Source organism: Natrix helvetica, assembly GCF_964273705.1.
Source record: "Natrix helvetica genome assembly, chromosome: 13".
Taxonomy (NCBI): Eukaryota; Metazoa; Chordata; class Lepidosauria; order Squamata; family Natricidae; genus Natrix; species Natrix helvetica.
This window is the reverse complement of record NC_138557.1, coordinates 8,843,148-8,914,849: the sequence shown is the minus strand read 5'-3', so window position 1 is coordinate 8,914,849 and position 71,702 is coordinate 8,843,148. Positions and strand designations below refer to the sequence as shown.

At 44.9% G+C, this 71,702-nt stretch overlaps 2 protein-coding genes across 2 annotated transcripts; both read right to left on the bottom strand.

Annotated features, from left to right (window-relative positions):
• Positions 1-33,586: 33,586 nt before the first annotated feature.
• LOC309398884 (transmembrane protein 100-like) lies at positions 33,587-35,599 on the bottom strand. The gene has a single exon (XM_081966159.1). It carries the CDS (start codon positions 35,378-35,380, stop codon positions 35,009-35,011), a length of 372 nt encoding a protein of 123 aa, XP_081822285.1. The 5' UTR covers positions 35,381-35,599; the 3' UTR covers positions 33,587-35,008.
• A 13,878-nt stretch (positions 35,600-49,477) lies between these two features.
• TEDC2 (tubulin epsilon and delta complex 2) lies at positions 49,478-63,096 on the bottom strand. Its single transcript, XM_081965916.1, has 10 exons — positions 62,952-63,096; positions 61,430-61,528; positions 60,387-60,439; positions 58,447-59,104; positions 55,851-55,904; positions 54,784-54,868; positions 53,294-53,402; positions 52,013-52,126; positions 51,231-51,460; positions 49,478-49,791 (listed from the first exon to the last, which is right to left on the bottom strand). Exons 1-10 carry the CDS (start codon positions 62,975-62,977, stop codon positions 49,642-49,644), a joined length of 1,578 nt encoding a protein of 525 aa, XP_081822042.1. The 5' UTR covers positions 62,978-63,096; the 3' UTR covers positions 49,478-49,641.
• Between the last annotated feature and the right edge of the window lie 8,606 nt (positions 63,097-71,702).

Genomic DNA, 71,702 nt, shown 5'->3' with positions numbered 1-71,702 from the left:
ACTGTATTCCAATGAACAAAATTTTTAATGTTGCCTTTTTATATTTGTGTTGTATTTGTGCTGATAAATAAATAAAGGGAGAGTAGTATAGATCTATTTCAAGCTATTTAGCTCTCATCAGCTAGCCATACCCTTACTGGGAGCCCAGGTTGAAATCCCAGTAAGGGTATGGCTAGCTGATGAGAGCTAAATAGCTTGAAATAGATCTATACTAGTCTCCCTTTATTTATTTATCAGCACAAATACAACACAAATATAAAAAGGCAACATTAAAAATAAAAATATGGTTTTCTGCCTGGATGGTTTTCTGTAATGAGCCGAAGGACAGAAAGAGGGAGTAGTGAGCTTCCTCCCATATTTGGGCATACCAGGGGTTGTAACACAAATACATACATACATGCATACATGCATACATGCATACATGCATACATACATACATACATACATACATACATACATACATATATATATATATATATATATATATATATATATATATATATATATATATATATTTGCCCTTCAATTCTTACGGCATCCCATCAAATTGTTGTAGATCCATAGAAGAGAGCTTGGGGGGGGGGGACTTCTTGAAAGTACCACCAGTTTAAAAAAAAATCAGTCACCTTCACTCTATAAAAATAATAATTTTTTTGTTACCTTGTCATGCTCAAGCATACAAAACCTTTGCCAGATCAATCCTCAAATACAGCTCGTCTGCCTGGAATCCACACTGCATATCGGACATTAATACAATCGAGCGAGTCCAGAGGTATTTCAGTCCTCCATTTCTCCACTCACAATAGAATCCCTTATGCCACCAGGCTTGAAATTTTGGGCTTGGACAACGTGGAACTAGGCCGCCTACGGTCTGACTTAAGCGCACTACGCAAAATTGTCTGCTACAACGTCCTACCTGTCAATGACCACTTCAGCTTCAACCGCAATAATACGCAAGCAAACCATCAATACAAACTCAAGATAAATCGCTCCAAACTCGATTGCAGAAAATACGACTTCAGCAACAGAGTGGTCAACGCCTGGAATGCTCTACCTGACTCTGTTGTTACAACCTCAAACCCCCCCACAGCTTCAACCTTAAACTGTCTACCGTGGACCTCACCCCATTCCTAAGAGGTCCGTAAAGGGGGCGTGCATAAGCGCACCAGTGTACCTTCTGTCCCTGTCCTACTGTTCCCATTTATTTGTATTCATTTCTTTCATTCATGTCCCTGTTTATACTTATACCTGCTATCTTGTACATACCGTTTCAGACAGATGGCTATACAACATCTTCTTAAAGACTTCCAGTGATGGGGCATTCACAACTTCTGGAGGCAACTTCTGTTCCACTGATTAATTGTTCTAACTGTCAGGAAATTTCTCCTCAGTTCTAAGTTGCTTCTCTCCTTGATTAGTTTCCACCCATTGCTTCTTGTTCTACCCTCAGATTTAATTAGTTCTATTCTATTCTATTCTATTCTATTCTATTCTATTCAGAATTCTATTTTTGTCCTCTTTATGTAGTGTATATTGGAGGGGGGTCACCCTTTGAGAGCTGTATGCAACGTAATTTCATTTCAATGTATGTGGATTAGTGTACATTCAAAGAGACAATCATGTATTCTATTTTATTCTAGTGTATTATGGGTGCTTTGAGAAGCTGATGACTGAGGAAGCTCACTTTTAGATACTCTTGTTAGCCAGGTCGCATTGCTCTCTAAGTGACAGTACCCACCTCCTGCACAATAGTTAACAAACAAGCTATCACCTGACATTCAGCCCCGTTCCAAAGAAATGAGGCCGATTTTATGGTCTTTTCAAATTTTCCTCTGCGTGAAACTTGTTGGCTGGAACTGGAAATCTGACAAGATGAAAAAGCAATTGATGCAGAAGGCTTAGCAACAGCCCGATGTGTGAATGTATTATTATTATTATTTTAAATCTTCTGATTTGGTCGAGTTTCTCCCCATGCTGAAAAACTGAATATTATCTGAGAGATAACAGAATAACAGAACTGGCAAACCCACTGGGGAATGGCCACAAACAGGATGGGATTCTGTGTCCTCCTTCCAAACCAAATGTTCATCGAATTATATTGGGGCTACCACAGAGAGGAAGGGGGTCAAGCTATTCTCCAAAGCACACGAAGGCCAGACAAGGAATAATGGATGGAAACTGATCAAGGAGAGATTCAATCTGGAAATAAGGAGGAATTTTCTGGCAATGAGAACAATCAACCAAAGGAACAGAAGTTGTCTTTGGAAGTTGTGGGAGCTTCATCACTGGAAGCTTTCAAGAATAGATTGGACTGTCATCTGTCAGAAATGTTGTAGGGTCTCCTGTTTGAGGGGGGGGAGTGGATTAGATGATGTACAAGGCCCCTTCCAACTCTGTTAATCTTAACAAAAGAGCAGGGGCAATAAGGATTGTTTCTAATATTCTAGACCAGTAGTTCCCAAGCATTTTTTGGCCATGCCCCACCTAATCATCTCTAAAATCCCAATGCCACCCCCCTGTAACATATAATACTTACTTTACTCAAAAAGTAAACTCTACTCACATGGAGGAAGCTTAAAAGGCCCTTAACTTGGTTTAAACAAGGTTCAAATTGCCCCCATTAAAAATCAAATTTCCCCACAACGGAGGGGGATGAGGAGGGAAAAGAAGAAAGAGTAAAGCAGAGAAAGTAAGAGTGGGGAATTAAGAGGAGAGAGGGTAAGAAAGAGGAGAAGGGAGGAGGAGAGAGGAAAGAGAGGGGAAGAATAAAGAAGGAAGGATGAGGAGGGAAAAGAAGAAAGAGTAAAACAGAGAAAGTAAGGGTGGGGATTTAAGAGTAGGAGAGAGGGTAAGAAAGAGGAGAAGGGAGTAGGAGAGGGGAAAGAGAGGGGGAGAATAAAGAAGGAAGGACAGGAGGAAGGAAAAAGGTAGAGAAGGGAGGTTGAGAAGATGGAAGGAGTAAGGTTGTTGCAAAACAAGATGAAGGCATGGAGTGGCACGAAAGTGACCCAAACTGTATTATATATGTGTGTAAAAATGAATATAGAGACTATGATGAACAGACAAATGTTAAATAGCAATTATAAGAATGAATATCTATGAATGAATTTGAAAGGGGAAAAAAAACCTTAAAAAAATCAAATTGCCCCCCTGTGGGGCTTGTGCCCCACATTGGAAACTCTTGATCTAGATCATGGCAAGCCACAAAAACCCAGGCCGGACCTAACTGGGGGAGATGGAAAAGTGCAGCTTGACGAGGAGATGCTTTTGACAGTCCAAAGGAGGTCAAAGAATCTTGAAAAGACCTGTTACTATAGCAGCCCAGATAGTAATTTAGTGCGAGAATAGCTCCCATCATTATTATTTTTTCCCCAGCCTCTCCAGCTGCATCGCCACCTAGCTAGCTCATCTTTCCAAATTACGCCCCGGTATCTGTGTGGCAGGCTGTGTTTATGAATCTCGGGGAGGGAGGGAAGGGGACGGACGCACCGCCACAGTAGAACAAGCCTCCGGCACTAGGAAGGGAGATGGAAAAATAAAATCTTGATCAGCAGGAGGGGAATGGAAGAGGAGGAGGAGGAGGAGGAGGAGGAGGAGGAGGAGGAGGAGGAGGAGGAGGAGGAGGAGGAGGAGGAGGAGGAGGAGGATGCTCTTCTCTTAAGCTCAAGAGACGGTTTTATTAGATAGACTCATTAGGGCTGGAAAGGGGACATCAGAGGTCTTGTAGTCCAACCCACTGCTCAAGGCAGAAGTCCTGATTCCATCCAGTCAAAGAGATGTCCAGTCTGTTTTTTTGAAAGCCTCCAGTGATGGAGTACCCACAACCCCAGGAGGAAAGCTACTCCATTGATTCATTGTTCTCACTGTCAGGAAATTTCTCCTTAATTCTAGGTCTCTTTAATAGTCTTTCATCCATTACTTCTTGTTCCGCCCACGGGTGGCTTTGGAGAATAGGTCTTCTTCTCAATCAACCCATTGGAACAGTGGGAGTCCCTTTTTGGGAGAGCGGGCGGTTTAGAAATCCAAGAAATAAATAAAATAAATAAATAAATAAGTTGCCTTCGGAAGTGATGGGAGCTTCATCCCTGGAGGCTTTCGGGAATAGGAAAGGATAAGTACAAAATTATAACAGGGTTTGCGGGAACACTATCCCGAAAATACAGCAGTTCAGAGCTGAAAAGAGATAACCACAACAACAGAAAAGGAAAGGAAGAGATTAGGAGAGGACAAGAGAGGGAAGGGGAGAGAAGGAAGAAAGAGGCAAGGAGAGGAAGGAGGGAAGGGATAGAAAGAGAAGGAGAGGAAGGAGGAGGGGGAAGAGGAAGAGAGGAGCAGGGGAGAGGAAAGGGAAGTAGGAAAAGGAAAGAAGAGGAGAGGAGGAAGGAAGTAGAGAAGGGAGGGAGGGTGAAAAGAAAAAAATAGGTTGGTGACAATGCAAAGTAGGCGTATGGGATGGTAAGAAAAGCAATGTATATTTTAACTGTTCATATGGAAAAATAAATTTGTAAAAGTGATAGAGATAAATAAGAACGATAACTATGTGAAAGTATACCTGTAACTATAATAGGAGAATAATAATAAAAATAAAACGCTTTTTTAAAAAAAATATCACTGGAGACTGGACTGCCACCTGTCAGAAATGGCGTAGGCTCTCCTGCTTGGGCAGGGGGTTGGACTAGATAACCTACAAGGTCCCCTCCAACTCTCTTAAGCTGTTAAAGCTTGCCTTCAGAAGTTGTGGGAGCCTCATCGCTGGAGGCTTTCAAGAAGAGACTGAACTGCCATTGGTCAGAAATGGCATAGGGTGTCCTGCTTGGGCGGGGTTGGGGGTTGGGGTTGGACTAGATGACCTACAAGACCCCTTCCAACTCTGTATCCGTATCTCTGCGATAACCCCTCAAATATTGGAAGAATGCTATCAAGTCCCCCCTCCCCCTAATCCTTCTCTTCATATCTAGTTCTCAATTCTTCAGAAAGGAAGTTTTAACTCAGAATGTAGTTTGGGGGAAGAGATGGAATTGGAAAAAAAAACATGCTCTTACAAAACCATTGGCTGACATATCACACACAGGTAGTCCTCAACTTGCAACTATTTGTTTAGTGACCGTTTCAAGTTACAACAGTGCTAAAAAAATGATATATCACCGGTCCTCACCTTATAGACACGTCGTAGTGTCTCCCTGGTCACATGATCAAAATGTAGATGCTGACCAACTGGCATGGGTTTACAATAGTTGCAATGTCCCAGAGCAATATGATTATTATTTGTCACCTTCCTAGTAACCTTCCAATACAGATTAACAGAGTTGGAAGGGACCTTGTAGGTCATCTAGTCTAACCCCCAATCCCCACCCAAACAGACCCCACCAAGGGTGGGATTCAGCCAGTTTGGACGAGCGGGATGCTAATTTTACATGTGCTTCGCTGAACTGGTAGTTGAAAGGACCGGCTGGCCTCGCCCACCCCTCCCAGGAGTCTCCACGTGGGCCATTTTGGATGCCAGGTAAGTGCAGGACCCGCACAGAGGATCTGGCTGGGTGAAAGTACTGGACGTCCAGAAATGGGCCTGTTTCCAGATTCCGGAGGGCCCCCGGAGCCCGGGGAGGCTGTTTTCGCCCTCCTGGAGACTCGAGAAAAGCTTTGGAAGCCTTGGAGGGGGGAACACACCCCCATGCCATGGTGCAGGAGGCTGAGTACGCCATGCCCACTATGGCCACACCCACCCAGCAACTGGGCAGAGAACCTCTTGCTAAATTTTTGGAATCTCACTCCTGCCCTATCCCCTTTTTGACAGATGGCAGTCCAATCTCTTCTTGAAAGCTAATGGGGAATTAGCTTAACAATTAGCTTAACAACAGTGTGACTCACTTAATGAATACACGATTCACTTAACAGACCCTGGCAAAAAAAAAAAGAGGTCAAAAAAATCAGGTGCAACTCACTGTTAGCTTTTAATCTCTCCTCAAAAATAATTCTCAGCTGCTTTTCGGGCTCAGGAATCCAAAATCTAAAATGAAATATAAATGAGACAAGAGAGATCTCCTGGGAAGCTAACCACTTTCTTTTTCTTTATGGAGCTCTTCCTTCCCCTTCGTCATTCTGCAATTATCTCGGGAAACTCGGCTCTAATCATCTGTAGCAATTACACGGAAGCAAATGGGAGTGGAGTCATTTATTTCAGAAAACAGGCAGCCCGTGAGAAATTTCACAGAGCCGGTGACTGGCAGAAAATGCCATCCTGGGCTCTGAAAAAGGCTGTTTTAGAAGAACCCGAGAGGATATTTTCCTACGCTCCTATCTCCTCGGCCTTTGCATTCAGATCCCATCAGGATTCAACTATCTATGAGTTTGAGTTCTTTTAAATGCACTTTTTTTTTGGTTTAGCTTTGCTTTGCTTTGTGCTTTTGAATCTGTTTTTGGAGTTTGCATTTTAACTTTGAGAATATTTTTTTTAAAAAATATTGTAAAAGATATACTTAGTAGGTAAAGATAAAGGGTCCCCACGCACAGAGGTGGGTTCCTACCGGTTCAGCCCAGTTCAGCCGAACTGGAAGTGGTATGAACCAGCAGTGACCCAGGCTGGCCATGCCCCCAAACTGGTTTCCCAGTCACTGCCATCGCCATCTTTTTTTTTTTGAGTTCTGCACATGCACAGAATATTTTTCATTGAAATTGCGAAGCACACCTATGAGCTAACTAGCAGTAACGCCAGCCAGAACTGGAAGAGCCAGCGCTGTCCGAAGACGTCTCCATGGTCATGTGGCCGGCATGACTCAACGCCAAAGGCGCTCAGAATGCTGTTACCTTCCCACCAAAGGCGGTTTCTATTATTCTACTTGCATTTTTTTACATGCCTTCACATTGCTGGGTTAGCAGAAGCTGGGACAAGTAACGGGAGCTCACTCCGCTACGTGGCGCTAGGGATGCGAGCTGCCGATCTTTCTGATCGACAAGCTGAACATCTTAGCCCCTGAGCCACCGCGTCTCCTTGTCACTGTGTCCCTTTATCTGTAAAGATTTACTTAAAGAACCTGTGATCCCTTAATTTGGTGTAGAGTCAGGGTGGATGGATGGAGCTGGGCGTTTCACAGGCCAGATGCCCTCTCTGACAACATGTGGGGGAAAATATACATATTAATTATATGAAAGTAATGCTTTGAGATTGTAACTATGGCTTTGAAATTTGCTGCAATTGAAAAAAGTTGAAACTCATGGATTCTTTTTATGCAATACAATAGCAGAGTTGGAAGGGACCTTGGAGGTCTTCTAGTCCACCCCCTGCTTAGGCAGGAAACCCTATACCGTTTCAGACAAATGGCTATCCAACATCTTCTTAAAGACTTCCAGTGTTGGGGCATTCACAACTTCTGGAGGCAAGCTGTCCCAGTGATTAATTGTTCTCACTGTCAGGAAATTTCTCCTCAGTTCTAAGTTGCTTCTCTCCTTGATTAGTTTCCACCCATTGCTTCTTGTTCTACACTCAGGTGCCTTGGAGAATAGTTGGACTCCCTCTTCTTTGTGGCAGACCCTGAGATATTGGAACACTGCTATCATGTCTCCCCTGGTCCTTCTTTTCATTAAACTAGACATTCCCAGTTCCTGCAACCGTTCTTTATCTGTTTTAGCCTCCAGTCCCCTAATCATCTTTGTTGCTCTTCTCTGCACTCTTTCCAGAGTCTCCACATCTTTTTTTACATTGTGGCGACCAAAACTGAATGCCGTATTCCACGTTTGGCCTTACCAAGGCATGATAAAGTGGTATTAACCCTTCACGTCATCTTGATTCTATTCCTTTTCATTTCTCCATCCCCGGCATCTCTTGCCCCCTTCTTTTTCCCTCCCCATTTCCCCATTGTCTTTATTTTCATTTGCATTTACGTTAAGATCAACTTTAATCATAGTTGTATAAAAATAGCTGTTGGCCTTGACGGCTCTATCTCTGTGTCCGATGCAGAACGTCCATCAGAGCCTTCCCCAGATTTTAGAACTGGCCGAAGCTCCTCCCCAATCTCCTCATTGTCCGAGCCCACCGCCAGCTCGGCTGGCAGCTGGCGGGCCTCAACATTTTTTTCAGCCCCCGTTGCGATTTTGAATGAACGGTTGTAAGTCAAGGACTTCCAGGATAAGACCAGGAGTCCAAGCATGTATGATATATTTTCAAAGCTGCTGGAAGTTAGACAGGCTCTAAACCCCTCCTCCATACAGTAGGTATAAATGGATCAATAAATAAAAACCCATAAATTGCAACCCGATCCATTTCTCCTGACAGCCAGCAAGCCTGCAAGGGTTTTTTTTTCTCTCTGACTCATGCTGCAACAGGACCTTTCTTCTTCTCTCCCACCCACCCACTCACCCCCTCCTCCTCTTCTGACTTCGGAGAGACAGATTGATGTAGACAGGCAGTTAATCTGCAGGAAATGTTTCTTCTTTCCTCTCCATCATCAAATGCGTTCCCCAGATGACAGATTTTCTCCAGCAACTGGACTTGGCTAAGAAGTATGTCAATCATCATACGGTCTTCTTTGTTTTTGGAAGCCAGTCAACCGTCGCTCACTCAAGCAACCATGGTTAAGCAAAGCATGGCTGAATGCCCTAGCTCAGGGGTCTCCAAACATGGCAATTTTTAAGACTTGCGGACTTTAACTCCCAGAATTCCTCAGCTAGGGTCTCCAAACATGGAAACTTTAAGACGTGTGGACTTTAACTCCCAGAATTCCCCAGCTAAGGTCTCCAAACATGGAAACTTTAAGACTTGTGGACTTCAACTCCCAGAATTCCCCAATTAGGGTCTCCAAACATGGCAGCTTTAAGACTTGTGGACTTTAACTCCCAGAATTCCCAGCTAGGGTCTCCAAACATGGCAGCTTTAAGACTTGTGGACTTTAACTCCCAGAATTCCCAGCTAGGGTCTCCAAACATGGCAGCTTTAAGACTTGTGGATTTTAACTCCCAGAATTCCCCAGTTAGGGTCTCCAAATATTGCAGCTTTAAGACTTGTGGACTTTAACTCCCAGAATTCTCCAGCTAAGGTCTCCAAACATGGAAACTTTAAGATTTGTGGGCTTTAACTCCCAGAATTCCCCAGTTAGGGTCTCCAAATATGGCAACTTTAAGACTTGTGGACTTTAACTTCCAGAATTCCCCCGTCAGGGTCTCCAAACATGGCAACTTTAAGACTCGTGGACTTCAACTCCTAGAATTCACCACATGCTTTAAAGTTGCCAAGTTTGGAGACCCTTGCTTTAGTCAAATCTCTTCCCTGGCTCCATTGCTGCGTACCGCAACACTGAGGATAAAACACTGCAGTTTCAAGACATCCTGACCATAGTCCCATCACAGAGCGTTCTGACCCATCCAGATGATGCGACCTCAATCTCTGTTACAGAGGAAAAGAAAACTTCAAAATTATTTACGGGAACTCTGACCACAAAATTATTGCAGGGCCTCGCCAGCGATGAGCTGTGCTTTTGTGTCGCGTGCGAGTGGGAAGGAGTTTTCTGTCCCCTTCATCTTCTTTCATTTTAATAACATTCTCTCTCGAAAGAGGCCACGAACCCAGCCAATTTCCAGTCATAGGAGAAGCAAAAAAGCCATGCAAATTATAAATAAATAAATAAAACGAACGTAGAACGGTTGAAACAGCGTCGTAAAAGCCGTTAAAATCGTCTCGGCAGCAGCGAAATTTAAAAAAAAAAAGTCATCTCAGATTTAATAGAAGAAAAAATGTAATTCTAGAAGAACACAGCCCCCACCCCACCCCGAAATATATCTTTAACAACCAGTGAAGGATGTGGATAAGCTCCAAACAGCTGGATGAGTCTGGGTTCAAAAGAATTTGAGTTGGGCAGCAAATTGATGATCCTTTGACTTACGACCACAATTGAGCCCAGAATTTATGTTGCTAAGTGAGACATTTGTTAAGTGAGTTTTGCCCCATTTTATGATATTTTTTGCCAGATTTGTTAAATGAATCATTGGAGTCATTAAATTAGGAACATGAGTGTTCCTAAGTGAATCTGTCTATGAAAATTCTCAGTCATCTAGGGCACCTGGACCAGTTGCCTCTCAAAAAAGCGCCTATGAGTTAAGTGAACCTGGCTTCCCCATTGACTTGCTTATCAGTAGTATTTAGCCAGTAGATGGCAGTGTTTACAAGTTTGGATCAATGGCATGTACTCTACCTTTTTTGTTCTAGGTAATTTCCTGTTTCCTGTTACAGTTATACAGATGAGCAGTAAAGCACATAGTGACTGTGCTTTTCGTTTGCTCTGTGGTGCTGGATTGAAATAGAACTTTTAAGAGTTCTCTGAATACCTCCCTTTGAAGCTCTGTCATTGTGGAAGGCAATGGGGCATCTGGTAAGGAAATATCTCTGTAACGATGACCGGAAGGGTCACAGATTGTCTCATATAACTATATAAATGAGATGCTAAATCGGTTGGTTAAAAGGGTTCTCGTGCTCTGTCAAAGGATAGGGCTGGCTCCAAGAGACAAATGGCTGAACCTTCGTTCCAGGGATCTGTTGTATCTCAGACAAGATTCCGAGGGAGAAGACACTGTTTCTGAACTTGAGATGTGATGGGTGATGAAGAAGGAAGCATGGAGTGACTGTCATCCTCAAGCTTTGGATGCGGAATGAATCATCTTTTGAGATCTGTGCTGGAAAGTCATTTCATTTTATGTTTCTTTTAATACAGTTCTGGTTATTTGTCACCAAGTCGTCACTTTGTTCATCTTAACAGAATAAAAAGTTGGAAGGAACTTCGGAGGGCTTCTAGTCCAACTCTTTGGCCCAGCACGAGACTGTACCATTTCAGACCAATAGTTATCCAATATCTTCTTAGAAGCCTCCAGGAATGGAGCACCGCAAATACTTCTCCTCCTCCTTCTCCTCCTCCTCCCCCTCTTCCTTCCTTTCTTCCTTCCTCTCTCCCTCCCTCCCTCTCTTCTTTCTTTCTTTCTTTCTTTCTTTCTTTCTTTCTTTCTTTCTTTCTTTCTTTCTTCTTTCCTTGCACTGCGTAATAAAAGATATGAATTGTTACAGCTAAGTCCTCCAGTTACGACCATCATTGGGCTGCAATGTCCACCGCAAAATAATGGAGCAGTTGAATGAGTTGCACCCAATTTTATAACACCCCCCCTTTTCTCCCCTCTGGTCGTTAAGCAAATCCCATGGCTGTTAAAGTGAATTGATTAAAAGAATCCAGCTTTCCCCATATGACTTTGCTTGCAAGAAGCCGGCAATGAAGGTTGCCAAATGGGGGGGGGGGTGTCACAGGACCCCCGGATGCTGCAACCATGACAACTACAGCCGCCAATGCCCTGAATTGCAATGCCTAGGCAGGCGTGTGACAGTCATAAGTCTGAGGATTGATCGTCAGTCGCTTCCCCCCGCCCCCCAGTGTCATCGTAACTTGAAAGGGTCACAACTAGGAATTGTGGACTCCAGATGCTCAGGCAGCATTGAAATCCTATTTCGTTGTTAGCCGAGTTGAAGGAAGGCAAAAGGTTAGATGGTTCTAAGCACAGGATCCGAATGCAGCGTCTCCTCCTACAAAGGTTTTCATCAGATTTGCCTCCTGCTCGCGAAACAGCAAAAGAACAGGTGGATGCATAATGCACCTTTGCCAAACCGGTCATTACCCCTGGTGACTTACAAGTCCTTTTCTTTAACATTTAATGAGATTGGCTTTCCGTATAGCCATTTAATTCTTCTCCTCTTTTTTTTTTTGTATTTGGCTTCAAAAGCCCAGCCTGACCTATTCCTGCTGAGCTCTGAAGTCCAGGGATGGCTGTTAACCAAGGCTGGGAAATGCCAATTTAGTTCTACCTTCTAAGTAAAGACAGCCTCTTTCTCTCTCTCTCTCCCTCCCTCCCTCTCTCCTTCCCTCTCTTTCTCCCTCTTCCCCTCCCTCCCCCTCCTTCCCTCCATATCTCTCTCTCTCCCTCCTTCCCTCCCTCCCCCTTTCTTTCTCTCCCTCCCTCCATCTCTCTCTCCCTCCATCTCTTTCTCTTTCTCTCCCTGCCTCCTTCCATCTCTCTTTCTCTCCCTCCCTCCATCTCTCTTTCTTTCTCTCCCTCCATCTCTTTCACTTCTTCTCTCCCTCCTTCCCTCCCTCCATCTCTCTCTCTCCCTCCTTCCCTCCCTCCCCCTTTCTTTCTCTCCTCCCTCCATCTCTTTTTCTCCCTCCCTCCTTCTATCTCTCTTTTTCTCCCTCTCTCCCTCTCTCTTTCTCTCTCCCTCCCACTCCCCCCCTCCTTCTCCCCCTCCATCTCTCTCCCTCCTTCCATCCCTCCCTCTCCCTCTCTTTCTTTCTCTCCCTCCATCTCTCCCTCCCCACACACATTGCAGCATTTAAAGCAAAAGTGCATCATCAAAGACTAATTGCATTTTAATGTATGGTTTGGATTAAGGAGTGCGAAGCAGGTAATTTACACCTTGGAAAATAGCTTTCAGCATTTCCTAGCAAATACTTAATGAGTTCTCTTTAGAGTGTTAGTGACAAAGCAGAGGGCACGAAGGAAAATTTTGTCCTGTCTCCAGACCCTAAATAACCAGACTGAATTTTGCAGTGCCCACATCCCACATTTTGGTAAACAGCCGTGATATAGTACAAGGGACGCAATGGCCACCGTTGTTAAGGGAATCGCTCCATTTGTTAAGTGAGTAGACCGTATACATATAAAAAAGATGTTGAGACTCTAGAAAAAGTGCAGAGAAGACCAACCAAGATGATCAGGGGACTGGAAGCGAAAACATGCGATGAACGGTTGCAGGAACTGGGCATGGCTAGTCTAGTGAAGAGAAGGACCAGGGGAGACAGGATAGCAGTCTTCCAATATTTGAGGGGCTGCCACAGAGAGGAAAGGGGTCAAGCTATTTTCCAAGACACCTGAAGGCCAGACAAGGAATGATGGATGGAAAATGACCCAGGAGAGATTCAACCTGGAAATAAGGAGAAACTTTCTGACATGGAAAACATCAATCCATGGAACAGAAGTTGCCTTTGGAAGTTGTGGGAGCTTCATCACTGGAGGCTTTCAAGAAGAGACTGGACTGCTATCTGTCAGAAATGGTGTAGGGTCTCCTGCTTGGGTGACAGCGGGGGTTGGACTAGATGACCTACAAGGTCCCTTCCAACTCTGTCTGTCTGTCTGTCTGTCTCTCTCTCTCTCTCTCTCTCTCATCTATCTATCATCTATCAACCAATCTATCTATCTATCATCTATCTATCATCTATCTATCTATCTATCTATCTATCTATCTATCTATCTATCTATCTATCTATCTATCTATCTATCATCTATCTATCTATCTATCATCTATCTCCACAATGTATTTTGTGAGACACCCAGCTATTTCGCTTTTCGAAAAGGAGGGTTTCTCAACCTTGGGAAATCAACCTTCAAGTTCGAGAGTCAGACTTTAGCTTTGGATTTCCTTCCATTTGTGACCTGCTGTAAAAAGCCCTCTGATTTAAGACTGCACTCATCCTATTTTTGTCTCTTGTTTTGTGATCTCTGACATCGATCGCACTTCTTTCTTCCTTTTGTGGGCCTTTTCAACTAGAGATGGCTGACTTTGGCCCAAGAAAGTACATAAACATTTTTTTTCCCCCTGGGTAAACAGAAGCTAAAAAAGAGGAGGCAGGAATGCATATGTACGCGTGTTTGGAAAATGTGCTTTTTTTAAAAAAAATACAATTTAACATGGATAGTTTTGACACCCGTTGTTTTCACTCATATGTACAGCAAGGGGTGTCAAATGGGGGGCGCAATGGGGGGGGCGCATCCAGCCCGCGGGGTACTTAGAAATGGCCCATGGGGCCATCCTGGAAATAGCAAAGGACCGACCCGTGATGCTTCTACCAGCAAAAACAGAGTTCAGAAGGGCCACCTAGAGTTGCAGGAGGCCATCACAGCCAAAAATGGAGCTTGAGAGAGCTACGGAAGCTCAATTTTCACCTTCAGAGGGTTGCAGCAGTGGTGCAATTCAGTCAGTTCTCTCCGGTTCGGGAGAACCGGTAGCGGTGGCGGTGGGAGGCTCCGCCCATCCACCCGGATGTCATCATGTTCCATTTTTGATGCTCTGTGCTTGCGTGGAAGGGCCGCATACAGTTTCAGGAGGCCATCGCAGCCAAAAATAGAGCTTGGGAGGGCCATGAAAGCTGTTTTCGGTGACAGAGGGTTGCAGGAGGCCATAGCAGCAGTGGTGCAATTCAGTCAGTTCTCTCCGGTTCGGGAGAACCGGTAGTGATGGCGGCGGGAGGCTCCGCCCATCCACCCGGATGTCATCACGTCCGTTTTTTGATGCTCTGCGCATCAAAGGTCCTGCCCATGCGCAAAGGTGGCATATGCGCTCCCATTTGTGAACCAGTAGCGAAGGTAATTTGATTTCACCCCCGCGTCGCAGTTGAAAATGGAGCTTGGCATCCCCACAGGTGCCCACAACACAAGTGATGTCAAGCTGGCCATGCCCACCCTGACACACACACCGCCCCCCCCCCCCAGGTCAAACACAACACTGATGCGGCCCTCAATGAAATTGCGTTCGACACCCCTGAGGTAACTGAATGGGTAACTATACCCCAGCGGTGGGTTGTAGGCGATACGCCCCAGTACGTGCGTACCGGTGCCTGCCCGGAGCACCGGGTACCGTTCCGGTATGGTGCTCCGGAAGGCCCACCCGCCCACCTGAGCTCCTTACCTGTATTTGAGCTCTTCGGCGTTTCCGCGCATGCACACAGAGCGCACGGCCAAGCAGCTGGAGCGTCGTGGAGGCTTGCGGAGGCGTCGGAAGAGGTAAGGAACGCTGCATGTAGTGGACACCGGGCCCCGTTGCAACCATACCGCTTGCAACGGGATCCGGAACCCACCACTGCTCTACGCCTTACATCCGTACCGCTGAGGTGAACTGATCCTGCGAGACAACTTACAACAAATCAATGGGAAGCGATTATCTCATTAATTCTGCCTTCTGCTAAAGCTCTGAATGGGCTGGCGGCTTTTTGAAAAGAAAAAGAAAAAAAAAACCCTGGCTCAGACGCTTCCATTTTCACTCGCTTCTCATTTACGCAAAGGAAGAGTGGCGTTTTGCTTCTGCTCTTAACGGCGCAACCGTTCCAGAGTCTGGAGAAAGAGAGAGAGAGAGAGAGAGACAGAGACAGACATGTCTTGGAAACATCAGAGGAATTAATTGGTCACTGCTCTCCTTAGCCAAGTCCTGCAAATTGTCAAAAGTGTCCTTACGTTTTTGTTGCCGTTGGTTCTTTAGAAGCCTGGAAAAGAAAAATAAATAAATCTCCCATAAACTGAACAGAAGCTTTCAAGTAATTAAGGGAAGCAGCATTATCTTAAAAAGAATAACAGAGGAATTGAATAGTAGACTTGGAATCTTTACAGGATTATCTTATGCTAAGTAAGATTATCTAAGATAGCTAGCGCTGGAGACTCATTATGACTCTAGGGCAGGGGTGTCCAACTCAAGGCCCCAGGGCAGGATCAGGCCTGCAGGGGTGCTTCAATCCAGCCCATGAGGCCGCCCTGCAAACAGAGAAGAACCGGTCCACAGAGCCTCTGCCAGCAAAAATGGAGTTTGGGAGAGCTGCGCGCGGCGGCCTTCCCCGGTCCTGTTTTTGCTGGCAGAGGGTTGCAGGCAGGGGTGGGCTTCAAAAATTGCAGCAATGGATTCGCTACCCCATTGCTGGGTGGGCGTGGCCATGGTGGGTGTGGCCTAGTCAGCCTCCTGCCCCACGGCGAAAGCGGGGGCATATTTTGCCCCCTCCCCAGACTCCGGAGGCTTTTCTTGAGCCTCCGGGAGGGGGAAAACTGCTTCTCCCCAGGCTGCAGAGGCCCTCCGGAGGGCCGGAAACAGGGCCGTTTCCGGACTTCCGGAACTTCCAATCGGCCTGTTTTTTGCCCTCCTCAGGCTCCGGAGGCTTTCCTAGTATAACTTGATTGCTTGTTAGTAACCTATGATTATCACTAAGTGTTGCATCTTATGATTCTTGATGAATGTATTCTATTTTATTTTTCTTTATCTACACTGAGAGTACTTACACCAAAGACAAATTCCTTGTGTATCCAATCACATTTGGCCAATAAAGAACTCTATTCTATTCTATTCTATTCTATTCTATTCTATTCTATTCTATTCTACCCTATCCTATCCTACACTACCCTATCCTATCCTATCCTATCTTTCATTACAATAGTCTATTCTATTCCATTCCATTCCATTCTATTCTTCATTCCAATATCCTATCCTATCCTATCCTATCCTATCCTTTCTTTCATTCCAATAGTCTATTCTATTCTATTCTTCATTCTAATATCCTAATCTATCCTATTCTATCCTATCCTATCTTTCATTCCAGTAGTCTATTCTATTCCATTCCATTCCATTCTATTCTTCATTTCAATATCCTAATCTATCCTATCCTTTCTTTCATTCCAATAGTCTAGTCTATTCTATTCTATTCTATTCTATTCTTCATTCTAATATCCTATCCTATCCTATCTTTCATTCCAATAGTCTATTCTATTCTATTCTATTCTATTCTTCATTCTAATATCCTATCCTATCCTATCCTATCTTTCATTCCAATAGTCTATTCTATTCTATTCTATTCTATTCTACATTCTAATATCCTATCCTATCCTATCCTATCCTATCCTATCCTATCCTATCTTTCATTCCAATAGTCTATTCTATTCTATTCTATTCTATTCTTCATTCTAATATCCTATCCTATCCTATCCTTTCTTTCATTCCAATAGTCTATTCTATTCTATTCTATTCTATTCTATCCTATCCTATCCTATCCTATTCTATTCTATTCTATTCTATTCTTCATTCCAATATCCTATCCTATCCTATTCTATCCTATCCTATCCTATCTTTCATTCCAATAGTCTATTCTATTCTATTCTGTACTATTATGTGTGGGCTTCAACTCCCAGAATCCCCCAACCAAGCCCAAACCTTCTACTGTGGCCTTTTCACCCATCACGAGAACTCCATCTTAGCCAGATTCCTATGATTTTGTGAATCGCTCACATGCTTCATCCCCAAACCCGCAGAAGCAACAGGTTTTGAGAGTTGCCTGAGCTAAAATGCTGGAGGCACTACCTGGTTAGCCCCTGACCTTCTACCGCCATGCAACTGCCCTCTGAGGGATTTTCCCATGAGTCAACTTAGCCATCTGGCGTGTAACTCAAAACCAGGACAGCGGGCACCGCGTGGGATATTAGCTGTGAGACTGACGCGGGTGAAACGCTTGTTGTTGAAGGATCTCTCGTCATCCGGAGGTCACATTCTGAACACCAAGTCCTGAAATACGTCGCTGACTGTTCTGAGAAGGAGGGGAGAGAAAAACTCGCAGGGAATAGCTTGAGCAATGCCAAGAGAATCCATGAAGCATGATGTCGAGAGGGTCAGCAGTTCATTGGCAGCAACGTCGGCTTCTCCGAAATATTACGCCTTCTGATAAAGCGGCAGCATCGAAGGAATCCATCCTGCTATAAGAAATGCTGAATGTGCAGGAAAGTAAACACCGGGACCGATTCGGTCACGTCTCATGCTGGCTTTCACTCGAGGGTCAAGGCAAGGAAATGGACAGCATTATAAATCAGATGTGGGATGCGTGCTGGCTCAGTGACTGGGTGCGTTGATCAGAAAGTTCGGCAGTTCTGCGGTTCGAATCCCTAGCGTCGCGTAACGGAGTGAGCTCCCGTGATTTGTCCCAGCTTCTGCCAACCTAGCCGTTCGAAAGCGTGTAAAAAATGCAAGTAGAAAATTAGGAATTGGTGGGAAGGAAACAGCGCTCCGTGCGCCTTCGGCATTTAGTCATGCCGGCCACATGACCACGGAGACATCTTCGGACAGCGCTGGCTCTTCGGCTTTGAAACGGAGATGAACACCGACCACCCTAGAGTCGGGAACGACTAGCACAAATGTGTGAGGGGAACTTTTACCTATGCCTTTATAAATCAGAGGAAAAGAGGAGGAAAAAGAGCCATGATGAGGTGGCCCCAACCGTTCCACTTGCAATCAAATCTTTCAGACAGCAATTTCTCATACATGCATTTGTGTCACTGATTCAAGTGACTTGAATCAGTGCTAATGATTCTGATTGAAAAGCTGCCATCAGCTCACTGGCTTTTCTTATTAAAGGATTGGAATCCAGGGATCCCCAGTCTTTGGGATGCGTTGGATTTTGGAGATCACGTGGTAAACTCGAGACTTACCTACAGATGAACAAAAGTCACAATTGAAGAGAATAATTGAAGCTTGGGGTCGAACCGTGGGATCCTTGGTGCTCTCTGAGTTTGGTGGTTTTCTTGCAGATGTTTCATTACCAAACTAGGTAATGTCATCAGTACAGGACAGTTCCTAACTAGGTGGTTTTTGTTCTGAAATAAATGAGGATCTTCTCTCATCTTGTCAAGTATCCCAGATTGAATGAGACTGAGATATTCAATCTATTTTTCTAGATTTATCAAAAACTAACCTCTCCATTTCACACCTTTTTCACATGGCCTTTGATGCTCCAACATAATAAGATAGATAGATAGATAGATAGATAGATAGATAGATAGATAGATAGATAGAGATATATAGATATAAAGAGATAGATAGATAGATAGATAGATAGATAGATAGATAGATAGATATAGATATATAGAGATAGAGATAGAGATAGACAGATATAGAGCTAGATAGATATAGAGCTAGATAGATATAGAGATAGATAGATATAGAGATAGATAGATATAGAGATAGAGATAGATAGATAGATAGATAGATGATAGATAGATAGATAGATAGATAGATAGATAGATAGATGATAGATAGATAGATAGATAGATAGATGATAGATAGATAGATAGATAGATAGATAGATAGATAGATAGATAGATAGATAGATAGAGATATTCAACAGTTTTGCCTGCTGGAGGAAGATTTAAAAGGCACCCTTACACTGTCACTAATCTGGTTTCCTCTCTTATGTTTTTCCTATTTTTTTTTTTAAATCTCACTCCCCCTTTTTTCTCTCTTCCCTCTTGATCTGCATTTTATTCCCTCCAGTGCTGGGTTCATGCATTAAAGAAACTCAGCTGGTGGCCATCCTGGAGATATAATTACACAAGAAGAGGACAAACAGCAGGGCTTAAAAAGGAGTTTGGCATTAGATGTGCCTGCCCTAACGAGCAAGCATTCACATCCGTTAATGAGGGCGATAACTGTCGGTTTTCGCAGCGCTTTGATCTCGAAGGTTTCATAACGTTCGCTTACGCTTAAAAGTAAGAGGACTTTTGCTTTCTTCCACGTGTTCAACGAAGGTGAAGGAGGGATACTTCATCCTTGGGAGGTGAGGAAGAACAAGACAGAGATGCTCAAGTGTATCTCTAGGAGAGGGTCCCCCAACTTTTCAGACCTCAGGGACCACTTAAATTCATAATTTTAAATCCCGCGGACCACTAATATGATCTGCCTAATGACTGGCTGAGTGGGCAGGGCAAGGCAGTCATGTGACTGGGTAGGCGTGGTCAACATGATGTCACTCACGTCGAGGGGTGCATCGCTCCTCCTCCTCCCTCTATCTCTTCTCCTTCTCCTCCTTCTTGTCCTCTCCTCCTCATCTCTCTCCTCCTTTTTCTTCTTGCCTTCCTCCTCTTCCTCCTCCTCCTCCCCTCCCTCCCAGCAATGCTGGGGAATGCATCATCACCCACTGGGACACTAGGAACTCTAATAGCTGGATAACAGACAGCTAAGCTGAGATTTAAAGAGAGGACTCGTTGGCGTTCCCAGTATAAAGTTAGGCCCCCTGATCAAAGGATGCTTGATGCCTACTAAGGTGGGCCCCAAGCTGAGCGAAATGAATCACCGCAAAGAAAAATCAAATCGTTCTAAGAAGAATCAATGGTTGGCATTGAGCTGCAATTCAAGGAGTGGATAATGACCAAGAAAGCTCTCCCAAGAGAGCTTACAAATCCTGCTTTCCAGCTGTGTGCTAGCAGGGAGCACTTATTCTCCCCACCTTCCTAAAGTCCAGCAGGATTCGGAGATGAATATTCACAGCTGGAGTTCCCATCCTCATTGCCCTTACATGTAGTAGCAGCAGCCAACTTGCCTCCAACCGTCTGGCTCCTCGATTTATCGACCTCAGAAGGATGGAAAGCCGAGTCAACCTTGAGCCGGTCAGGATCGAACTCCTGGCAGAGGGCAGAGTCTGCCTGCAATACTGCATTCTAACCACTGTCCCACCACGGCTCTTAATAATGTAATCATGTCTCTTAATCAGTAGTAATGGCATTCTCAGGATTAAAGTGCAGAAAGTTGTTAAAACACAGTCATTTAAACAAGTCTTTAAGGATGAAAGCTGTGACAATTATCATAACTACCGAGGATGTAACACAGTTTGTTATCATTTTAGGAAAATTAGAAGAGAATAATGGTTTACAACTGGTTGGATTATATTACAATCACTGCAGGAAAGAAGTCATGTTAGTGTATGGTCTCACTTTTTCAGACAAATGAATATTCGGAGGCATAAACTAACTTTTGCTACCCGTTGCCTTTCGGTTATCATTGCATTGTTATTATTTCTGCTCTGCGTTACAGGTATTCCCCGACTTGTGACCATAATTGAGTCCTGAATTATAATTATAACTCATTGCGGTCATTAAGCAGATTACCAGACCAGATTTTATAACCTGAGAAGAGCAACAAAGATGATTAGGGAGCTGGTGACTAAAACATATGATGAACTATTGCAGGAATTGGATATGACTAGTTTGGTGAAAGGGACGCAGTGGCTCCGTGGCTGAGCTTGTCGATCAGAAAGGTGGGCAGTTTGGTGGCTCGAATCCCTAGCACTGCGTAACGGAGTGAGCTCCCGTTACTTGTCCCAGCTTCTGCCAATCTAGCAGTTCGAAAGCATGTAAAAATTGCAAGTAGAAAAATAGGGACCACTTTTGGTGGGAAGGGAACAGCATTCCATGCGCCTTTGATTTCATTCTTGGAAGGTGGGACTTCCAGGAAGCCCATGAGCTGTAAGCTAGCTTGGGAAGTCGTACCCATATCCGCAAGATAGCAGTGAGAGATCATTCTCGCTGCCTACAACATTATGTGGATGAGTCACTGAAGTTACCAGAAGGAAGGATTCGACATAAGGCAATCTTGATCTCTCTTTCTCCTTTCCGTAAAAAGCCTACTACTAATTTATACCTTTTCCTCTTAAGCATCTTCTTTGCCACTTTTCCATTTCAGATCCTTCCTGTTTGGTACCAATGATATCATCCGATGTGATAACTAGGCAATTAAGGGAGGAGGAGGAGGAGAACTTCAGGCTCAAAAAACCCCCACAAAAAAACGCCACTTCTCAAAAGGATGGGAGGTTTAATGTTGTGTCATCAGCTCCAGGCAGTTCAACCAAGCCGCTATTTAAGTACCCTGCTTCTTTGGCGGTCTTTCTTTCAGAATCGCACACTGCTTAATTACCGTCTTTATGCTTTTCTCTCTCTTGCCAATGTTGGTCAAACTGAGAAAGGGAGTAGAAAAAAGCTTGCATTGAAAAAAAAATACTAAGAAAATGTATCTTGCGAAGCTTCTTCTCTAGTAATATTGTACTGCAAACTAGGGCATACAAAGTCTTTGCCAGACTAATTCTCGAATACAGCCCGTCTGCCTGGAATCAGCACATTATTACAATTGAGCGATCCGTATTTCACGAGAAGAGTCCTCCACTCCTCTACTCACAACTGAATACCGTCTCTCACCAGGCTTGAAATTTTGGGCTTGGAGAACCTAGAACTACGCCGACAATGGTCTGACCTGAGCATATTACGCAAAATTACCCACTACAATGTCCTACCTATCAATGACTACTTCAGCTTCAATCCACAAAAAATACGCGAGCAAACAATAGATACAAACTCAAGGCAAACTGCTCCAAACTCGATTGCAGAAAATACGACTTCAGCGACAGAGGGGTCAACGCCTTGAATGCTCTACCTGACTCCGTTGTTACATCCCCAAACCCCCATAATTTTAACCTTAGCCTGTCTACTGTTGACTTCACCCCATTCCTAAGAAGTCCGTAAAGGGGGCGTGCATAAGCGCACCAGCCTGTCTTCTGTCCCTGTCCTAACAGCCCCATTTATTTGTACACATTTACTGCGTTCATGTCCATGTTTATACTTATACCTGTTATCTTTTACATGTTTGACAAACAAAAGAATAGAATAGAATCAAGTAGAATAGAAACAAATAAGAATAGAATGGGGAATAGAATAGAAACAGATAAGAATGGAATGGGGAATAGAATAGAATAGAAACAAATAAGAATGGCATGGAATGGGGAATAGTATAGAATAGAATAGAAACAAATAAGAATGGAATGAAATGGGGAATAGAATAGAATAGAATAAAATAGAAATGAAACAAATAAGAATGGAATAGAATGGGGAATAGAATAGAATAGAAACAAATAAGAATGGAATGGAATGGGGAATAGGATAGGATAGGATAGGATAGAATAGAAACAAATAAGAATGGAATGGAATGGGGAATAGAATAGAATAGAAACAAATAAGAATGGAATGGAATGGGGAATAGGATAGGATAGAATAGGATAGAATAGAATAGAAACAAATAAGAATGGAATGGAATGGGGAATAGAATAGAATAGAAACAAATAAGAATGGAATGGAATGGGGAATAGGATAGGATAGAATAGGATAGAGTAGGTTGTGATGCACAGAGAAAGACGCAGGGAAGACAACAGATGGAAGGAATGCAGAAGGAGACCGGAGGGGTATTGGATGGGGAGGCTGGTTGAGCATCTTCCTCCCAGAAAAAAAACCTGCTTACTGTCTTGGATGGTGCCATAACTTGTGTTACGCTCCATTTGAGAAAACGATTGGAACCCAAGGGCCTCAGCTTCCTACGCTGATGACTCTCTCAAGAATTAATGTTCCTTCTTTCTGCAGTTAAACCTCTCCCGTTAAACCAGAATGCCTTTGTTAAGTTCAGGATTGGCTGAATCTGCAGACATGCTGCAATGTATTTATTTACTTATTACATTTGTATGCCACCCATCTGCGTGATAGAGCCATAATAACAGAGTTGGAAGGGAGCTTGGAGGTCTTCTAGTCTGGCCCCCCTGCTCAAGAAAGAAACCCTATATCATTTCTGACCTTTTTCAAACCCAGTTAATTCTCTTATCCAAGCCAGTGACCGATGACTGGTTAGTTAAGAGATTAACTTTTCTTGTGGGTTACAAGCATTAAAGGCAAAATATCCTGAAGCCAATTTTTTTTCTCCCAAAGAGTTTTCTTTGGCACTTTTTTAGAAGATAAAAAAATATTTTTATTTTCCTGGAAGAGCAGAAACTATCCCCTGGGGGAATTGCTCCTCAGCACAGCCGTGAAGTGACTGTTTTGACAAATGGAGCTAAACTGAAGAAGATGCCATTGTTTTGAGCTTAGGGTCTAAATTGCCTGTAATTAAGTGTCTTTCTCTTTTAGGCTTCATCAATTTTAAAAAGCCACTTTTAAAATTGGTCCTGTTTAAATAATCTATACAAGTCTAGCAGAGGCAACCAAGAATACAGATAGTCCTTAATTTACGAGCACGGCTGACCCAAAATGTCTGTTGCGAAGTGAGACACAACTTGTTAAGTGAATTTTGCCCCCGTTCACGACCTTTCTTGCCACAGACGTTACGTGAATCGTTGCAGTTGCTCAGTTAGTAACACGGTTGTTAAGTGGATCTGGCTTCCCCATAGATTTTGCTTGTCAGAAGGTCGCAAAGGGGGATCGCGTGACTTCTGGGACACTGCAACCATCATAAATATGAACCAGCATCCGGATTTTGATCGGGGGACCATGGGAATGCTACAATGGTTGTGTGAAAAGAAGTCATGTCCCTTTTTTTGGTGCTGTTGTAACGTGGAATGGTTGAAGTTGAACCTCTTTCAGTGCTGTTGAAATGAATGGTTGTTAAATCAAGGATGGCCTGTATTGTAGGTCCTCAACTCTGGCAAGATTCTGTCTACAGGTGTGAAATAATAATTAAAAAAAAACATAGCATGGAAGACCCAAAGGTGCTATTTCCAAGAGGCAATGGGACTTTCTGTTTTTTTCTTGGAAGACGTTTCGCTTCTCATCCAAAAAGCTTCTTCAGCTCTGACTGGATGGTGGGGAAGCAGATTCTTGAAAGAGGGGTCAGAGCTGAAGAAGCTTCTTGGGTGAGAAGCGAAAGGTCTTCAAAAGAAAAACCAGAAAGTCCAGTTGCCTCTTAAAAAAAAAGCACCTTTGGGACAACCATGACCTGAATGATGGAGAATCTCCATAGACATAACATGGAAGAATCATCACGTCTCATTCATGGTTGGGACCTGACCTCATGCTGGCTGTGGATTCTAGGAGTTATAGACCCACGCAACCTGGGCAGCATGGCCATGGGGATGCTGCTGCGGTCGTAAGTATGAAAAAAACAATCATTTTTCCACTTTGCTGTCACTCCAAATAGTCACTAAATGAATAGTTGTAAGTGAAGGACTACCTGTAGTTCCAAAGCTTCTAATTGCACTGTTAACCTAATTGATTGGCAAGAAATGGTTGATTTGGCCTTGAAGGCAGCTTTCCCTGCCTTTCAGAGCTGCGAGACTACCGTTCCCATCATCCTTTATCCACCGTGATAACTAAGAATCACGGAAGATAGAGTCCGGTTTATGTGGAAGATGCCAAAAATGCTCTAAACCCCCCATTCTTCTTTTTCCCGGAGAGAATTCGATAAGGCTATCTCAGAAGGTAAAAGGTAAAGGTTCTCCTCTCCCATACTGTATGTGCTGGTCGTTCCTGACTCTAGGGGGCAGTGCTCATCTCCGTTTCAAAGCCGAAGAGCCAGCGCTGTCCGAAAATGTCTCCGTGGTCATGTGGCAGGCATGACTCAACGCCGATGGCGCACAGAACGTGGTTACTTTCCCACCAAAGGTGATCCCTGTTTTTCTACTTGCATTTTTTACGTGCTTTCGAACTGCTAGCTTGGCAGACGCTGGGACAAGTAACGGGAGCTCACTCTGTTATGCGGCGCTAGGGATTTGAACTGCCGAACTGCCGACCTTTCTGATCGACAAGCTCAGCGCCTTAACCACTGAGCCACTGCATCTCAGAAGGCAGTGGTCCATATTTCTGCTACAGGGACGTCTCCGTGGAATATCTAGAGGTCCATCCGAAGTCAAGGCAGACTTTATTTTTTTCTTTTATTCATCCAAACAGAAAACAAAAGTCAACACACACACCCCAAAAAAACCACACGAGATGCTTTTTAAAAAGAAATGCAATGCAATTGCCACACTAGTGAAAGCACCGAATAAAAACATCCTCTCTTCTCTGAGGTAAACAAAAAAGCATCTTTCAGACTGTTTAATAGTGCAGATTTCAATCTCTCTGAAAAAAGGAGTCACATTTGATTTACAGGCCATTAACAGGGCTCCCCCTCCCCCTCCGTTCTTTTAAAGAGAAGTAATGGCAGGAGGGGGAAAAAAATAAATCTTAATTTAGCAGTCGACATAGAAGGGCCTACTTATCCCAGCAGTCATTTTCAGCTCTCTGGCTTCCCTTGATTGTTCTATTGAAATCTGGTGTCAAGATCACCAAGTGTAAGAGATAAAAAAACTTGACCATTAGAGGCTGAAAGTTATTTCTTTGCTAGTGGGGAGGGGGGGTGTCTCCTGCCTAACCCTGACATGAAAAACTGGGACTAAATCAGATCTCAATCCTATCTTCCCTGCATTCTCTTATAATGCAGGAATGAGAGCGCGGGGGGGGGGGGGGGGGAAGTTGCTCTGAATTCTGCTACCGGTTCGCTTCGCTACCGGTTTGCTTCGTGCGCGCATGCACGCTTTGCACGCAGGTGCACCACAAGCGCTACTGTGCAGCGCTGAAAAAGGAGGATTAAGAAGCCTTTTCTGAGTCGGCAAAGGTAAGTAGAACAGCGAGAGGGGAGGGGAAGCAGCTTTCTAGTGAATATTAATCACACAGCACAGCTGATTGTCGAACAGCTGATTCTTGGAACTACCAGTTCGCCTGAACCGGTAGTAAAAAAATGCTACCGGTTCGAGCAAACTGGTAAGTTCTGACGATCAGCTGTGCTGATGACCAGCTATGTGACAATCAGCTGTGCCGCACGATTTTTAGCTAGTTTAAATTGCACGGCACAGCTGATTGTTGCACAGCTGATCATTGGAACTACCAGTTTGCCCGAACTGGTAGTAAAAAAATGATACCGGTTCAGGCCAGTTCCAGCGATCAGCTGTGCGACAATCAGCTGTGTGACAATCAGCTAGTGAGCTTAAATCGCATGGCACAGCTGATTGTTGCACAGCTGATCCTTGGAACTACCAGTTCACCTGAACCGGTAGTAAAAAAAATTATCAGCTGTGTGACAATCAGCTGTGCCAATGACCAGCTGTGTGACAATCAGCTGTGCCGCACGATTTTTAGCTAGTTTAAATTGCACGGCAGAGCTGATTGTTGCACAGCTGATCCTTGGAACTACCAGTTCACCTGAACCGGTAGTAAAAAAAATTATCAGCTGTGCGACAATCAGCTGTGCCGATGATCAGCTGTGTGACAATCAGCTGTGCCAATGATCAGCTGTGTGACAATCAGCTGTGCCAATGATCAGCTGTGTGACAATCAGCTGTGCCGATGATCAGCTGTGTGACAATCAGCTCTGCCGCGCGATTTCTAGTGAGTTTAAATTGCACGGCACAGCTGATTGTTACACAGCTGATCCTCGGAACTACCTATTCACGAGAACCGGTCCAAACTTGTAGCATTTCACCCCTGAATGAGAGCCAAGGCTGTGGATTTGTGCCTTAGTTGCTTGGTTTTGCTTGGAGGATGTCCCCAGCCAGGATGGTTGTTTGTTCCATTGCGGTCCAAGCACTGGATTGCTTTGCAACCAAGACTAGAGAAGTGCAATTGAATTGTGTAAAAGATATTACAAAGCAGCTGCCTTCTGTCTTTAATCCATGATGTCCCTCTGCAACAGTGACAGGACAGCTGCAGAGAGCTTCACTCAGCTTCAAACAGAAGAAAGTCGCAAGTCACACTAAATGTTATTTCTGTTACATGTTTCCTTCCTTCCTTCCTTCCTTCCTTCCTTCCTTCCTTCCTTCCTTCCTTCCTTCCTTCCTTCCTTCTCCCTCCTCCTCCCTCCCTCCCTATTTTACACTGCTTTCTGTGCTATTAATAATGTCAGTGAAATTATTTCTTCACATTGCTTTTTTTAACCATGGAATTCCACTAACAATTCAGCCTGGGATTTTGACAGTAGAGCAGAGGACATACAGTATTTTCAATGTTGAGGCAGCTGTGAATTGGCACCCTTTTACTTCCTTTTTCAGGACAAAAATCTTTCAAACCCAAAATCTTTTCCAACTTTCTGGAGAGAAAACGCCTCAGGAACAAGCATTCTTCCCTTGGCAGACCAATATGGACCTGTTGGCTCAATGGCTAAGACGCTGAGCTTGTCGATCAGAAGGTCGGCTGTTCAGCGGTTGAAATCCCAAGCTCCGCATAACGGATTGATCTCCCGTGACTCGTCCCAGCTTCTGCCAACCTAGAAGTTCGAAAGCATGTAAAAAATGCAAGTCGAAAAATAGGAACCACCTTTGGTGGGAAGGAAACAGCGTTCCTTTGGCGTTTAGTCATGCCGGCCACATGGCACAGAGACATGTTCGGATAGCGCTGGCTCTTCAGATTTGAAACGGAGATGAGCACCGCCCCCTAGAGTCGGAACGACTAGCATGTATGTGCGAGGGGAACCTTTATCTTTACGGCTGTGAAGAGGTTTGATTGATAGCCTTCACTTAACATCAGAAAGCCAATCTCATTTATCCTCAAAGCACCGAACAGTCGCTACAAAGACATGGATGGAGGAGGCTTTTAATTAGTGTTTTGGCCCAAGGACAAAATACAAACAACTGTCAAAGCAGAAAGACCGTTCCCTAAATTACAGAATCAAGAGATTCAGAAAATAACCGGTCGAATTTCTTATTTTATTCTATTTTAAAATTTGTACGCCACCCAACTCCTGTGATTTCAAATCTGCCTCTCGACGCCTGAATTCAAAAATCCAGAAGGTTCAGCACATGAAATGGATCTCCACTAGAACAGGAAATGCCATCGGATTTAGTTTGTTTTCAAGGGGGGGGGAGATGTCTTTGGTTACCCGGGGGCACAGAAATAGAAGAAAGTGACATATCTTGGCAGCTCAGTTTATAAAGGAAATCCTCTGCTGTGGCAAAAGAGCGAGAGTTGAAAAGTGAGCCCTGTTCTATTTTTTGCTCTGCTTCATCAGAAGAGAAAAAGCAGCCATTTCCGCTCCCCCTTTCCTGTTCTCACCTGTGGATAGCATGAAAAAAAAAAAAATTCTGAAAGCGAAGCTGGAGGAGAGAAATGAGAATGGGCACACCAGAGTTTAATACAGGGAGGTTTTAAAAAAAATAAATACATCCTCTATTATAGAAGAGAGACTCGCTTGCAAAGAGGGAGTGTTTAATGATATGTGTTTAAAAATATTTTCCTCTGGTGTTGTGTGCAACTTGGCTTCTCATTTTCAGTTAAAGCAGGGATCTCCAAACTTGGCCATTTTAAGACCTGTGGACTTCAAGTCCCAGAATTCCCCATCTGCCAGTCGTGCTGGAAAGGGAATTCTGGGAGTTGAAGTCCACGAGTCTTAAAGGTGCCAGGTTTTGGAGAGCCCCCGTTTTAAAGCAACGTTGCTCGACGCTTGAAGAAGGGTGGACTTCAACTCCCAGAATTCCCCAGCCGGAATAGAGCTGGCTGAGGAATTCTGGAAACTGAAGTCCACATGTCTTCCAGCAGCCAAAAGTGAGAAACACCTGTTTAGATAGTGCCAAAGAATAGAGAGCATTTTGCATACAATAAACATTTGACGAGAAACTATCAGCTCCAGAGGTGGGTTCCTACCGGTTCGGCCCGGTTTGGTCAAATAGGTAATAACTCGGCCTGCAAACCCCCCAAACCGGTTCTATCGTCATCGGCGCCATCTTGATTTTCAGTTCTGCGCATCCGCAGAAGAATCTTCATTGCAAAAAATGTAATTCCTCCCCGCTTTTCTAACGTTGTGTGCATGCACAGAACTGAAAATCAAGATGGCGCCGATGAGAGCGCGCGCACATTTTATTTTCGCGCGCTGAACTGGCAGTAATGCCAGCAGCAACCATCCCTGATCAGCTGACTTCCAAATCCCAGAAAAGCAGTCTCAGAGGATACAAAGATCATTCGTTCTGGTTATAGGTCATGTAGTCCAGGGGGTCCCCGACCTTTTGGAACTCGGGGACCCCTAAATTCATCGTTTCAAATCCAGCGGACCGCTAATACGATCTGCCTAATGACCGGCTGGGTGGGCGTGGCAAATTGGTCATGTGACTGGGTGGGCGTGACCAATTGGATGTCACTCCCCTCGAGAGGCGCCTCGCCAGTCTCTACTCGCCAGTCCTTGCCTGCCCGCCCGGGGTCCTTAGGGCCCCACAGGTCCTGCAAACTGGACCACAATTTACACCCCCGTGGGAAAGAAGGAGAAAAAAACCCAGGTGTCTGCCAGGACTCAAAGCAATCCGGAGGTACTGTATGCAGGAATGGCAAGCAGAAACCAAACAATGTCTATTGCGATGACTCAACCCTAGAGATACACCAGTTCTCATTTAGCTACTAAACTTCCAGGAAGACACGGGATCAATCCTTCTTCCTCCTGCATCACTGAGCTTATAAGATTGGCTTGAGGATTTAAAAAAGAAAGTGGGGGGAGAGAACGGGGGTGAGTAATGACACTCAGAGGAAAAACAGGCTTCAAACAATATATGTTACCAATATGTTTTATATAAATGCTATACCTAAGCACCCGACGACGTAATTCTCTTCTGTTCCTTTTTATCAGACCGCACCGGAAGGGTTATATCTTCTTGCAAACGCTCCTCAACGACAGGTAGTCCTCGACTTAACGACTACAGTTGAGCCCCAAATGTCCAGACAGTTGTGAAGTGAGTTTTGCCCCATTTACGAGCCGAGTGGGCGCAGTGGTTAGAGGGCAGTACTGCAGGCTACTTCTGCTGGCTGCCGGCTGCCTGCGATTTGGCAGTTTGAATCTCACTAGGCTGAAGGTTGACTCAGCCTTCCGTCCTTCCGTGGTGGGTCAAATGAGGACCCAGATTGTTGGGGGCAAGAGGCTGACTCTGTTTACCGCTTAGAGAGGGCCGTAAAGCACCGTGACAGGGTATATAAGTCTAAGTGCTATCGCTATTCCTTGCCGCGGTTGTTCAGCGAACCGCTGTTAGTCACACGGTTGTTAAGTGAATCTTGGCTCCCCCATTGCTTGCCAGATGGTCGCAAAAGGGGATCACGTGACCCCAGGACACCACAACCGTCGTAAATATGGGTCGGTTGCCAAGGGTCTGTATTTTTGATCACGTTGACCCCATGGGGATGCTGCGATGGTCAGAAGGGCGAAAAATCGTCCTAAGTCATGTTTTCAGTGTCATTATAATTTTGAACGGGACACTAAACGAAACGTTGTAAGTCCAGAACTCTTTTCCGGTCCTTTTTTTAATCAGAGAATGCCAGATGGATTCTATCAGTGATGGCTAAGCTTTTTGTCGTCACGTGCCGAAAGCGTGTGCCCGCACCCATAATGCAATGCACGCACAAGACCCACCCACACACACACATCCCTCTGTGCATGCGTGTGAGACACACACACACACACACCGCTCCGCCCTGCCCCCCTCCCTATGCATGTGCGTGTGACACCCCCCCCAACCCTAACCCGATTTTGACATAGCTTCCTGGGACCAAAAATGGGTCACTGGATGGTTGCACTCCCCCATGCTCCCTAAGCGCATGTGCGCATGACATCCCTCCCCCCACGCTTGTGCATATGTCTCCTGCATGCACTCCACCCACACAAATGCATGGTAAAGACCTGAAAATCAGCTGGCTGGTGCTGGGGTGGTGGTGGCGCACGCGCATGCACGGTGGAGCTGAGCTGGGGCAACGGCTCGCGCGCCCATAGATTGAGCTCTGCGTGCCATCTGTGGCACGCATGCCACCGGTTCACCATCACGGGATTATTTCTTCCTGCAAACAGTTCAAATACTCCATCCTCACCCCAAACAGACTTCCTTCTTTTTCTTCTTCTCCTTGCTCCATTAAACCCAGGCAGTGGTGGGAATTCATTTACCTTCCCTTCCAGTTTGCAGATGTTAGTCTGTGCACCACCTTCTGCGCATGCGCAGTGCTCGCGCATTACGTTGGGGCAGGGGCGGAGCCTCCCGCAGCCACCGCTATCGGTGTGCCTGAACCAGAGAGAACCGGCTGAATACGATAATGTGGAACCCCGCTAAGTATTTCTGCTCTAGACCATCTTTTTTTCCACGCGTTTGGTCTTCATTTTTGGATGAGCCATTACAGCTCTTGACTTCCACATCTGGTTGCCTCTTGGCCAGGGCTGGTTGAGCCACCTCGGCGGGGAATTTTCTGCCACTGTAAAACTGTGAAGTTTGCAGCCAGGAACGTGATGGATGTGCCCAGCTCTGTATTCTCGGTTCTCCCCGCCCTTCCTGCCCGTCACCCCAGGCAGCTGTGCCTTTTTGGACAGAATCCAGTTTCGCTTCTTCCCAGCTGCATTTCCAGAGGTGGGCTGTGGTCCAGGTGCTAAGGAGCAACCAAATTAGCCTCTAACCTCTGCTAGCAACCCTCCTGGGTTTGTGTGATGAGATGACAGCTGAGGGCCCAACTACAAACCGGAGAACGGGAGTCTTCTGTAGCTGCCTGGGTCATCCAGATGGATCTCTGAACCAGGAAAGTCAAGTCGAAATCCAGTTTTCTGTAGTGATTCTCAGTCATCCAGGTCACGGTTGTCCCAAAGGTGTTTTTCCGGAGGCAAAGTTGCCTCCTGAAAAAGCACCTTTGGGAGAACTATGACCTAGATGGTAGAGAATAGCTACAGACTTTTAGCTATGCAATTTGGAATGGTGCAGGAGTAGGAATGGATTTCCAGAGGCGGGGGGGAATTGCATACGACAGGAACCAGGAGGACTAACTCAGGTGACCCTGAGGACACAGGCAAACCTCCAAGTGGCCTCAATGACTCTCTAAAAGGATGCCAATGACCAGCGGTCTGCAAGGAATATCAATTCCTCACCATCCGGTCAGAGCTGAAGAAGCTTCTTGGATGAGAAGCGAAACGTCTTCAAAAGGAAAAACGAGAAAGTCCAGTGGCCTCCTGAAAAAGCACTTTTGGGACAACCGTGACCTGGAGGATTGAGAATCGCTACAGACTTTGAGTTATGGAATTTGGGATGAAGACCCTTTGAACGGTGTGTGTGGGGGCTATGAACGGATTTCCAGGGGAAAAAATTGCAGACTACAGGAATTATTTGCACTACTCTGGTGACCCCGAGGAAACAGATAAACCTCCAAGTGGCCTTAATGGCCCTCTAAAAGGATGCAAATGACCAGCGGTCTGCAAGGAGTACAAATCCTTCCATTCCTCACCATCCGGTCAGAGCTGAAGAAGCTTCTTGGACGAGAAGCGAAACGTCTTCAAAGAAAAAAAACGAGGAAGTCCAGGGGCCTCCTGAAAAAGCATCTTTGGGTGAAAACCCAATTGCAATATTATCTGGCCCAGGGACCTCTCTTTGGTTTTGAGGACAAGGCCAGGATCACCTTCCTCCTGAAAAAGGATGCTTGGGCCAGCCCAATACCGGTAATCCTCGACTTACGACCACAACGAAGCTCAAAATTTCGGGGGCGAAATGAAATATTTAAGTGAATTTTGTCCCATTTTACCAGCTTTCCGCCCAACAGTTTGTGAAGTGAATTGCCGCCATTGTTCAGTTAGTCACCCGGTTGTTAAGTGAATCCGACGTGACCGCCGGGACACTGTGCTGTTTTAAATGCGAGTCAGTGGCCCCCCATCCGAAGTTTGATCACATGACCACGGGGATGCTGCGCCGGTTGTAAGTGTGACAAGCAGTCATAACTCATTTTTTGTCCCCAGGGCCGTCGCAGCTTCGAACGGTCCCTAAGTGAACTGTTGCAAGTTGAGGACCACCTGTAGGAGTGGACTTCCTTTTCATGCAATGCAATGAAAAGCAATGAAATGTAGAAGAACCTTCATCCCCATGGCTTCCTCTCTTCTTAAGGCAGAGGATCATTTGGAAAGGTTCTGGAGAACTGCTCTCCAGCTTTCAGAGGACAGGTTTCTCTCTCTCTCTCTCTCTCTCTCTCTCTCTCTCTCTCTCTCTCTCTCTCTCTCTCTCTCTCTCTCTCTCTCTCTCTCTCTCTCTCCCTCTCCTTCCCCCCCTCCCTCCCCCCCTCTCTCTCTCACACACACGCACACACACACACACACATGCACAAGCTTCTGGGCCACACTCTGGATTTAACGGGATGATGGAGAAGGCATCAAAACCAGCCTACGAGATATCTCGCCAGGATCCAAAACGCCTTCCAAAGAACGACTTTCAAAGGGTGAAGCGGGCAATGTTTTATTCCCTTTTGCATCTCTTTGTAATAAACATGACTGCATCTCATTTTTCACTCTCTCTAATAGCCCAAGCTTGCCCCACTGAGAGAAGGTCGAACAAATGTGCTTTTTCACCCTCCAAAACTCCCAATGTAGGAGGAAAAAGACTCAAGCTATTTTATTTTTTTGCAATGCTTGTCCAGAAACGGCTAATGGAGCCAGGTTTGGACACTTTCCACGCCGCAAATCCTTTTGGTGTTACAAACACAAGTGCACAACTCTCTGGTGCAGCCTGACTCAGACCGCATGTATCCAAAGCAAGGCCCAGTAAGAGAGAAAGAGGGCAGGATCTATGTCCCTAGGAATTTGTTCTCAGGGAAATCAAGTTTTCACTCGCTGTCTCCAACTCCCTACGTACACAGTGCTTCCAAAGGAGAGGGAGGGAGGGAGGGGGGGCATGGCTGCATCGTTTTGAGACACCAAACTGCTACTCCGTAATAAATCAAACCTCCCCTCTTTCCCCCCCATCCCTCCCGCAAATCCTTACAGCCTTAAGATGCTGTACCACTTTGCGAGGAGTAGTGACGGTTGCGACAGCTGCCTCGGCATCATCGTGAGGTCTGGCAAAGCAAGGAGGGCATCTTGGCACGCCGCCGTCTTTCCCACTCGAGAACAAACCAGGTTCTCCGCCTTCTGAACCTCTTGGCCGCCGAAGGGAATCCTTGTTTGTGCCTAGAAGCTGCTCAGGAACTTTTAACCTGGTTGTAAGCCCAGGTGAGATCCTGGTCTCCTTCTTCATCCCACAGTCATCGGAGGAGGGCCGGTCACCAAAGACAGGGGGGGGGAAAAACGATGCACACTTAGAAGCCACTTGGAACTTCTCACGACTTCCAGCTCCATGCCCTGGGATTGAAGTGTCAGGTTTTTCTCCCTTTTTGTTTTTCAAAAAGGATGTTTTGGTTTGTTTGTTTGTTTCGCCGTTAAGACAGAAGTGGGCGTAGCTGCACTGGAAAAGAGCAGTCCGTATCCTCAAGGAAAGGACTGTGGATTTTTGTTACTCTCTTCCTGAAGTTAGTCCTTGGGGTTTTTTGTCCACAGCCCCATTGGTTGAGATCAAACCATCTTCCTAGAGGGGTGGGCGGGGAAAGGCTGAAGTATGGTCAGCTGGGCACCCATCCCGGCCGCTCACCTGCAGGGACTTATCCTCCATTCTTCTTAGCCTGAGCTGACCACCTGAACTAGTCCATAATGCCACTCATCGCCTGAGTTAAAGGAGCTCCAAGGGCTCCCCTGGTTAGCTTCTATGCTTCTCCATCCCCAAGACACGGGATGTGTGTCTCCATAGCTTCTTTCCCAACCTCGGCCATGGATGACATGAAAACGATAGGGTTCTCTACAGCAACGATTGATTCCTGGTGGGGTTTGGGCTCAAGGTGGGCTTCAGAGACCCCCCGGCTCTAAGGGAAGGGGCTCTTCCCGCTGCTTCTTCCGTTGACGCTCTCGTTTGGCCCGCCAGCAGACCAAGGCGGCCACCAGGAGGCCGACTCCAAAGAGCAAAGTGGCCACCGAGACCACCTTGGCAATGTCCATCTGGGGCCCATTGATGGTGAAGGTGATGCAGATGGCGGCAACGCCGATCACCAAGGCGACGATGCCAAAGGGGAAGATGCAGCGGTACCACGACTTCTCGGTGCCCCCCGTGGCCAGGGCTAGCTTATTCAAGGTGGCGGTGGAGTCCGTGGTGGCAGCTACAGGCAGCCCCGATTTTCCTCCTTGGAGGCAAGTCAGTGAGTTGGACTTACAGTTCATCATTCTGACAGGTGTCCGGTTGAAAGATTCTGACCCCCCAACTCTCTGGAAGGACGTAGATCCAAAACTCTTGCAACGTCGCTTCTTTCTAGAAGTGGAGAACCACAAGGAAAGTCCTCTCCTTCGTTTCTTCTCTTGTTGCGTTCTCTCTCTCTCTCTCTCTCTCTCTCTCTCTCTCTCTCGCTCTCTCGCTCTCTCGCTCTTTCACTGCTTCTGGCTGGTGAAGGCTTCTAGCTTTCTGCACCAGCGTTGGCTCCCACTGAGTCTTTTGCTGTAGCAGCCAACGGCTGGGATTGGCAGGCAGGAGAAATGAGATCATGTGTGTGTGGGCAGGAGCTCAGGCACTGTTAACTGTTTCGGAGAAAAATCCTGACGGGGTGAGGGCGGGGGCTGAATAAAGCATCCTTTCTTCTCCCCTGGAATCCTGGCCGGGGGGGGGGGGGAGGAACGAGACACGACAGAAAGGAGGGGTGACTGTTTTCATCCTTTGGGATGACGGCTTCTTGGTTTAGTCATGGTCAACGAATCCTGACCCAAGTGCTTCTATTGGTGCCTTTGAGATTTGTTGACCTGCTTCCGCAGTTTGGATGTGTTGGAGTTCTTTTAGCTTTTCTTTACAAAGAGGGGGACAGAGAGAAACTGTTGTCTCTGTTTTTCGTTCAGTGTGGGGCAACAAGGAAGGTTTCATAGAGTGGGAAGACCAGATCAGGATCACAGAGTTGGAAAGGGACCTTGGAGATCTTCTAGTCCAACACCCGGCTCAAGCAGGAAATCCTGTACCATTTCAGACAGATGCTTGTCCTGTCTCTTCTTGAATACCTCCAGTGATGGAGTACCCACAGGTTCTGAAGACAAACTGTTGAATTTTTGTTGTCACTGTCAGGAAATTTCTCCTTAATTCTAGGCTGGATCTTTCTTTGACCATCTTCCATCTGTTAGTTCTTGTGCTTTGGAGAATAGGTTGACCCCCTCCTCTTTCTGGCAGCCCCTCAAATATTAAGGTAAAGGTTCCCCTCACACACATGTGCTAGTCGTTCCCGACTCTAGGGGGCGGCGCTCATCTCTGTTTCAAAGCCGAAGAGACAGCGCTATCCAAAGACGTCTCCGTGGTCATGTGACTGAACGCCGAAGGGATACGGAACGCTGTTACCTTCCCACCAAAGGTGGTTTCTATTTTCCTACTTGCATTTTTTAACATGCTTTCGAACTGCTTGGTTGGCAGAAGCTTGGACAAGTAACGGGAGCTCACTCCATTACGCGGCGCTAGGGATTCGAACCGCTGAACTGTCAACCTTTCTGATCGACAAGCTCAGCATCTTAGCCACTGAGCCACTGTGCCCCTATATTAATATTAAATGTTATTATTAGAATATGTCCAAATATTATATTCAAATATTAGAAGGCTGCTATCATGTCACTCCTAGTCATACTTCAGGCATGGAAGCTCCCTGAGGGAACTGAGGCCAATCCTTCTCTCTCACCCCAAAAGCCTAGATAAATCATGGTCAAAATACTGGATTAGTAGTGTGGAGACCCAAATTCTAGTCCTTCTTTATGGATAGAAGTCAGCCAGGTGACTTTGGGCCAGTCTTTTTCTCTCAGCTTAACTTACCTCAGAAGACGCCATCTTGAGCTCTTGCATTACATAAATCTAACAGATCAGTTTCAGCTGATGAAGAAGACATCTTGAGGGTAGCTTTTAGATTCAGCCTTGCTGGTTAGTTTCCTAGAAGTAACATTCATTTGGATACCCTGAGAACAGAATGCAATGCTCAACAACCTGTGGTCAGATCTCGAAGAAATAAAGATAGTCTTTGAGTTATGACCAGTTCTGACAGATCTATCTTGAGGATACTTACAATACAGTTGACCATGGGTTCACTTAACAACCATGCCATTTGTTTAATGACCCCTGCAAACAACTTCATAAAATGAGGTTCATCCCATGACTGACCCACTTTATGATGGTCACAAGTTATGACCATGATGGGCAGGCTCTATTATGGTCATAACTTGAGAATTTCTTCTCAGAAATCCTCTGTTCCTTGTCCCCCCCCCCTCAGAGATAAATATGTTGTTGGATTACACATTTTAAGAACGTTTGACAGGATTGTCCCAAAGGTGCTTTTTTCAAGAGGCAACTGGACTTTTTAGTTTTTCTGTGAAGATGTTTCGCTTTCTCATCCAAGGAAGCTTCTTCAGCTCTGACTGGATGGTGGTGGGGAATGGAAGGATTTATACTCCTTGCAGATAAAGCTGGTCATTTGCATCCTTTTAGAGAGTTGTTGAGGCCACTTGGAGGTTTATCTATGTCCTCAAGTGAAACATCTTCAAAGAAAGACTAGCAAGTCTACTGTATTTTTCGGAGTATAAGATGCTTCAAAGTATTTGACACACCTAGCTTTTGGGGAGGAAAACAAGGGATAAAAATCTGCTTCTGCCTCCCAGCAATTTGCCTCATGGAGCCAACAGCAAGTTTCACTTTCAATTTCGGCATGGGCCTCCTGATCATCAGCTGTTTCAGGCTGCAGGGATGGCTATAGCCTATTGCAGCCTCCGCAAGCCCCATTTTCCCCCTTTGCTACAAGGAGGAAAATTGCTGGGAGGCAGAGGCCAAAGATTGGGGGCCGGTGGGCTACATTCAGTGCATAAGATGCATCCAAATTTTCACCCTCTTTTAGGGGGGAAAAAGGTGCGTCTTATACTCCCAAAAATGCGGTAGTTGCCTCTTGAAAAAGGACCTTTGGGACAATCCTGATGTCTAAGACTCCCCATAGACGTTTGACAGGATTGAATACCCTGAATTGATCTGGGGCAGATATTAGAAATCAGCAGTCTGTTGAAAATGAAAATCCAGTAGAGTTGCAGGTAAATTAGCCATCAGAAAGAAGATCTAAAGATAAGCGACGAAAGCAATTGTCAAGAAAGCAGAATTTATCTCCAGAAAGATCCTATCAACGGAGGCAGGAATGGCACACAGACGGTACTGAAAGCGTAATGAAAAACAAAAACATTAGAATAAGATGCTTAAAGTAGGAGATGTATTAAAACAATTTAGCGATAAAAAAAAACCTTTGGTAACTGGGAGAATCATGGCATAATAAGGTGTTTTTTTTTTTTAAAAAAAAACATGATTCTTAGCTAGGCATGGAATACACGCTTCTCCACAAAGCAGCATTATAAATTTTCACCAGATTAAACATTACTTCAAGATAGTTTTTTTTTCTCCTCCAGCTTCAGTAGATCTTCAAAAAGTTATAAGAACAAGGGTGGGCCTAGCTGAAGAAATAAACTAAGCCATGTTTCATTTTAATGTAAACTTACTTGTGTTGCACTCAAAGAATTAACTGTGCATAGCCTCCATTGGCAATGTTCTGCTTGTTTGCTTCTTAGCCTAGCCTAAGATCTTGGTATTTCCTCTTGGTGTTCCATCCAAGAGCTAACCAGGTTTTCTACAGAGCTTTTCAGACTTTGCCGAGGTTCAATGTGGCCACGGTTTGTATACATCGCCAAAATAGTCATTCCTGGTTTACGTAGACCAGGTTCTTAATGAAGATTGTCATTTGTGTGTTTGAGGAAGCTCTTTATTTATCCATGACCAGCCAATAACCTGGCATTGCCCAGGGATTTATTTATAGGGGGGAAATGTCCGGACCAAATGTAATTTCTAATGTTGGATTGTCCCCCTTACCAGAGGGAGCTCCTTTGTGGAGTACTGTGAAGCCGTTACCATGGCAACTCCACTGCGCTATACAGTAGACACCATTTTACGACAGTACAATAGAAGCCATTTTAAGGCACAACAGGCTGTATCTTAACAGAACACCCCCCCCCCAAGGGGTTTTAGGGGTCTCTCCCCCCCCCCCCCACACACAGTATTTGTTTCCAGAGAGTAAATTATCTGTGTACCAAGTTTGGTTGAAATTACTCGAGGCGTTCCAGAGTTATGCTGGAACATACACACACACAGCTGTTTTTAGATAGATAGATAGATAGATAGATAGATAGATAGATAGATAGATAGATAGATAGATAGATAGATAGATAGATAGATAGATAGATAGATAGATAGATAGATAGAAGATAGATAGATGATAGATAGATAGATAGATAGATAGATAGATAGATAAGATAAGATAAGATAAGATAAGATAAGATAAGATAAGATAAGATTAGACAGATAGATTAGATAGATTAGATAGATTGGATAGATTGGATAGATGGATAGATGGATAGATGGATAGATGGATAGATGGATAGATGGATAGATGGATAGATGGATAGATGGATAGATGGATAGACAGATAGATAGATAATTTGCCAAATCACACAACAGGTAATGATTTGTTGGTTTCCCCCCATATTGGGCAGGTGACCAGCCACTACTTAAAAATAATAATAATAACATTCCCTGGGGGTCTAACCAGAGGCAGAAGTTCTGTAAATGAGTGAGGGTGATGCAGTTTGGGAATTTGGCAAATGCCATGTATTTCCCAGCAGCTTATGACAAACAAAGTCCACAAGGGAAGACAGATTCACGTAACGACTGCATGATTCACTTAACGACTGCAGTGATTCTCTCCACAAAAAATGCCAAAACCAAAGGTTGTAAAACTGGGCACAACTCATATAACAACCGCTGGGCTTACTAATGGAAAATCTGGTTCCCCCTTGTGGTCATAAATCGAGGACTACCTGGATTAAATTTATTAGCATGTGATTTTCACCTTCTGCATAAATCCAGCACTAGGGAACTGTCCAGAGTACCAAATCCTACCCTGGGCATTTATTTTGGGTGAAATCCATCCCTTGGATTATAGCTGAGTGAGAAATGAGCAACAGGAAGCGAGCAAATATTTTGGACTCCCCAGATGATATATTGGATTTGTCTTGTGTGTTCCTCAGCCGACCTATTTCTGTTGTGTCAATCAGGCCAGACCAAAGGTTGACTTGTGTATAAAGCATCCTCTTCGGTGTATCTCTTCGGATGTCTTGGTGGGTGGTGGGTGGTGAGTCATGCATCGGTTTCCTTAGAGGAAATGCCTTTCTAGTCATAGAACAACTGCCCTTGATTTAATTTATTGTTATTTAATTCTACCGCTTAGTCTTAGTTTGGACAGTTTTGAAGGATATTTCAATATTTGAGGCAGGGGCTGCCACAAAGAAGAGGGGGGGGTGTCAGCTTATTCTCCAAAGCAGCTGAAGGCAGGACAAGAAGCAAGTGTTGTGGCCCACCAGCAGATCTGGCAACAGAGCCAGACAGTGGGGAGGTTGGGGAGGAACATGGGCCAGTCCTGGAGTCTGGGGAAGGCTCGGATGAGGGCTCTGCATCAGAGGCAGAGACGGGGTCGAGGCCGTCTGGCAGTTCTCAGCTGCCTTCGGATGTAGACAGCAGTGAGGCAGAGGAACAGCTGGAGCCTGTTCCCAGTGTGCGCATGCGCAGAGCTGCCAGAAGTCAAGAACAGTTCAGAAATCAGGGTCGTCTTGGGAGTAGTGTCACAGGTGGGAGGTGATTGGCCCCTCCCATAAGAAATAAAAGAGGAGCAAAAGGGGAGGGGGCTTTTGCCAGAGATTAATTCGTTCGTTCAGTCGTTAGATTCATTTCAGGAGTGTGAAGATCTGTCCGTGAATCTCAGAGACTCTGTGCCCAGTCTTTCCTTGTGCATCACCTCATTTGGGAAAATATTTACATGGCAGCTTTCCAAGATAGATAAGGTCTGTGGTCATAAATATTCCTTTGAAAGACTGTTTACTGGGTGGTTGCTGAATGTGAAGGAGAGGAATTCACATTCATTTAATAAAAGGGGTTTTGTCGGGACCAGGACTCTTGCCTTGTGCTTTTTGGGGAAGCTTAGGTCAGAACAGCAATGGATGAAAATTTACCAAGGAGAGAGACAACCTAGAGCTAAGGAGAAATTTCCAGATGGTGAGAACAATTAATCAGTGGAACGGTTTGCCTTCAGAACTTGTGGGTGCTGGAAGTTTTTAAGAAGAAATTGGATAGCCATTTGTCTGAAATGCTATAGGGACTCCTGCTTGAGCAGGGGGTTGGACTAGAAGACCTCCAAGGTCCCTTCCAACCCTGTTATGATGTTATTGTTATCATTTTTTTTCGGCATTTGTTCAGGATAGTTTAATGCATTTTTAAAGAGCCGTGTGGATTTTAAATCTTCATTCTTAGAGTCACTTAGATTCTAGTACTCTAGGTTATTTCATTATATTTGCACTGTTAATCGTTTATAATTAGATTGGAAGCATTTCTAAAGTACAGTTTGTGATGAATTATGCGGTAATGTGCGCATTGAAAATTGAAATACATAAACGGAAAGAAAATATTGCACTATTTATCCCATTATTAAGAGGAAGGTGTTCAAACAATGCAACATTATGCAATTTCTTTGCTCTGGATTTAGCTTTATGTAGCTGCAGTTCCAGCAAGTAAATCACTCAGGAAAAACCTTGAAAGAGAGGCTAGCCTTTCACACGTTATTCAGATCTGCAATAATGTATGATATTGGTTATGTCTGGTTTAATGAAAAGGAGGACATTGGGGACACAATAGCAGTGCTCCACTAAGGGGCTGCCACAGAGAAGAGGGAGTCAATCTATTCTCCAAAGCACCTCAAGGCAAGACAAGAAGCAATAGATATAGCTAAATATATATAAGGTGTGTGTGTGTTCCAGCATAACTCTGGAACAGCTGGGCCGCTAACATGAAAAGGAATGAATTATATCTGTAGTGTCAAATCACAGTACTTTTGACAGTGATAGTGTGCATTTTGGATTCAAGTTCGTGTGTGTGTGTGTGTGTGTGTGTGTGTGTGTGTGTTCCAGCATTACTTTGACTTGACACTATAGATATAACTCATTCCTTTTCCTGTCTAATACAGGATTAGCATAAATAAATACCCGGGTAATGTCGGGTTATCAGCTAGTTATAAATAAAACTTTATGAAGAATGGTTGCAGGAATTGTGTATTCCTAATCTAGTGAAAAGAAAGAGCAGGGGATGACATGATAGCAGTATTCCAGTATTTTGAGGGGCTGCCACAGAGAAGAGGGGGTCAACCTATTCTCCAAAGCACTTGAAGGCAAGACAAGATGCAATGGGTGGAAACTAATCAAGGAGAGAAGCAACCTGGAATCAAGGAGAAATTTCCTAACAGTGGGAAAATAATTATTTAGTGGAACAGCTTGCTTCCAGAAGCTGTGGGTGCTCCATCAGTGGAGGTTTTAAAGAAGAGATTGGACAAACATTTGTCTGAAATGGTATAGGATTTTTTTGCCTGGGCAGGGGGTTGGAGTAGAAGACCTCCAAGGTCCCTTCCAACTCTGTTATTCTGTTACTCTCTCATTGATTTTGGTGGGTTGTGTGAATCTAACCATTGCTGTTTCTAAGGCTGCAAACCCTGCCAGTTCTAGTTTAAGATCGAGGTTCTCCCATATAACACCTATCCTGCGCGAGCTGCACTGGCTTCCTGTGGCCTACCGGGTGCGCTTCAAGGTGCTGGTTACCACCTTCAAAGCGCTCCATGGCACAGGGCCTAGTTACCTGCGGGATCGCGTCCTGCCCCATACATCCCTGCGACCCGTCCACTCACACAGAGAGGGACTACTCCGGGTGCCGTCCTCCAGAGAGTGCCAGAGGGCAGCGCCCAGAAGTAGGGCCTTCTCTGTAGTGGGCCCCACCCTTTGGAATGACCTCCCCCCAGACATCAGGACTACAACCGACCTTCGCTCCTTCCGTATGAAGCTGAAAACCTACCTGTTTCGACTAGCTGACCTGGCATAATTCTACAACCTCTCCAGCCCAGGGCATTTTTAATTGGTAATTTTAGTTTTTAAGGGTTAATTTCACTGGGGTTTTAACTTTTTTAGGTATTGTAACTTATTTATTTATTCTTACCTCCTCTGTACGCTATATAATACTTTTGTACGTCGCCCCGAGTCCCTGTGGGGAGAGGGGGCGACTAATAAGTTCAAGTAATAAATAAATAAATAAATAAATATCACAGTGAAGCAAACCATGATTCAACAACTAATCATTTGGGGTTTTATTAACACACACACACACACCGAACAGGGACCAAATAGCAGAGGGAACTTCATGATCCAAGCCATTCTGCGTTCAAGTGTCTTTCAAATTCTCAACGCTCTTGAAAATGCAATTAGTCTGCCTCCTTGGAAGCTCACAAAGAGAAACTTTTAGAAAATCAACAGAGGGTGACCGCTGTAGGGAATTCTCTCTCTTGGCTCAAACCAAAGGATTTTCAAAGCAAGGGTTCCAATTTTGCTCTGGGCTGGCCAAAGGAGAAAGTACAGCTATGGTTTATTTCCCATCACCCAACCAAAGTGGGTCAGTTCATCCTTGTCTCCACCCTTCCACCAAATCAGGTGAGGGAGAGACACCAAACCCAAGAATCCAACTCTGCTTGCTTCCAGAGAAATGCAGGAAGCTCAAAGCCTTGTAAAGTTTAATTCTATCGCATTTTCCCGAAAATAAGACAGGGTCTTATTTTCTTTTGACCCCCGAAATAAGCACTTGGCCTTATTTTCAGGGAGGTCTTACTATTTTTGAGGTGCAGGAGGTGGCGAGCGTGGTCACCTTGTGGCTGCTGCTGTGTTGCAATATTTTGGGGGGAGGTCTTATTTTAGCACATGTACTCAAAAGCTCGATTGATCTTATTATCCGGGGAGGTCTTATTTTCGGGGAAACAGGATAAGTTCAGATTAACCATGAAGGATGGCCAGAACTCATTAGGTTTGTCTTTCACATCAAGCAACATCAGGTGGTTGCTAATGATAGGCCTTGGGTAGAAGTCACCATGAAGTTGGGTGTGTTGTATGAGACATGAGACGTCTCCCAACCGACGGGAGTTATATAATCCGATTCAAACAGGATATGTATTAAACGGACACCATTTTTTTCCCCTTGTGATCCAGCATCGTCTTACCAAATTCCTGGTTCTTAAAAGTTTGGCATTTTTCTCCAGGAAGATCTTTCTTTCGTGCAGTTCAACTGATGATGGGGGTGGGGGCCAGTTTCAGAATCAAAAGCCGGAATTTCCGTAAATCTATGTCGATTAGAAACAGCCAATTAGGTTGAGTTAATATGATCAGAGTCAGTCACTACTACAGCCATTCTAAAGCATCAGTAACAGCTTATTCCTAAGTATACCTTTACTGTGCGGTCCTTGATGGTCTCTGGGTTTGGTTATTTTCCTGAAAACCTTTCATTACCAAACTAGGTAGCTGTTCTGACCAAGGCTTCCCCAAAAAGCACGGAGCAGATTCCTGGTCCCAACAAAACCTTTTTTTATTAAACGAATGTGAATTCCTCTCAGTCACATTCTGCAAAGTCCTGGAAAACAGTCTTTCAAAGGTGAAATTATGACCCCAGTTGGAAGGGATCTCGGAGGTCTTCCAGTCCAACTCCCTGCTCAGGCAGGAAACCCTGCACAATTTCAGACAAATGGTTGTCCAATCTCTTCCAGGCTGAAGCATCCACAACTTCTGGAGGTGAGCTGTTCCACTGATTAATTTTTCGGTCAGGAAATTTCTCCACAGTTCTAGGTTGCTTCTGTCTTGGATTAGCTTCTGTCCGTTGCTTCTGCCTTCAGGTGCTTTAGAGGATAGTTGGGCTCCCTCTTCTTTGTGGCAACCCCTGAGATATTGGAACACTGCTATCCTGTTTTCTCCTAATCCTTCTTTTCATTAAACTAGACATACCTAATTCCAGCAACCCTTCTTTATACGTTTTAGCCTCCAGTCCCAATTGTGATGTACCTTCCATGGAAGGATGGACATGTTCCTGAAGAGGAGTTTGCCTTCACGAGAGAACATGACAAGCTCAGAGAGCATCAGGGACCCCTCAATAAATGCCACCCAGCCTTTCAACCACGATGCTTTGTTCTCCCCCAACCCCACCAGTTTCTGCTAGTCCAGAATTGGCTGCCAAGAAACACATCTAGTGCCTGGAATGGTTACAGGAACTGGGCATGGATAGTCTAGTGAAGAGAAGGACCAGGGAAGACAGGATAGCTGTGTTCCAATATTTGAGGGGCTGCCACAGAGAGGAAGAGGGTGGAGCTATTCTCCAAAGCATCTGAAGGCCAGACAAGGAAAAATGGATGGGAACTGACCAAGGAGAGATTCAACTTGGAAATAAGGAGAAATTTTCTGACAGTGAGAACAATCAACAATGGAGCTGAAGTTGCCTTCAGAAGTTGTGGGAGCTTCATCCCTGGAAGCTTTCAAGAAGAGACTGGACTGCCATCTTGCAGGAATGGTGTAAGGTCTGCTGGGTGGGGGTTGGACTAGATGACCTACAAGGTCCCTTCCAACTCTGTTAATCTGTTAAAGCCTTGTTCTAATTTCCAAATGGTGGTTGCATCTTAGGCAAACTTTTTGTATGTGAGAGCTGGCGAGCCACGCACAATAATGGCCTTCTTCTGCTGACCCTGTTAGCAGACCCTCAGCCTTTAGGGGCCAATTAATTACCAAGCCCTGCTTCCTTCATCTCAACTTCCAGCTCAAGCATCTTCATCCGTTTTGGCCTCCCAAATCTCTCTTTCTCCTCCTAGGAACAAAACCCCCCACTTTTTAGTGGACGAGGGGAGGGCGGTGTGTGTTGCAAGCCAGTTCAATTGCACAAGCAATTCAATCCAGGAGAGAAAAGAGAGGAAGGGGTGAGGGAGGGAGTTGGGGGGTGGTGTTGAGAGGGATTTCAAGCTTAATTGAATCCATTCAAGAATTAAGAAAATCGTTCCATTCAATTCAGGGTCGGTTTCAAACGGGAGAAAAGAAGAGACTGGGGACAAAGGACGTTTCCCAGAATCTACCTTTGTAAAGGGAGTCTAGCTAGAGAGGTTTTCTTTTCTCTTGCTAAGTTTTTTTCAGAAAAGTAAGCCAAAAGAAAAAAGAAAATAGCAGCTCTTTGTGCTTGGGAAAACTTTAATGAAGTGCCCAGGAAAATGGGCACTTCTGATGTGCCTGAAGAATGTGCCTGGAAAATGCAGAGTTTGGAGACCTTACGTCCCTGATGTAAGCTCTGGATGAAGCTCTGGATGCAGGAATTCCCATGCATTCCAATATTAGGTAAAAGTTAAAGGTTCCCCTCTCACATACATGCTAGTTGTTCCTGACTCTAGGGGGCAGTGCTCATCTCCGTTTCAAAGCCGAAGAGCCAGCGCTGTCCGAAGATGTCTCCGTGGTCATGTGGCCAGCATGACTAAATGCCAAACGTGCATGGAACGTCGTTACCTTCTCGCCAAAGGTGGTTCCTATTTTTCTACTTGCATTTTTACATGCTTTCGAACTGGGACTAGAACTCCCAGTCTCCTGATGATTGGCCCAAAGTCACTCAGCTGGCTTTCATGCCTAAGGTAGGACTACTGTAGAACTTAAATCTCTTGGTGATTTGTCCAAAGTTGCCCACTTGGCTTTCCTGGTTAAGAGACTCGAACTCATGATCTCCTGCTCTTTAGCCTGGTATCTTAACCACTGGACCAAATTAGCTCATTTCATAGTCCTCTTAAGTTTGCAGTCCATATGCGGTTGTCTCCAGTCTTTCTACCTGGCATATCCTTTAGAGGTGGTAAGTATACTGATCACCCCAGAATATTTTTTACCAGCCTGTTGCTCATGGACAAGGTTATTCCAATGCACTCGGGAGCCACCAGGTGGAAAAAGTGTGAATTAAGAAAGTTAACTGAAAGTATAAATTTACAATATGAATTAATGGGAATCTGTTGTTTTAATCTTTGCTTTCCCTCTCTAGAGTTAGGCGATATTATAATTCTATTAAGACTTATTGTTACCTAATAGATAATTATGGATTCAAGGAAATAAATGAAAGAATATTAATGGTAATCGGAACACATAATGCTCAATGACAGTGAAATATTTAGTTACTGTATGTTTAGTGGATAACCAGTGACTTTATTTTTAATTGTAAAAACTGATGCACAAAAACTTGTAGTAACCAAACAGCATGCTTGATGAAATTGAGGAAAGTTGTTTTTTCTCCTTGCTTTTGCTCTGTGTGTGTTGTTTTGTTTTGTGTTTAAGAAAAAAATAAATACATTTTTATTTAAAAAAAGGAAAAAAAAGAAAGTGTCCTTGGAATCAGAAAGACAACAGTAGCAAGTCTACTGTTTTGGAGCAAAATAGAGCCATTGCTTTCTATTATCCCAGGCACAGATAGTATAATCTTGTCCTGTGCATGCATGAAGCAATAAACTACTGCTGAGACCCTGGAAAGTCTTGCAGAGAAGAGCTACGAAGATGATAAGAAGACTGGAGGCGAAATCACAGAGATAGACGGTTGCAGAAATTGGATATGTCTAACCTAATGCAGAGAACAACTGGGTGTAAAGTGACAGCCGTCTTCCAGTATTTGACAGGCTGTCACAGAGAAGGGGTGGGGTGGGGTTATCAATCTATCCTCCAAAGGGCCTGAGAGCAAGAAAAGAAGTAATGGGTCGAAAGTCATCAAAGAGAGATCCGACCTAGAATTAAGGAGAAATTTCCCAATAGTGAGAACAATTGATCAGTGGAACAGCTTCCCTCCAGAAGTTGCACTCCATCACTGGAGGTTTTCAAGAAGAGACTATTTGTCTGGAATGGGATAGAGCAGGGACAGCTAAACTTTTTGTCGTCACATGCCAAAAGAACGCCTGCACCCATAATGCAATGCACGCGCGACACCCCCCCCCCCGTGCCCCTTCCGTCCCTGTGCCCTGTTTTGGGCCTAGAAGGCCTCCCAGCAGCCTCCTGGGACCAAGAATGGGCTGCAGGTGGGAGCGCACCACACCTCCTGCTTGCAACCCCCACACATGTCTCCCACATGCGCCCCAGCCCTATGCATGCGTAGCAACGTTCCGAAGACCAGCTGGCAGGCGCCCGGGGGGGGGGGTGACAACTCGCCTGCCCACACAGGGCTATGCATGCCACCTGTGGCCCGTGTTCCATAGGTCGCCATCACAGGTATAGGGTCTCCTATTTGAGCTGGTGATTGGAGGGGAAGACCTCTAAGGCTCCTTCTTATCTATGTTCTCTCTATTCTATGCAAACTGGCTGGGGGAATTCGGGGAGTCCACACATCTTAAAAGTGGCCCAAAGTCGAGAAACAGTTGGAATACATGGAATCAGGACAAAATGTCCTGAAGTGGAAGCCGTTGGATGGCCGTTCTCTCTCTCTTTCTTTGTATCTCAGTTTGGATTTACAAACAGGGCTGATTGAAGTGCAGCTTTTACCCGGAAAACTAAGGTCAAGGAAGATTTGTAGAACATTTTATGGGCCTGAGATACAATCCCAGCCTCCTGTTCAGCTTGGATTTCACGGAGACTTAAAGGAAATGAAAAGAAACTTCCCAGGCGGCACCAAGATTGGCCTGAAAGATAATGTTCGTAATCCAAACTACCACTTTGTTGTGGCCACCAGTGGCCATTCGGACAGTGAGGAGGTTGGGGAGGAACCTGGGCCAGTCCTGGAGTCTGGGGAAGGCTCTGATGAGGGCTCTGTGTCGGAGGCAGAGAGGGGGACAGGGCCGTATGCCAGTTATCAGCTGCCTTCAGAGTCAAACATCAGTGAGGCAGAAGAACAGCTGGAGCCTGTTCCCAGTGTGCGCATGCACAGAGTTGCCGGACGAAGGGAACAGCTAAGGAACAGGGAGCTACTTGGGAGTAAAGGCACAGGTGGATGGTGAATGGACCCTCCCATAGGGAATGAAAGAGGAGCGAAAGGGGAGGTGAGTTTGCAGGAGATAACTAGTTCAATTCATTCGGGTGAAGATCCATTCCTGACTTCTTGCCAAGTAATTGCTGCTACAGCCTGGAGTTTGGAAGATATCGGCCTGGCAGCTCTCCAAGCCTGATCAAGGTCTGTCGTTGTGAAATCTCATGAAAGGCTGTTGGCCGGGACTTTGCTGGAGAGGAATTCCCTTTAACCTAAATAAAAGGGGTTTCATCGGGACAAGGAGTTGGCTTTGTGCTTTTGGGAAGCCCAGGTCAAAACATACTTGTCTGAGTTTTGGAAGAAGAGCTGTAAAAAAAAAAAGGGGGGGGAAGGGGTATGTGTTTAAAAAGTGAATGAGGAGGTACAAAATCTGTTTTATTTTCTGGACAAGTGCACGCAGGTGAAGAGGCCGAGGGACCTGCAGCTGACCGTCACCTGTCATGAAAGGGCTGGAACTTTAAGGACGGAGGCCAAAAGTGAACAGCTTCCTAGGGTATGGCTGCTGGTCATCCATTTTCACATCAGCTCAGCTGTACAGCTGTTCGTCCTTCACCAGAACAGGAACGTGCTCTCCGCTTTCACACAACAAGGAGTACACAGCACGGATCGCTGAAGCTCTAGAACTTTCCGGAAGGCGGTCGGGTTCTAGAAGGGGAAGGAGTTCCGTTTCCATAGCCTGCACAGAGGACAACAGTCAGCGTTGGAAAAGATGTATTAGCGATAACACTTAACAGTGCTGAAAAGTGGTTTACAATGCCAGCATATTGCCCCCAACAATCTGGCTCCTCATTTTATCCACCTCAAAAGGATGGAAGGCTGAGTCAACCTTGAGCCAGTCAGGATCGAACTGCTGGCAGTGAGCAGAGTCAGTCTGCAATACTACGTTGGAAAGGATGGATGGAAGGAAAGAAGGAAGGAAGATTTTAAAGAAGAGAGTGGAAGGGCAATAGCACTTAAGACTTATATACCGCTTCACAGAGCTTTTACAGCCCTCTCTAAGCAGTTTACAGAGTCAGCCTCTTGTCCCCCAACAATCTGGGTCCTCATTTTACCAACCTCGGAAGGATGGAGCTGGTCAGGATCAAACTCCTGGCAGTGGGCAGAGTCAGCCTGCAATACTGCATTCTAACCACTGCGCCACCGGGGCTTTTAACAACCTGCTAAAGTGCTGATAACCGTCTGTATTGCCTAGAGCAGAGTTTCTCAACCTCAGCAAGCTCCAGACATGTGAACTTCAACTCCCAGAATTCAGTGCGCTAACAGGAAGCTCTTATTCTCCCCGCCTTCATAAAGTCCAGCAGGATTCAGAGATGAAGATTCTATGGTGGACTTCCCATTGTGACACCCACTGCGTTCTAACCCGAACCCTTCCCTCCTTTATTATTTTCTCATATAACTCAAGGTGGTGAACATACATCTAATATTTCTTCCTACCACTACTTTCCCCACAACTACCCTGTGGACTGAGAGTGAGTGACTGGCTGACTGGCCCAAAGTCACCCAGCCAGCTATCATGCCTAAAGTGGAACTAGAACTCCCAGCCGCCTAGTGATTGGCTTAAAGTAACCCAGCTGACTTTCATGCCTAAGATTGTACTAGAAATCCCAGTCTCCTGGTGATCGGCTCAAGTCACCCAGCCAGCTTTCATGGCTAAGGTGGAACTAGAACTCCCAGCCGCCTAGTGATTGGCTTAAAGTAACCCAGCTGACTTTCATGCCTAAGATTGTACTAGAAATCCCAGCCTCCTGGTGATTGGCTCAGGTCACCCAGCCAACTATCATGGCTAAGGTGGAACTAGAACTCCCAGCCGCCTAACCCAGCTGACTTTCATGCCTAAGATTGTACTAGAAATCCCAGCCTCCTGGTGACCAGCTCAAGTCACCCAGCCAGCTTTCATGCCTAAGGCGGAACTAGAACTCCCAGCCGCCTAGTGATTGGCTTAAAGTAACCCAGCTGACTTTCATGCCTAAGATTGTACTAGAAATCCCAGCCTCCTGGTGACCGGCTCAAGTCACCCAGCCAGCTCTCATGCCTACCACATCTCCTCTCTAAGTTGGCTCCAGAGACAGGAATGGTCAGTCTGGGCAGAAATAAGAAAGGTGGGAGCAAAATTACCGTCTGGATCTGAAGTTTCTGTTCCAGCATCGCCACCTGCAGTTTTAAAGCCTCCATCTCCTTCAGCTCATCCAAGCTGGAGTAAAAAAGAAGTCGGGGAGGCCCCAGAAAATCCGGATCTGAGCAGGTTTGCTCTCCGAGGGAAGCCTGACAGAAGCCCCAAGAATCAAGGTCATTATCCTCCTTGCCATTTATGAAGAGTGAGGCAAACTCTGCATGGGACACCAGGGCTGTCGGAGAAGGAAAAGCATCTTTATTATAATACTAGCTGATAACCTGGCATTGCCCGGGTATTTATTTATAGGGGGGAAATGTCTGGACCAAACGTAATTTCTAATGTTGGATTTTTCCCCCTTACCAGACGGAGCCCCCTTGTAGAATACTGTGAAGCCGTTACCGTGGCAGCTCCACTGCGCTGCATAGTAGAAGCCATTTTACGGCAGTACGGTAGAAGCCATTTTAAGGCACAACAGGCTGCATCTTAACAGAACACACACACCTCCAAGGGGTGCTAGGGGTATCTTACCCCCACAATATTTTTCTCCAGAGAGTAAGTCAAATTCTCTCGGGAAGACAAATTCACTTAACAACCAAGAAAGGTTGTAAAATGGAGCAAACGTCACCTAACAAATGTCTCACTTAGCAACATTAATTTGGGGCCCAGTTGTGGTCATAAGTTGAGGACTACCTGTATGGGGAGAAGCCAAGGAATCCAGAGGACGTAGGTTGAACAAAACTGTGTATAAGGGCATTTTTTAGTTCTAATGAGTCGTAACTCTCACCTTCTCGCATCTGGTCCAGTTTGCCGAGGTGCTGCTCTACTACCTCTTGTAGAGCCTGCAAAGTCACAAGGCTTTCGTACTCTCTGTCCCAGGTTGGGTTTTCTCCAAGTGCCTCTGAGAAGAAAGACATATGAAGAACGGCTGCAGTATCTGGGTTTGGCTAGTCTAGAGAAAAGAAGGACTAGTGGGGACACGACAGCAGTATTCCAGGATTTAAGGGGCTGTCACAAAGAAGAGGGAGTCAAACTATTCTTTAAAGCACCAGAAGGGCGGGACAAGAAGCAATGGTTGGAAACTAACCAAAGAGAGAAGCAACCTGGAATCAAGGAGAAACTTCCTAACAGTGAGGACAATTAACCAGTGGGACAGCTGGCCTCCAGAAATAATGGGTGCTCTGTCACTGGAGGCTTTTAAGAAGAGACTGGACAGTCACTTGACTGAAATGGTATAGGTTATCTTGCTTGAGTAGGGGGCTGGACTAGAAGACCTCCAAAGTTCTGTTCTGCTCTGCTCTATTCTATTCTTCATTCCAGTATTCTATTCTATTCTATTCTATGCTATTCTATTCTTCATTCCAGTATTCGATTCTATTCTATTCTTCATTCCAGTATTCGATTCTATTCTCTATTTTATTCTCTATTCTATTCTATTCTATTCTTCATTCCAGTATTCTATTCTATCCTCTATTTTATTCTATATTCTATTCTATTCTATTCTTCATTCCAGTATTTGATTCTATTCTATTCTTCATTCCAGTATTCTATTCTATCCTCTATTTTATTCTATATTCTATTCTATTCTATTCTTCATTCCAGTATTTGATTCTATTCTATTCTTCATTCCAGTATTCTATTCTATTCTCTATTCTATTCTATTCTATTCTACTCTATTCTATTCTTCATTCCAGTATTCTATTCTATCCTCTATTTTATTCTATATTCTATTCTATTCTATTCTATTCTGTTACTCTATCCTATTCTATCCTTCCTTGCAGTGGCTAAGCACGCTGCCTGGGGCTGGGTAACCATCACGATTCTGCTCCCAATTGCGGTTGTGAAGTCGAGGACTATCTGTAATGTTCTATTCTTCATTCCAGTATTCTATTCTATTCTATTCTATTCTATTCTATTCTCTATTTAGGAATTCTGGGAGTTGAAGCCCATAGGTCTTAAAAGCTGACGACGTTGGACACTCCTGCTTTAACCAAAGGACCAATGACTGCAATGTCCCTAGACTCCCTTGCAGATCCATGCCCAGGTGGGTTCAGTGGCCCCTTCTCACCTGGGCTTTCAGCTTCCATGTGCTGAGTGATGAGCAAGTGAAGGTCACGTAGATGCACCAACTCCTGCTTCACCTCCGCGGGGGTAAAGGCTGGCGTAGGAGAGGAGAACTGACCATCTGCTTAAGGAAAGGGACAGACAACGCTGTGCACTGATGATGTTACCTAGTTTGGTAATGAAACGTCTGCAAGAAAACTATCAAGCTCAGAGAGCACCAAGGACCCCACAGTCTTCCTCCTCCTGCTGTCCGCAAACCTCACCCAGCACTGATGATGTTATCTAGTTTGGTAATGAAACGTCTGCAAGAAAACAACCAGGCTCGGGGAGCACCAAGGACCCCAGAGTCTTCCTCTTCCTTGCCTGCCTCCTCCTCTTACACTATCAAGCTCAGAGAGCACCGAGAACCTCACAGTTGTCACTTTCTCCTCCTCCCCTTTATATCTACAGCAGTTTTTGCAAGTTGAGGTTCTGCAGATGTATCAAGACTCAAAGCCCGGAAAATTCCATTGGTCTGGGGAATATATTACATACAATGTGGGTCACACTGTGAAATATGTTGTTGTTAGTTGCAAAGTCATGTCTGACCCATCACATCCCCATGGACAACGTTCCTCCAGGCCTTCCTGTCCTCTACTATCCCCCGGAGTCCATTTCAGCACACACCGACTGCTTCGGTGACTCCATCCAGCCACATCATTCTCTGTCGTCCCCTTCTTCTTTTGCCCTCCATCGTTCCCAGCATGAGGCTCTTCTCCAGAGAGTCCTTCTTCCTTCTCATTCGGTGGCCAAAGTCTTTGAGTTTCCTCTTCAGGATCTGGCCTTCTAAAGAGCAGTCAGGGTGGATCTCCTCTAGGACTGACCGGTTGGATCGCCTTGCAGTCCAAGGGACTCACAGGAGTCTTCTCCAGCACCAGAGTTCAAAGGCCTCCATTCTTTGGCGCTCAGCCTTCCTTATGGTCCAACTTTCACAGCCACACATTGCAATTGGGGAAACCATAGCCTTGACTATACTACTTTTGTTGGCAGGGTGATGTCTCTGCTTTTTAGTATGCTGTCTCGATTTCCCATAGCTTTCCTCCCCACGAGCAAGCCTCTTTTGATTTCTTGGCTGCAGTCTCCATCTGCGGTGATCTTGGAGCCCAGGAAAGTAAAATCTGTCACTACCCCCATTCCTTCCCCATGATCTATTATGAAATTTATTGCATATTAAAGTCTGTATTGCTTAGAAACAAAACAGTGATGAACGTGAGAAATCAATAAAATTGGAGTAATTTTGGGAAGCCAAAGGAGTTTGAATGGAGTTAAACAACCCCATTCAAAGCCTAAGGAAATGCATTCTGGCAATTTTTGTATTTTTTTTTTAAAAAAAGACTAAATGCAGAAATAACAAAATCCTATGTCAGCACCAGGAAAAACCAGACAGCTAGCCCTAGTCACACCTGCAGGTAGCTTTTTCTTCTTCTGCAAAAGGCCAAATTAGCAAAAGGATACAGTTGCTTGCAGCTTCTCTAAAAACTGGCTCTTGGTGACAGCTGCCTCGGGGACCGTTTTCAAATCCCGGCACTTCTCCAACAACCTTTGTATCAAGAAGGAGAAAAGTGGGCAATAATAAGCCCCCAAAAACCACCCCCTAGGATATGCTCCAGTCTTTAGACCTGGCTTCTTACTGCCTGAAGAAGAAATTGAGATATTCTTGCCAGTTACACGTACACTGTTGGCAGAAATGTATATTTTGAAGAGTTCTTAGGGGTTTTTAATTCCATGCAGTGCAAGATACCAATAGCACTTATATACCGCTTTACAGTTCTGTACAGCCCTCTCTAAGTGGTTTACAGAGTCAGCCTCTTTCCCCCAACAATCTGGGTCCTCATTTTACCCATCTTGGAAGGATGGAAGGCTGAGTCAACCTTGAGCTGGTCAGGATCGAACTGCTGGCAGTCGGCAGAGTTAGCCTGCAATACTACATTCGAAGGAAGGAAGGAAGGAAGGAAGGAAGGAAGGAAGGAAGGAAGGAAGGAAGGAAGGAAGGGCAATAGCAATCGCCCTTAGACTTATATACCGCTTCACAGTGCTTTATAGCCCTCTCTAAGTGGTTTACAGATTCAGCCTCTTTCCCCCAACAATCTGGGTCCTAATTTTACCCACCTCAGAAGTATGGAAGACTGAGTCAACCGTCAGCCTGGTGAGATTTGAACTGCCAAATTGCAGGCAGCCGGCAGAAGTAGCCTGCAGTATGCACTCTAACCACTGCGCCACCGAGGCTTTAAGATTTCTTAGATCAGGGCGTCTCCGATCTTAACTGCTTTAAGACGTGTGGACTTCAAGAAGTATAGATTGACTTCAGTGGTCAAAGCCGAAAGAAATGCTACAATCCTGTCTGTATGAGGTTTTCCTGACCCACCTCTGAAGGCCGCAGAACTAAGGTCACCAAATCCCTTTTGAATCCTACGTCCATTCTGCAAACTCCCCCAACCTGGGTCATCCAACCCAGAAAGGCCCTCAAATTTCTCCCACCTTTCCTAGCGACTTGCGGATTAGGCTAATTTGGATAAGCTTACCTGAAATACTTGGAGAAAGCTTTCTGATATGGAAGGGGCAGTTTCAGCGAAGACCTGCCAAAAAAAATTAAAAAATTGCTTGGTATTATTGTCCTTGGTAAATGCACAACCCATCAATATTGGAAACCAGGAGAAATCTCATCTTTGGATTGGATTTTGGAAAAGCCAGGTAAGCAAAGCGCCATCAGTCACTTCTCTTCCGCAATTCTGCCGTGACTATTACACAGTTTTGAGATCATTCTCTTCGTCCTCAACTAGGAAAGCAATTCTGACCAGTTTCTTTGTTCAAATTAATGCCTTCAGGGAGCATTCCTGGGGCATTCACAACTTCTGGAGGCAAGCTGTTCCACTGATTAATTGTTCTAACTGTCAGGAAGTTTCTCCTCAGTTCTAAGTTGCTTCTCTCCTTGATTAGTTTCCACCCATTGCTTCTTGTTCTACCCTCAGGTGCCTTGGAGAATAGTTTGACTCCCTCTTCTTTGTGGCAGCCCCTGAGATATTGGAACAATGCTATCATGTCTCCCCTAGTCCTTCTTTCTCTTAAGCTTTCATGCCAAAGGTGGGACTAGAACTCCCAGTCTCCTAGGAATTGACTTAAAGTCACCTAGCCAGCTTTCATGCCAAAAGTGGTACTAGAACTCCCAGTCTCCTAGTGATTGACTTAAAGTCACCTAATTGGCTTTCAAGCGAAAGGTGGGACTAGAACTCCCAGTCTCCTGCTGAATGGTTCAAAGCCTGTCCATTTCCATGGCTAAGGCAGAACTAGAACTCCCCGTCTCCTGGTGATTGGCTCAAAGTCCCCCAGTCGTCTTTCATGGCTAACGCGTGACTTGAACTCACAGTCTCCTGCTTTCCAGCCTGGTGCCTTAACCACGAGACCAAACTAGCATATCATGTAAAGCTTTTCTCAGTTTGGATGCAAGGGCTTTCAACCACGGAATTTGGCACTTTCGCCATTCCGATATTGCCTTCCTGCTCCTACGTGCTCCAGCCCCGTCGGTGGAGCCAAGGTTTAGGGAAGCCCCCCAATAATCCTCTTATGAAAGGACGCAAATCGTGTGGCAAAGTTAGCTCGCAAAATTGCTTTGGAAGCTTGAGATGTGGCTGGCTTCCTTTGCCTTGGCAGACGGCATTGGCATGTTTTATCCAAACAGATCTTCAATCATCTGCTCTGTTCATGGATGCTTTGATTTGTGTAAGAGGAAAAACCCTAAAAGTTGTAAAACATTTGGACTGCTATTTATACCGAGAGGATAAGGGCGGTTAGGTGCAATAGCATCAGCCTCAAGAGTAAATTAGGCAACAGTCTTTTCTACAGGATGTCCTGCAGGAGAATTAAGAGTCTGGATCCACCTCCTAGATGGGCAGTTGGCTAGATTCACACACTCACCAGCATCTCAACTGACAACAAAATACACTATGGAGTCCTTCGTGCTCTGTTATAAGGTTGTTTCCTTGCAGATGTTTCGTTATTCAACAAGGCCACGGTTGTGGCCCGCCAGCGGAGCTGACAGCAGATTCGGACAGTGAGGAGGTTGGGGAGGAACCTGGGCCAGTCCTGGAGTCTGGGGAAGGCTCTGATGAGGGCTCTGCGTCGGAGGCAGAGAGGGGGCCAGAGATGTATGCCGAGTTATCAGCTGCCTTCAGAGTCAGACGTCAGTGAGGCCGACAAACAGCTGGAGCCGGTTTCCAGTGTGCGCATGCGCAGTTGCCAGCCGAAGGGAACAGCTAAAGAACAAGGGCCGATTTGGGATTAAGGCCCCAGGTGGACAATGAATGGCTCCTCCGAGAGGAAACAGAAGAGGAGCGAAAGGGGAATGGAATTTGCAGGAGATAAGTAGTTCACTTCATTTGTTCGTGACTCTCCGAGAGTCCTTGCCAAGTTTTGCAGATATCGGGCCCGGCAGCTCTCCAAGCCAGATAAGGTCTGTGACTGTAAATCCTCCCTTGAAGGAGCAGAATTCACAGTCTATTAATAAAAGGAGGTTTTGTCGGGAGAAGGAGTTTGCTTCAGGTTCTTGGGTAATTGACTGTGAATTCTGCTCATTCACATCCAGCAAAGTCTTTCAAGGGAGGATTTACAGTCACAGACCTTCTCTGGCTTGGAGAGCTGCCAGGCCGATATCTGCAAAACTCGGCAAGGAATCTCCGAGAGTCACGAACCAATGAAGCGAACTAATTGTCTCCTGCAAGCTCCACTCCCCTTTCGCCCCTCTTTTATTTCCTCTGGGAGGGCCATTCATCATCCACCTGTGGCCTTACTCCCAAGTCAGTCCCAGTTCTTTAGCTGTTCCCTTCGTCTGGCAGCTGTGCGCATGCGCACACTGGGAACAGGCTCCAGCTGTTCTTCTGCCCCACTGATGTCTGACTCTGAAGGCAGCATATGGCCCTGGCCCCCTCTCTGCCTCCGACACAGAGCCCTCATCAGAGCCTTCCCCAGACTCCAGGACTGGCCCATGTTCCTCCCCAACCTCCTCACTGTCCGAATCTGCTGGTGGGCCACAACACTACCCAGCTCATGTTCGGTCAGGTCCAAAGGACAAGCAAATCTCTATCTGGTGGCAAATTTTGGGAGGTTGGATGGGAGGCAACCTACCCCTTTTGTTGAAGAGTGCAAGTTGGAGGCTTTGTTCCTTGTCTCGGTGGGTCTGTTCCTAAAGGACACGTCCCACCTGAAGCTTCCAGACCTGGATCTACCTCGGGGACTTGAAGACCTCTTCCTGCATAGTCCCCTCCCTCAGCAAAACCAGGTGGCATCGTCGTGCGACATGGACCTTTGGGAGAGCCCAACCGCAAGCCGGGTTCTGCAGCAACATGGACCTTTTCGCGACTGTCCTTGGCTGGCTTTGCGCACGGTTGCCCCTTTGGAGAGGCAACCCCCGCTGGCGACAACTTCTTCCCAGCTGTTTTGGAGGTCCTGGAGCTCCGTCCGGCTGGTATTTTCACGGGTGGCTTTTTCACCACCGCATCAGTTTTGTAGGGAGCCTTCAACATGTAGGCTGTGGGTTGTTTGGACGCCACCGGCTTTCTCCTCGCAGGAGGCATCTGGGTGGTCTTGGGGACCTTGTCCTTAGGGTGACATGCTGGTGGTTCCGAAGCAGCCTGGCTCACCGGCTTCTTATTTGAAGTTCCGGAGACTTTGATGTTCTCACATGGCACTTGGTGGAATTTGGACCGGACTCGTAATGCTTTCTCCAAAGCTTTGTTAAGCATTTCCAGGTCCTTAATCTCCTCCGCTGAAGGCTCGGTGGTTTCTACACGTGAAGGAAGCAAGTCAAAACGGATCGATTAGATCAGCGTTTCCCAACCTTGAGAACTTTATGATCGTGTGGACTTCAACTCCCAGAATTCCCCCGGACAAGACTTGCAACCTAGGAATCTGCTTTCTATGGATCCACAGCATTTTTTGTCGTTTAATGACCCTGTTAATCCCTTGCAGGGTGGGGTCAGGGAAACTGAATGGAGCTGAGTGATTTACTGGCCAGATGCCCTTCCCTGTTGCCAATGTGGAGTTTTGTTCAGCAGATATAGTCTCATTGTGCCCAGAGAGAGAAATATCTGCCTCTACTTAGTATCGAAATCACAGCCTCCTAACTGTGAGATGAGAGCTCTACCTCTAGGCCACTGCACCACTATGGATCCACAGCACCGAATCCATTTATTTAACAATTGGATTTATACATTTTGTGGAACTATTTTTTTATTGATTAGACTTGTCACTATAATGTGTCTTGTTTGGTTTTTTGCTTCAAGTGCGGCAATTCAATCAATTATAGTTTAGCAATTGTATAATGCCAGCAGATGGCAGTTTGTTCAACAAGCCATGGATAAACAAACCATGGTTTACTGGAATTCATCAATCTAGGAATAGAGTATGACTGTAATGAAGTAGCATAGGCTTTGAGGTCTCCAATCAAAGGCCGAGGACTTCCTATAACCAGGAAAAAGATCTGGAGACCAAGAACTGATATGAAGCCAATAAAGTGGCTGATATGAATCAGTTGTCGCTGAACTGGAAAGTAAGATGGGAGGTTTTTATGTGTTTTTATTAGCTACAGGTAAAGGTTCCCCTCACACATATGTGCTAGTCGTTCCTGACTCTAGGGGGCGGTGCTCATCTCCGTTTCAAAGCCGAAGATCCAGCGCTGTCCGAAGACGTCTCCGGGGTCATGTGGCCGGCATGACTCAATGCCGAAGGCACACGGAAACGCTGTTACCTTCCCACCAAAGGTGGTTCCTATTTTTCTACTTGCATTTTTTACGTGCTTTCAGACTGCTAGGTTGGCAGAAGCTGGGACAAGTCACGGGAGCTCACTCCATTCCGCGGCACTAGGGATTCGAACTGCCGATTTTTCTGATCGACAAGTTCAGCGTCTTAGCCACAGAGCCACCTTGTATGGGTTTTTATTGTGGAGTTTTAAATGTTACAAGCTGCCTCGGATCACCTAAGTGTGGCTATATATTTGGCAGCTATAAACTGTTTAAATGAATACATAAATAACAAGGGAGGCTAATAAAGAATGATGCTTCCTTTACCATGTTTCTCAGTTTTGGCGTCTTCAGTAACAAGGTCTTCTCTCTCGGAGTTCCTAGCACAGAGAAAAGAGAGTTCACACATTCAGCCAAGAACAGAGGTGCCCCATCACTTCTTCCACACCATCCCAGTTTTTATAGGTGGTTCAGGCTTATCATGATTTCACGTGGGCAGAAACCTAGGAAAGACTGGGAGATTTGTGGCATTGGGGTAGTCACTGTTGGGATGACTTCCTTCCATGAAGAGGAGGAGGAGGAGGATTGGAAAAAGAAAGAGAAGAGGGACAAGGAGGAGGAGAAGGAGGGGAGAAGGAGGAAGAGGATTGCTGAAGGAGAGGAGGAGGAGAAGAGAGACAAGAAGGAGAAAGAGAGGAGGAGGATTGGAAAAATAAATAGAAGGTCAAGGAGAAGGAGGAGGGGAGAAGGAGGAAGAGGATTGGTGAAGAGGAGAGGAGGAGGAGGAGGAGAGAAGAAAGAGGAGAAAAGAGACAAGAAGGAGAAAGAGAGGAGGAGGATTGGAAAAAGAAATAGAAGAGGTTCAAGGAGAAGGAGGAGGGGAGAAGGAGGAGGGGAGAAGGAGGAAGAGGATTGGTGAAGAGGAGAGGAGGAGGAGGAGGAGAGAAGAAAGGAGAAAAGAGACAAGGAAGAAGGAAGAAGGAAAAGAGAGAGGAGGAGGATTGGAAAAATAAATAGAAGAGGGACAAGGAGGAGGAGAAGGAGGGGAGAAGGAGGAAGAGGATTGGTGAAGAGGAGAGGAGGAGGAGGAGAGAAGAAAGGAGAAAAGAGACAAGGAAGAAGGAAGATGGAAGAAGGAAAAGAGAGAGGAGGAGGATTGGAAAAAGAAAGAGAAGAGGGACAAGGAGGAGAAGAAGGAGGGGAGAATGAGGAAGAGGGTTGGTGAAGAAGAGGAGGAGGAAGAGGAGAGAAGAAAGAGGAGAAAAGAGACAAGGAAGAAGGAGAAGAGAGAGAGAGAGAGAGGAGGGTCCCATTCTTTGCTTCCCTTGCACTAAACTGAAAGGTACACTTTAAAATTACACCCAGCTTACCAGTCCCCAAGAACCGCACGGCACTGTTGGATTTTCTCCTGGAGTTTTGCCCTCTGCTCTGTGCAATCGTCCAAGGCTTGGGTGAAGAGGGAAACCAACCTGGAAAGAACCAAGAAAAGGCTGTTTTTCCTTAACATCCCAGAAAAAGGAGCTTTGATTTCAATTTCCCAGCAGGATCATAGACATGGGAGAGACCTTGGAGGTCTTCTAGTCCAGCCCCCTGCCCAAAGATGGTACCAGTAGCGATAGGCAACTTAGGTGTGAGCCCAAAATTTGCTCGGAGCCGCTTACCTCCTGCAGCAAGACCTTTCACACCCTAAAACATCAACATCTGCCTACATTAGGTGGACAAAATGCCCAATCCAGCCTAAACATCTGGACGACTGTGCAACAATACTATAGGGAGACAGCAGAACAGAAGAGAAAGAACTGGAGGGAAATCCCAAAATATTTCTTGTTAGTTGCAAAGTTGTGTCCGACCCATTGCGACCCCCTGGACAATGTTCCTCCAGGCCTTCCTGTCCTCTACCATCCTCTGGAGTCCATTCAAGCTCACGCCGACGGCTTCGGAGACTCCATCCAGCCATCTCATTCTCTGTCGTCCCCTTCTTCTTTTGCCCTCAAACTCTCCCAACATGAGACTCTTCTCCAGGGAGTCCTTCCTTCTCATTAGGTGGCCAAAGTCTTTTGAGTTTCCTCTTCAGGATCTGGCCTTCTAAAGAGCAGTCATGGTGGATCTCCTCTAGGACTGACCGGTTGGATGGCCTTGCAGTCCAAGGGACTCAATGCAGGAGTCTTCTCCAGCACCAGAGTTCAAAGGCCTCCATTCTTTGGCGCTCAGCCTTCCTTATGGTCCAACCTTCACTGCCATATATTGCAATTGGGAAAACCAGAGCCTTGACTATACCACTTTTGTTGGCAGGGTGATGTCTCTGCTTTTTAGTATGCTGTCTCGATTTGCCATAGCTTTCCTCCCCAGGAGCAAGCCTCTTAATTTCTTGGCTGCAGTCCTCATCTGCGGTGATCTTGGAGCCCAGGAAAATAAAATCTGTCACTACCCCCATTCCTTCCCCATTTATTTACCAGGAATTGAGAGGGCCAGATGCCATGATCTTACTTTTCTTCATGTTGAGTTTCAAGCCTACTTTTGCACTCTCCTGCTTCTCCCCAAAATAGAAAGCCTTGCAAATAGACTTGGGATGGCTGGGCCAAAAGAAAGCAATGATAAGGACTAATAAGGTATCTTGGGGCGCAATGGCGAAAACATCTGGAGCATCACTTGAACAACACCGGGCATGGAGAAAAACATGAGCAGCCAAGTGCAAAAGGCAGCTTTACTTGGGACAGTTTGCATTCTACAATAAGACCTCTAGCATTATTTAACACTTAACAAATATCCATATCCCAAGTGTTTAAGAAAGACTCAACAGGCGGAGCAAACAAATGCAAAATCCAGGCTAAACATCTGGCTGCCTGGACGACCAACCATCATTATCATATTTTAAAAATAATAAGCAATTACCTCTGGGCACAGTCAGCGGGCAGCATGAAGGCGGCGGTGGAAAGGCTACAAAGAAACAATCGCGAACCGCGCAAAGAGCCCCGTTTCGCGCGGAGCGGCGAACTCACTTCGGTTCCCCAGCAAAAGGAAAGAGAGCCATAGAGTGTCTCACCCTAGCCTAGAGCGACCCTTCCCCATTCCGTGCTCCTAGAGCGACCCTCCCCATTCCGTGCTCCTAGAGATAGTAAAAACAACATTGTTTTTTCAAGCCGCTCTTTTTCTTCAGGTGGGCTATTTCTAGGGCGGCTGAGACTTTTTAAATCTATAGATATGATATATGGCGCAATAAATGATTAAAAATAGGCCCCGGTGGCGCTCTGTCGGACAAATATTAAAATAACTCGATGAGCGATGAAAACTAATTCTCGTTTCTTCCCTTTTGTATCTCTATAGTTTCAGTTTCGCTCCAGCCCGCGCTTTCGCGTCCTGTCAGGAAGATGGTGAATTATTTAAACTCGCTAGGAGGGCCTTTATTCCAGCCTCCGGATATTTCCCGCGTTTTACTTCTCTAATAATCGATAAACTTCTCTGGAGGAGTTTTAGTGGCCCAATTCCTTTTTTATTTTTGGTAATAGTTACGTCGCAGTGTTGGGTTTTGTAAACTGCCAGGAAGGCGCTAGCAATGGAATGTCGTCTCGTAGCAACGGTTGCTATGCGGAAGATGCTGAAATCTGGGGCATAAAGGCGGCCTTTCTTTTAAAAAAAAGAAAGAAAGAAAAGAAATCATTTTACAATTCTCCAGTCAAACATAAGATTATAATATTTGCTTTTTGGCTCAATGAGGTGAAGTGTGAGCAGCCAAGTCTTTGTGCCTCATAAATCAAAGTGTCCAGCTTTGCATTCCATTTTATTTAGTCATTAAATTGATATGCCACTCATTCCACTATCACAATATAATTCACCATTACAGGTGAACCAGGGCTGAAAGAAACCACCACCTAGCAGGAGAGGTGAATAAAAGTCCGGATGCCTATAGATCTATTTCAAGCTATTTAGCTCTCATCAACTAGCCACACCCTTACTGGGAATTGAACCTGATCTATACTAGTCTCCCTTTATTTATTTATCAGCATAAATGCAACACAAATGTAACAAGGCAACATAAAAAAATGCCTTTCTGCCTGGATGGCTCCTAGGGTGAGCCGATAAACAGAAAAGGGAAGAAGTATGCTCCCTCCCATATTTGGGCATACCAGGGGTTGTGACACAATACATACGTACGTATGTATATATATATATGTATATGTATATGTATATGTATATGTATATGTATATGTATATGTATATGTATATGTATATGTATATAAAAGCCAAGTACCACACACTCATCACGAAATCTCCAGAACCATAAAGCCTACAAACTTGAAATTTGGCACGTATGTTCCTCTTGGCTTCTAGGTACTCTCTAAGAAAGGATTTTTTGAAATGACCATCAGACCTTTAATATTTCTTACACAGTAATTAACACGCTCTGATGCCAAGGAGTTCTACTCCCCCTCCCCACCTAAAAAGAACTCTGTTCCAACTGCCAGTTGCCTCACATTCCGTTACCTCAGTTCAAACTGGTAGACGTTCTACTCCTTCATTCAGGAGCAGCCTGGGGCTCCTTACAGTACTAAATGTCGGCACTAAATGTCACCAAAATGCCTACGCCTTCCACCTATGGAACTGCTTCCGGACTCAAGGCGTCGGGAGCGATATTCCCTTAATGTGTTTCAATCACCGACCACCACTGAGCCAATGGATGGAATAGGAGTGAACTGGATTTCTCCTGCATTGTCCGATCACATAGTTTCGTCACGAAATACGGGTATCCAACTAGTAAAATATATTGGAATAAACTGAAGAGTTTGCAAAGATGGAAGTGCTGCAAGTGGAGTGGAGCATGAAAGTCCTTGGAGATGTTTCAAAGCTCCTGAAATGGGAAAATTTACCTGGAAGTGGGACAGGTGTCTTGACAGACCAGGACAGCCTTGTTGGGCTCCATTGTGGTGGTAAATTGAGGATTACTTGTACTGAGAAAACAAAAATAAAATTGCCCAGCAGGGGACGCACGTCTACAATTTATCCTAATGCTGAATTTCATTCCGAATTTCAAAGGGCATTTAAATTCAGGTTAGTGGAAAATAAAACTGCTTTGGCATTTTATATATATTATTGATATGAATACATTTTCCAACACTGGCTTGTAAGTGACAAACCGAACAAGTCTCAATCCATAACTTAAAGGAACTAGTCCAGAATCCTTCATACAAATTTCATATGTTGGGTATGTATGTCCCAAAAATGTATTCGTAAATTAGTTTTCCTCATTTCAAAATATTTTGAAGCCACATTTTGAGAAAAAAAGTGTGCTATTATTTCCTTTAACTATCTATAATTTGCTAGCCTTGCCATATTAGTCTGGAAATTCTCAAACAGCAATAGATGCAAATAGTATAGGCTTTGTTTGTGACTTAATTCCATTTTATTCAAAGATGATAACCATAACCCTTTCTGATCGACAAGCTCAGCGTCTGGTAACATTAGACACTGAAAGAGATTTAAGATTTGAACATGTTATCTTAATTTTAAAAAGTTATTTTACATATCGTTCTGGAAGTCTCCTGAACTACGGAGGTTAAAAATTAAGTTAAAAAGCAGCAGTTTGGACTTATCAAGAATTGCAATTCACATATTAGTTTTTATCCTTTGATAAACCCCACATAGTTAAGAAGATTAGCTTACTGCGCAGCAATTAAATTGAATGAGGTTACTGGAACATTCCCTAAATACTTTGGAAATTACTTCCAGTGACAATTAACCAATATTATCTTTAATTCAACAATAATTTAAATAGCGGTTAGAAATTGGCATTGAAAGTGTAATAATACAGCTTATGAATTCTAATTGAATATCAATGCTTCTGTTACAGCGTCCACTAAACTCTTAGAAAATTGCATTAGTTTATTTCATTAGCTTCCCTAAATTGGTTTCTGGTTAAAATGATTTCCACTGGGGTCAAAATAAGGAATGTTGAAGTACAGTCTTAATTACAGATATTTCAAAGTGTTCTGCAGTCTTTCAGCAACCCACCCAAATAAAATTCAAGATAAAGGTAAAGGTTCTCCTCACACATATGTGCTAGTCGTTCCCGACTCTAGGGGGCGGTGCTCATCTCTGTTTCAAAGCCAAAGAGGCAGCACTGTTGGAAGACGTCTCCGTGGTCATGTGGCCGGCATGACTAAACACCAAAGGTGCACGGAACGCTGTTACCTTCCCACCAAAGGTGGTCCCTATTTTTCTACTTGCATTTTTAACATGCTTTCGAACTGCTAGGTTGGCAGAAGCTGGGACAAGTAATGGGAGCTCACTCCGTTACGCGGCGCTAGGGATTCGAACCACCAAACTGCCGACCTTTCTGATCCACAAGCTCAGCGTCTTAGCCCCTGAGCCACCACGACCTTGCTTTACATTGCAAATACCTGCCTGGAAATCCAGCACAATATTAATAGTTATAAACACTGCTCATTATAAGCCTGACTTCCCAAGACTATATCTTATATGATTCGAGGCAAAAATTGTTGGGGGGGGGAACTGCTCAGGAATCGTTCAGTGTTTGTTTACTTCCAAATTTGGATTCTAAAGATGAAAAGCTCTAACCTGCAAAGCTGGATGCTAAGCAACATCGAGACCATAGCAACGGTTCTTATCTCGTCTTGCCATCCATTGATAAAATTCAGGCATCCCCAGTTTAGCAAAGATCCTAAGAGGTCTACTTCAAATGACAAGCAGGCAGCCTTATGAGAAAGCAGTGATTCATGTTGTGTCTGCATAAGGCTGTTTTGGGGTGTAATGTAAGCAGAAGAGAAACTATTTCAAACCCATAAAACATCAACAGTTTGCAGCTAGGATTGTTTTTTTTTTTGTTATATGTTATTTATTTTATTTTTATATATACATCAATATCAATACATGAACGGTGTGGCATCTGAGTATCATTCATTTTGATACAAATAACAATACCAATATCAATAATATGTGTTACATTGATTATGCTTATATAAGCTAAAGTTCCCCTCGCAAACATGTGCTAGTCGTTCCTGACTCTAGGGGGGTGGGTGCTCATCTCTGTTTCAAAGCCAAAGAGCCAGAGCTGTCCGAAGACGTCTCCATGGTCATGTGGCCGGCATGACTCAACACCGAAGGCGCATGGAACGGCTGTTACCTTCCCACCAAAGGTGGTCCCTATTTTCCTACTTATATTTTTACATGCTTTCAAACTGCTAGGTTGGCAGAAGCTGGGACAAGTAACAGGAGCTCATTCCGTTATGCAGCGCTAGGGATTTGAACCGCTGAACAGCTGACCTATCTGATCGACAAGCTCAGCATCTTAACCACTGAGTCACCTATATCAAGATAGAGGTCTTCATTATTTAATTATTCAGTATCTCAACCTATCATTCTAATGCCAATTACAATATTATTTAAGCATGCCTATTAATACTATCTTTCAACTTCTAATCTTTGCATTTAGTTTATTCTATTTAGTCAGGCCATCATTACTCATCCCGATGTAATACACATATTGAATTAAAATACAACCCCCTTGCTCCATCCTGACAACGATCAGCATATTATTTACACATACTATTAAATCCATCTTCCAACTAGTTGCAAATGGACCACATTAGCTGGCATTTAAGGGAAATGATGGTGCCGCTCTATTTTTTTTTCTTAATTGGCTTGCAGGGCAGAATGGCACTTCAAAAACTAATTATTCTCCCCCCCCCCCTCGCCACCATCATGAGCTTTCCTAGCAAGGACCGAATTTATGAGGTGCAATGGCTCTTCCGTTTTGAGAACTGGAGCCTGCCTGCTTTTAACATCTACTATGGGAATTATTACGCCAACAGCTGCCAAGCTCGGTCCGAGAGTAGCCACTTCAGCATCACTGTGGAAGGCAACACAACATCCAGGACCGAATATACGGCTTTGCACATGCAGAACTGATGTATTATGTGCGCAATTAGAAATAAGGATGAGCTGTAAAATAGAGCATCGTTTGATCCCTGCAGGGAAGGATGCAACAAAGTGAGTTCTGCTCTCTTGACGGATGAGGAATAAATTAAATTTGGACCAGATGTTCCTCCAGATAAATGAGGACATATGACTGTTCTATGCATCGTCGAATCTCCAGCTTTTCACCTATGAATCTATCACAATTCCTGCAGGAGACAGAGCAATATGCAATGTAATAATACTTGCAATTCCACTCTCCCTGTTATTACCCTGAAAAGATTATTCCGCAATAGTTATGTCAAATTCAATTATTTTGCAACTCTCCAGCTTTGTATGGGTTTTAACACAGGAGGAACGTCAATCCCAAATAACAGGGAGTGTGCAAGCAGTTCATGGCTGAGATAATAGTGTAAAATAGTGCAACAGTGCAAAGCTAAGAATTGAGACAGCGACTGGCTTCGTAAAGCCATCTTAAGCTTGCTCTTGTTACCCATTGTTCTGATCAGTATAGAGTAGTCCTTGAGTTGTCATATACAACTGAGCCCAACATTTCCGTTGCAAAGCAAGACTACAACAGTATTGCTTTGCAACGGAAATGTTGGGCTCAGTTGTTTAAGCGAGTTTTGACAACCCTCCTTGCCACATTTACAATACAATACAATACAATAGTAGAGTTGGAAGGGACCTTGGAGGCCTTCTAGTCCAACCCCCTGCCTAGGCAGGAAACCCTATACCGTTTCAGACAAATGGCTCTCCAACATCTTCTTAAAGACTTCCAGTGTTGGGGCATTCACAACTTCTGGAGGCAAGCTGTTCCACTGATTAATTGTTCTAACTGTCAGGAAATTTCTCCTCAGTTCTAAGTTGCTTCTCTTCTTGATTAATTTCCACCCATTGCTTCTTGTTCTACCCTCGGGTGCCTTGGAGAATAGTTTGACTCCCTCTTCTTTGTGGCAACCCCTGAGATATTGGAACACTGCTATCATGTCTCCCCTAGTCCTTCTTTCTCTTAAGCTAGACATACCCAGTTCCTGCAACCGTTCTTCATATGTTTTGGCCTCCAGTCCCCTAATCCTCTTTGTTGCTCTTCTCTGCACTCTTTCTAGAGTCTCCACATCTTTTCTACATTGTGGAAACCAAAACTGGATGCAGTATTCCAAGTGTGGCCTTACCAAGGCATTATAAAGTGGTATTAACACTTCACGTGATCTTGATTCTATCCCTCTGTTGATGCAGCCTAGAACTGTGTTGGCTTTTTTGGCAGCTGCTGCACACTGCTGGCTCATATTTAAATGGTTGTCCACTAGGACTCCAAGATCCCTCTCACAGTTGCCACTATTGAGCACGGTACCACCTATACTGTACCTGTGCATTTTGTTTTTCTTGCCTAAATGTAGAACCTTACTTTTTCCACCATTTAATTTCATTTGTTAAGCGAATCACTGCTCTTGTTCAGGGAGTGACACGGTTCTTAAGCGAATCTTAGCTTTCCCATTGTTCATCAGGTTGCAAAAGAGAATCGCATGACCCCAAAACACTACAACCGTCATAAGTACATGCCAGTTGCCAAGCATCCAAATTTCGATGGTATGGTGCTGGGGATGCAGCAACGGTCGCTAAGCATGAAAAACGATTATAAACCACTTTTTTTCAATGTCATTGCAACTTTGAACGGTTCCTAAACGAATGGTTGTAAGTTAAGGACTAGCTGTAGCCAGGAGATTAAACCATACAAACAACGGCTGCAGGATTTGGGTTTGGCTAGTCTACAGAAAAGAAGAATTAGAGGCTACATCATAGCAGTATTCCGGTACTTGAGGGGCTGCCATAAAGAGGAAGGAGTCAAGCTATTCTCCAAAGCACCAGGACAAAGAAGGACAAGAAACAGCTTCTGCCAACCTAGCAGTTCGAAAACACATAAAAATGCAAGTAGAAAAATAGGAACCACCTTTGGTGGGAAGGTAACAGCGTTCCGTGCGCCTTTGGCGTTTAGTCATGCCGGCCACATGACCACGGAGACGTCTTCGGACAGCGCTGGCTCTTTGGCTTTGAAACAGAGATGAGCACCGCAGTGGTGAGTTGCTAACTGGTTTACTATCTGTTTGCTCGTGCTTGCGCTCATGTGCGCAATACTGCTGCGCATGCGCAGAAGCATCCAGGCGGGTAGGCGGAGCCTCCCGCTGCCACCACTACCCGTTTGGCCAAATTGGGACGAACCAGGAGCAACCCACTTCTGGAGTACTGCCCCCTAGAGTCGGGGACGACTAGGACATATGTGCGAGAGGAATCTTGACCTTTACCCCAACAACAGCTATGTCCTACCGCCTTTTTCTAAAATTCACACGGGATATTAGAGGATGAACATTGAGGCTATTGCTCGAGATTTATGTAGATCCTGATGTATCTTCCTCGATTTAAAAGGTTATTCAATCTAAATTGGGTTTGAGGAAATACGCTGAATATTAGAAGGAGTACAGGCGGTAGAGATGATCATTTTCTCTGTACCGAGATGAGATTATGTTTGAATTCCTCATTATTTATATTATTTACATGCCTGCCGATATCTGAGGGAACTGCAGGCCAACGTTATGCAAATCTCCATGGTTTCTTTTTTTTCATGACGGAGAAGTGACGGCTCTTTCTATGAATAAAACATTCTGCTTCTTGTGCGCAGTGGGAGAATATATATATACGAAAACAAATATATATATATATATATATATATATATATTTGCCTTCTTAAGAAGTCTTAAGACTTCTGTCTAAGATATAATACAGCCCAGGTTCGAATCCCAGTAAGGGTATGGCTAGCTGATGAGAGCTAATTAGCTCGAAATAGATCTATACTAGTCTCCCTTTATTTATTTATCAGTACAAATACAACACAAATATAAAAAGGCAACATTAAAAATAAAAATATGGTTGTCTGCCTGCATGGTCTTCTGTGATAAGCCGAAGGACAGAAAGAGGGAGTAGTGACCTTCCTTCCATATTTAGGTATACCAGGGGTTGTAACACAAATACATACATACATACGTACGTACGTACGTACGTGTGTGTGTGTGTGTGTTGTATTTGTGCTGATAAATAAATAAAGGGATAGTTTATTTATATCAGCACAAATACAACACAAATGTAACAAAGGCAACATTAAAAATATGGTTTTCTGCCTGGATGGTCTCCTGGAGTGAGCCAAAAGACAGAAAAGGGAAGCAGTGTGTTCCCTCCCGTATTTGGGCATACCAGGGGTTGTGACACAATACATACATATACATATACATGTGTGTGTGTGTGTGTGTGTGTGTGTGTGTGTGTGTGGTATTTGTGCTGATAAATAAATAAAGGGAGACTTCTATTTCAAGCTATTTAGCTCTCATCAGCTAGCCATACCCTTACTGGGATTTGAACCTGGGCTGTATTACATATTAGGCAGATGTGTTAGCCACTAAGCCACAGGCTCTCCTCCTTATCAGCTAAAATTTAATTTATCAACAATACACACACACACACACACACACACACACACACACACACACTGTTTTGATTCTTCTCCCTTGCAAGTAATTTGTTCTACAAGCTAGCTGGAGTTCATCGCAGCAGGAAAGATGAATGACCTAAAATAACAAAAACATTTATCACCCCTCCCAAAGCTTTCTGAAGGAAAGGAAATTCTGACACCACAGAGATCGAGGCAGTCCTCACAACCACAAA

What these genes read in the sequence shown, in the direction of transcription:
- TEDC2 (XM_081965916.1), bottom strand. Translation starts at nt 62,977, where the DNA reads ATGCTGCCCGCTGACTGTGCCCAGAG. An exon ending in GCTTTCTCCAAGTATTTCAG is followed by an intron (nt 54,869 to 55,850) that starts GTAAGCTTATCC and finishes CTTGATACAAAG; the next exon opens with GTTGTTGGAGAAGTGCCGGG. An exon ending in CATGGAAGCTGAAAGCCCAG is followed by an intron (nt 52,127 to 53,293) that starts GTGAGAAGGGGC and finishes CTTTCTTCTCAG; the next exon opens with AGGCACTTGGAGAAAACCCA.
- LOC309398884 (XM_081966159.1), bottom strand. Translation starts at nt 35,380, where the DNA reads ATGATGAACTGTAAGTCCAACTCACTGACTTGCCTCCAAGGAGGAAAA.